The sequence below is a fragment of the Simochromis diagramma genome, unplaced genomic scaffold, assembly GCF_900408965.1.
Source record: "Simochromis diagramma unplaced genomic scaffold, fSimDia1.1 OVJJ01000501.1, whole genome shotgun sequence".
Lineage (NCBI taxonomy): Eukaryota > Metazoa > Chordata > Actinopteri > Cichliformes > Cichlidae > Simochromis > Simochromis diagramma.
The window spans coordinates 1,832,268-1,900,610 of record NW_024387320.1 but is presented as its reverse complement, the minus strand read 5'-3'; the positions used below and the strand labels follow the sequence as shown (position 1 = coordinate 1,900,610).

The 68,343-nt window shown below is 39.8% G+C and overlaps 2 protein-coding genes and 2 long non-coding RNA genes across 15 annotated transcripts; 2 read left to right on the top strand and 2 right to left on the bottom strand.

The window, feature by feature from the left end:
• The first annotated feature begins 15,751 nt into the window (after positions 1-15,751).
• On the top strand, positions 15,752-30,409 carry LOC120717504 (nectin-2-like). Of its 5 annotated transcripts, none has more exons than XM_040005563.1 (7): positions 15,752-16,368; positions 19,874-20,215; positions 20,332-20,634; positions 21,761-21,854; positions 27,545-27,699; positions 29,776-29,875; positions 30,360-30,409. In XM_040005563.1, the coding sequence occupies exons 1-7, from the start codon at positions 16,227-16,229 to the stop codon at positions 30,364-30,366; spliced, it is 1,143 nt and encodes a 380-aa protein (XP_039861497.1). In that variant the 5' UTR covers positions 15,752-16,226; the 3' UTR covers positions 30,367-30,409. The 5 variants fall into 5 exon arrangements, with proteins under 5 accessions (XP_039861497.1, XP_039861498.1, XP_039861496.1 ...); XM_040005564.1 differs by lacking the exon at positions 30,360-30,409 and adding an exon at positions 27,830-27,905; XM_040005562.1 differs by lacking the exon at positions 30,360-30,409 and having other exon boundaries at positions 29,776-29,998.
• A 3,392-nt stretch (positions 30,410-33,801) lies between these two features.
• LOC120717516 lies at positions 33,802-52,672 on the bottom strand. Its single transcript, XR_005692220.1, has 2 exons — positions 52,634-52,672; positions 33,802-34,033 (listed from the first exon to the last, which is right to left on the bottom strand). It is a non-coding gene; the product is annotated as an uncharacterized LOC120717516 (long non-coding RNA).
• Positions 35,308-36,157, bottom strand: LOC120717514. Of its 2 annotated transcripts, none has more exons than XR_005692218.1 (3): positions 35,839-36,157; positions 35,641-35,737; positions 35,308-35,554 (listed from the first exon to the last, which is right to left on the bottom strand). It is a non-coding gene; the product is annotated as an uncharacterized LOC120717514 (long non-coding RNA). The 2 variants fall into 2 exon arrangements; XR_005692217.1 differs by having other exon boundaries at positions 35,843-36,156.
• Positions 36,949-51,007, top strand: LOC120717502 (nectin-2-like). Of its 7 annotated transcripts, none has more exons than XM_040005555.1 (8): positions 36,954-37,288; positions 40,844-41,185; positions 41,303-41,605; positions 42,713-42,806; positions 46,278-46,432; positions 46,938-47,037; positions 49,568-49,624; positions 49,846-51,007. In XM_040005555.1, the coding sequence occupies exons 1-8, from the start codon at positions 37,195-37,197 to the stop codon at positions 49,853-49,855; spliced, it is 1,155 nt and encodes a 384-aa protein (XP_039861489.1). In that variant the 5' UTR covers positions 36,954-37,194; the 3' UTR covers positions 49,856-51,007. The 7 variants fall into 7 exon arrangements, with proteins under 7 accessions (XP_039861490.1, XP_039861492.1, XP_039861491.1 ...); XM_040005554.1 differs by having other exon boundaries at positions 36,956-37,288; positions 49,555-49,624; XM_040005558.1 differs by lacking the exon at positions 46,938-47,037 and having other exon boundaries at positions 36,952-37,288.
• Positions 52,673-68,343: the final 15,671 nt, after the last annotated feature.

Here is a 68,343-nt window from a genome sequence, read left to right as displayed (position 1 = left end):
ATATGTTATGCCTAAATTGAATACTTGTTAGGTCAACCTTTTTAATTGTGACTGTAAGAAGTCAAATTACTATACTGATGGTTGCAAATGTGTGAGAGCTGAAACAAATTGTAGAAAAACAAAAAAGCAACAGCAACAACAGAGAAAATCCAAGGAAGAAGAAAATATTGAGGCAGAAACACAGTTAAGGAAAGGCTCAGCAAAGAAGGCTGGGATAAAACAGATGGAGGCCCCAGATGGAGCTCCCACAGGCAAGGGTGGTGGCGATAACTAATTTAGCTTAAGAAGTAATAACACATGACTGGAAAAAAGTGGTAAATTTCCTATTTGAGATATCCGCAGACAACAATGTGATTTTGATAATGCTAATGAGAATAAAACATATAGAGGGGCCATGTAAGGTCAGATACCTCCAAAAGTTGATTCTGTTCTTCTGGACGTAGCGTTTTCAGTGGGAGAAACGTTTCATCACCGACTTCTTCAGTCTCAGCTGACTGCAGGTTTCCCCAATAAACAGTACATTTGCATAATGACTGAAACTAGCAACACTGAAGGAACAATGGGCTGGGAGGTCAATTCCTTCATTATTAATATGCAAATTCTCATGACCATTTATCAACAACCACTAATCAAAGACCACTGCTCAATGGCCATGAGTCCCATTCACAGAGAGATGGGGAATGGTTGCAATCACAGCATTGTAAGATGGTGAAAGATGTACCCTTAGATACCCTCCTAGATTTAAAGATGCTCTTTCCCTTTTCACCTAAAAGGGAAAGACCATCAAATATAGAAAATAGAGAAAGAGCTCCACATAGTGGCTGTAATGTTGTACTAATCTGTCCAAGCTACAGGATCTGTATGTATCAAGCTCCTGCAGGAGGAAATGCAGCTACTCTGATTCAACTGATGCTCAAAGTTGGCATTTACATGTACAGATGACTCCTGGCTGCTGTTGCAGTATTTAAAGGACACCGTGTGCTCTGGATTTTGCTTGATTCATCACTTTTTGGTGGAAAGCAGTTGATTTGGTGCAATCTTTGGCTGCGAAATATTTGATTACAAAAGTTTAAATTAGATACACTTTAAAAAATGCTTACTGTCACATACACAAAATCACTTTAGTTTCTTGACAGAGCCAAGTAAAGTTAATTTGATACACTCAGAGGGTGTTCTGTTATCACATTGATCACATTGAACACCTCAAAGACGAAGGAAATGATAACAGATTTCCGAAGATTCAGGCCTCCTTCAGCTTGTGAAAGTGTGTAGGGCAGACACAGAGGTGGTAATGAAATATAAATATCTAGGTTTACACCTAGATAACTAGACTACCTAGACTACCTGTAATGATAAGTAGGCTTTTCTGATGCTGCAGTCTGCTGGGGATGAAGCATAAGAAACAAGGATGCAAGGAGACTGGACAAACCAGTGAAGAAAACTGGCTCTTTAATTGGAGCCAGAATGGACACGCTAGGGGAGATGGTAGAAAGATGCACATGAAGGATGATAGAAGCCATCCTGAATAACTGTGGTCGCCAACTTTACGGCATTTTTATGAAACAGAGTTGCAGAAAAGCATTCCCTCCCACAGCTATTTAAATTCTCATTAAAATAGCAGATGAGCTTTGTTATGTGAATTTCCCTTTGAGATCAATGAAGTTATTTTAATTCGTATTTTTATTTACTAGCTGCAAATTCAGTCCTTGTAATCTCGGGTGCAGAATCAGTGCTATTTAAGGGTTTCAGAGTAAAAGTGGAAAAAAAAAACACAAAAAACAAACAGATTTTGCAGGAATGGTGAATTTTCTAGAGACTTGATTGGTCAGTAGGCAGTGATTTCATACTTGTTGATCTATAAGCAGATGAAGTATAAATTACCATAGCGATTATCGCAGTAACATCCCAGAACCATCTTTGTGGTACAAAAAAACAAGGTCAACCCTGAAATTACCTGGATAAGCCAAAGTCCTGCTTTGTAACGATCTCTGGTTTTGGATGTTGCAGTAAGTTAAGGGCAAACAGTTTTTAACCATGCTCTGGTTTTTGTGACGTCCTTCTTTGTCATTGAAAAGACTTGAATGGAGCTGTATCTTTGTTTAGATTTTTATCAGTGAGAGTTCAGATTAATTAATATACTGAATTTTGGTCATTATATGATCATTTGTCATTATTATCTGAAGACAGCAAGTATATCCATACAGGCCAGGTGCACAGAAAGATGGGGGAGGCAGATTTAAATCCAAGCCTGCAGTAAAAGTGAAGAAATGAGCGAAAAAGGAAAGTGAGCAGCATCTGCCTACATTTCAATGATATTGGAGACTCCAAATCTGAGTTCAGTATTTATGAAACTGGCTAACGTAATACCGTTTTTATTTTCAGCCATTTTCCATTTTTAACGACAAAATGTTTCAAATTTGTCCAGGCCTTAAACCTCACATGTTTTCTCCCTAGTAGTAGCAAATTGCAAAAAAATTTAAGGCCTTTATGACAACACTGAATAACAAATATCTTCCTTAAAAAAGCCTAAATTTACAGTTCAGTATTGAATATTACTTAAAATTGATTGTTTACAAAGTGTGTTTAAATGGCAGAGATGCAGAAATGTCTGCATGTAGCACAGAGCCATGGTTTATGTTTGGATGAGTCTCACAGGCATGAATGTGCACTTGAAGCCATTTATAACAATAACAAATTAACTTGCTGCTCACCACAAACATGCACAAGCACACATTTTGTTTTACAGCTTTTCTTAAATTTTACAGCTTTTCTTACTGATAAAAACCTTATGGCCATTCTACTTATAGCAATTAACCAATAAACAGTTAAATCATTAAACCCCCAATACTGGAGGCAAATATGCTCAAATTATAAGTTTTCACAATTTATTATGAAATGGTTAGCGTCATGGACCTGAGTCTCTCTCTCTGGCTCCCACACACAGGCAGTAAGCATTTTTATTGCATGTGGTAATCCTGTCAGGCATGTAGAAAGTTAGAGAATGGGGAAGGAGTGGAAGAACATCCCCTACCATTTACAGCCCTGTTGCAGATCACAACCTCTATCCACATTCCTGAGAGGGGTCATAGTCTTGTATCTGTTAGTACCACAGTGTAACAGTCTACATCCAAAACTTATTCTACAATACTTATTTTGTGTGCAGTAAGGGATAAAACAAATATGTGATGCTAATTATGAGGTATATAGCCCTAAAGATAAAAATAAATTGCAACAGTTGTACCTACAGAAACATCAGAATCTCAGTTGAATGCTGACAAAACTATTTCAACGACCTCCAATCAGCTAAACAAGGAAACGAATTAAGAGCAGATAAACAGATTCCACAAGAAGTTGTAAAGACAAAGCCTGGATCCCACAGTCATGTACACGCACATCCGTTAGGTGCTGTAAGCTGACAGATTCCCAACTGCAGGCTTCATCACTCTGTGACCAAAATTCACTGAACCAGCAGCAAAACCACAGGGAACTGTGCTGTCCCCTCTTCTCTCCACCCTGTACACCTCTGACTTCTGCTATAACTCTGAATCATGCCATATTCAGAAGTTTGCGGACGGCACGGCCATCATGGGGTGTATCTGGGATGATCAGGAAGAGGAGTACAGGAGTCTGGTGAGGAACTTCGTCACATGGAGTCACACAAACCACCTGCAACTCAAAACCTCAAAGACCAAGGAACTGGTTGTTGACTTCGGGAGGTCCACCATGTCCACTGCCAGTTCAGATAGAGGGAGAGGAGGTGGAGGAGGTCAACACCTGTACCTCAGGCTGTGGGTGGACAACAAACTGGACTGGTCATGCAACACGCAGCACCTGTATAAGAAAGGCCAAAGTAGACTGTACTTCCTCAGGAGGCTGAGGTCTTTTAACATCTGCAGGAAGCTCCTGAGGATGTTTTACCAGTCGGTGATTGCTGGAGTAATGTTCTATGCGGTGGTGTACTGGGGGAGCAGCACAGCAAAGGAGGACTCATCCAGGCTGAAAAAACGAATCAAAAACTGGCTCTGTGGTTGGCATAAAGCTGAACACTCTGGTGACAGTGGCACAGAAGAGGACATTAAAGAAACTGTTGGACATTATGAACAATGTTGGGCATTCTCTGCACACGGCCATAAACAACCAGAGTCTGTTCAGTGACAGGTTGCTTCTCCCCAAGTCAAGGACCAACAGACTCAAAAACTCCTTTGTCCCACACGCCATCAAACTGTTTAACTCCTCACTGGAGGGGAGAGGGAGGGGAAACAGGGGGACAAAGGAGGGCGGGAAGAACTAAGCTGTAGTTACCTTTTCACTGTGCAATGTTTTTCTATACTCAACGGTGCAATAGACTAAAAATAGTTGAAATGTGCAATTCCCTGGTATTCCTATTTATCACTATTATAGTCTGTATTTATTTATGTCTGTATTTATACATGTGTATATATGGTATATTTCTATTTCTGCATACATTCTTTTGCAATTTCTGTCAGTGCTGTGCTACTGGAAACAGAATTTCTCAGAGGAACCCACCCGAGGGATTAATAAAGTTTTATCTAATCTAATCAAAAGAAGACCAAAGCTAGGCTTCTTGTTAGAAAAACATTCTAATGATTTCCCTCTTACACTGGCTGCCTCCCTTCCTCCAAGTTAAAAAAACAAAACCCACTCAAACATTTCCTGCACAGCTTTACCCCCGTTTCCGATCAAAAATCTAATTTCTGCCTTATTGGCTTGCTTATTACGCTTATTACACTTATTACAAGTCTGAAATCTTTTGGATTTTTTTACCCCCCAAAATGACCACTGACAAGAAATTGACTGTACAGAAGAAATTTCAGCTCAAACTCCAAGGCTTGGTTAGCCTGTGGGACTCCGGAGGCAGCCGACAGGTATCGACAGGCCAAGCGGAATGCGGCTCGGGCAGTGGCTGAAGCAAAAACTCGGGTGTGGGAGGAGTTCGGAGAGGCCATGGAAAAAGACTTTTGGACTGCCTCGAAGAGATTCTGGCAAACCGTCAGGCGTCTCAGGAGGGGAAAGCGGTGCTCTACCTGCACTGTGTATAGTGCTGGCGGAGCGCTGCTGACGTCGACTGAGAAAATTGTCAGGCGGTGGAAGGAATACTTCGAGGACCTCCTTAATCCCACTGACACGTCTTCCGAGGAGGAAGCAGAGTCTGGGGATGAGGGGAATGACCCACCAATTTCTGGGGGCGAGGTCACTGAGGCAGTTAAACAACTCCTTGGTGGCAGAGCCCCTGGTGTTGATGAGGTCCGCCCCGAGTTCCTGAAGGTCTGGACGTTGTAGGGCTGTCCTGGTTGACATGCCTCTACAATGTTGCGTGGAGATCAGGGGCAGTACCCCTGGACTGGCAGACTGGGGTGGTGGTCCCCATCTTTAAGAGGGGGGACCGGAGGGTGTGTTCCAACTACAGGGGGATCACACTCCTCAGCCTCCCTGGGAAAGTCTATGCCAGGGTGCTGGAAAGGAGAGTTCGTCCACTAGTCGAACCTCGGATACAGGAGGAACAATGTGGTTTTCGTCCTGGTCGCGGAACACTGGACCATCTCTTTATCCTCTCGAGGATACTTGAGGGTGCATGGGAGTTTGCCCAACCAGTCTACATGTGTTTTGTGGACTTGGAGAAGGCATTCGACCGTGTCCCTCGGGGTGTCCTGTGGGAGGTGTTGCGGGAGTATGGGGTGTCTGGCCCATTGCTACGGGCCATTCGATCCCTATACAACCGTTGCAAGAGCTTGGTTCGCATTGCCGGCAATAAGTCGGACTCGTTCCCGGTGGGTGATGGGCTCCGCCAGGGCTGCCCTTTGTCACCGGTTCTGTTCATAATTTTTATGGACAGGATTTCTAGGCGCAGCCAAGTGGCGGAGGGCTTTCGCTTTGGTGGCCTCAGAATCTCATCTCTGCTTTTTGCGGATGATGTGGTTCTGTTGGCTTCATCGGGTGGGGGCCTCCAGTTCGCAGCCGAGTGTGAAGCAGCGGGAATGAGGATCAGCACCTCCAAATCTGAGGCCATGGTTCTCAGCCGGAAAAGGGTGGAGTGCCCACTCCGGGTCGGGGATGAGTTCCTGCCCCAAGTGGAGGAGTTCAAGTATCTCGGGGTCTTGTTCGCGAGTGATGGGAGAAGGGAGCCGGAGATCGACAGACGGATTTGGGCTGCAGCTGCAGTAATGCGGACGCTGCACTGGTCCGTCGTGGTGAAGAGGGAGCTGAGTGTAAAAGTGAAGCTCTCAATTTACCGGTCGATCTACGTCCCTACCCTCACCTATGGCCACGAGCTGTGGGTAGTGACCGAAAGAACGAGATCGCGGATACAAGCGGCAGAAATGAGCTTCCTCCGAAGGGTGGCTGGCCTCTCCCTTAGAGATAGGGTAAGAAGTTCGGCCATCCGAGAGGGGCTCAGAGTAGAGCCGCTGCTGCTCCACATCGAAAGGAGCCAGCTGAGGTGGTTTGGGCATCTGACAAGGATGCCTCCTGGGCGCCTCCTGGGTGAGGTGTTCCGGGCATGTCCCACCAGGAGGAAGCTCCGGGGCAGACCCAGGACACGCTGGAGAGATTATATCTCTCGGCTGGCCTGGGAACACCTTGGTGTTCCCCCGGATAAGCTGGAGGAGGTGGCTGGGGAGAGGGAGGTCTGGGCCTCTCTGCTTAGGCTGCTGCCCCCGCGACCTGGCCTCGGATAAAGCGGATGAAGATGGATGGATGGACTCCAAGGAGTCATGCAGACAGACTTCTTTGTCACAGCAGCTTTGTCCTTATCATATAAAAATCAGTTACATATATAACTGCTTTACACTGACAGAAAATCGAGTTTCACCAATTCTGATCAAAATGGGCAGTATGTGGCCCGTGATGCAAAATGAGTTTGACACCCCTGGGCTCTAATATTGACCAGTAAGAAACCACCACACCCCAGCCTGGAATCCAAGGCCCAAAGCTGCCGCAGGTTGTTAGAGTTGTTAGCCTGGTTACAAACAGGGAAAGGTGGTCACTCGGAAGAACAAGCACCCAAAAACATATCAATCTTGCATCTTCCTGAGAAAGGCTTTCCACCCACCTTATTAGACCTGGCGTTGTTAGAGTGTGGGTCTCTACACAAGATCCTGGAGCTTCTGTTCTTGAGCTCAAACTTCTCTACATTTTGACTAGTTTCCTTGGGCACACAAAAAAGTTGAATTTTTATAACTTAATGATTTTTCTAACATTCAAAAGTCACACCCTCCCCAATCTAGTATTTTTATCCGAGCAGATCCACATGAATCCTAATTAAAACGAGTCCTTCCTCCAACATTATCAGATTATTTTAAAAGCAAAACCAGGCCAGGTTAAAAATCCTTCCCTTTAAAATGTACACTTTTTATCCTGGAGCCTCCAAAGTCAACTTCTCTGCTGCAACAATGTCCTACTAAAAACAACAACACCCCTCCAGTTTCCTCTCCTCTTTATAAAGAAGGGCTAAAATCCTTCCCAATCAACTGCTTCCTGTGTTCAGCTCCAAATAGTTAGCAGCTGGACTAGAGTAGAATCTCAACTCCCCATTGGTGTGACTCACCTCACACAAGACACAAAAACATCTAAGCATGCAGTTAGCAAAAAAATGAAAAGCAATTCCAACCCAAATGTTTAGTGGAAGATTCTCTCAGTTCTTTTCCACCATGCCACACTCTGCAACACATAAATTGCTCCATCTTAATTTATATAATTATTCTAACTGAAGAGAAGATAAGGTAAGATATTTTTTTACTTGTTTTCACCTGGACCTGGGGCTGTAAACTCGCCTAAACTTGCAATCCTGCAATCTTTTTTATTTTTTATTTGCAGTCACATAAATCTCAGAAGAGTTTTTATGGTTGCTTTTAAATAGCACAAAGAATCACGTATTCCAAAGCCATCCCCTCCTAGGATTGTAGAGCAAATAGCCAAACTCCTCCTCTCCCAGTAGATCAAAGAGGTAGTAAATTTTTCTGTGAGATTCCTTTTTGCCCTAACAGATTTTGTAAGACTTATCTCTTAATAACTCACTAACTGTTGCTGGCACATCGCTTATCTCTTGTGGAAACAGTCATGAGTTTTTTTCCTGGAAATTCCAGCCACTTTTCTGTGAAACTCTTTGGTTTGGTGCTTATCTCTTTGCTCCTGTTCACCAGCGATGCTGATGGTATGTAGCCTTGTCTTTGCTCTAATGCGTCCGTTTCGTGCGGATTTCACTACGAATCATATCTAAACCTGTACTTTTGTAAATTAAGTTTAAAAAAAAAAGACTGCGGTCATTGTAAAAATCGCAGACACTGCTTACTGACAGCAGTGGAAGGTAATTGGCTGCGCTGTGAACAGAAATCCATGTTGTTGTTGTTGTTGTTGTTGTTTTAAATTGTGATATAAAAGCAGTTTTAAATCTACGACCTAATGAGATTGATATTACAAACCACTCTTTTTGACCCACAATGAATTTAGATATGATCTTCCTAACTTTTAAATGTGTTTAAAATACACCCATGGACTAAGAAACTAACAGTGTGCTAGTGTACATACAAATATAAAGTCAATTCATTTCAGTAAACCTGCCAATTACAGGACAGTTTTTCTCAAAAAACAAAGTGGCAGTTTTTTTTTTTATAAATGAGAGGCTGAGGAAGAATCTGCATGGTTTTCTATAAGGCAGAACTCATCTGTTAGAAAGAGCTGGGACTGTTTGGTGCCCTGGGCGAACACCCCCTCTGTGCTGTTGCATGCTGGGGCAGCAGGTTGAGGGTCACAGATACCAACAGACTAAATAAACTGGTCCATATGGCCAGTAATGTGTTGGGGATGGAGTTGGACTCCGTTAGGGTGGTGTCTGAGAGGCAGATGTTGTCCAAGATAAGGCCAGTCATGGAAAATACCTCCCACCCACTCCATGATGTACTGGCTAGTCACAGGAGCACGTTCAGTGAGAGACTGAGATTACCAAAAAGCAGGAAATCATTCCCGCCTTTGGTCATCTCCCTGTACAACTCCTCCTCAACTGGAAGGTGATATTACTGAACTGAACTCAAATATTATTAACGAATTCCAAAAGAGGCTTTGGAAAGAGTCATTTTTTTCATTCCCAAAACATGGAAAAATCATTTCAGCAGTTTCCACTGCCAAGGAGCCTTAGCATGGGAGTTACTTTTTGGACAGTGCAAAATAATTAATGCAATCTGTTGAGTTCAATATACACCTAGAATTTTGAGTTTTTAGGCTTCGAATCAGTTTTAGATTTTTTTTTAGAGCCATGCAGATTTACAGGTTAGTGGACCTGACTTGTGTTGGGAATACTGGGTAATTCTGATGAAGTACCAGTCAGTGACGACTGTAATGATGCAGCCTGTCTGGCAGAGTAATGTTGCTGACCAATTTTGATTGTTTTTCTTTTTCCGGTCCACTACTTACTGCATGAAGAGATGTTATGACATACAGGAAAAGCAGTTTCAAAAGCTGTTCATTATACTTCACCAATCTCCTCAGTCATAAGATCCATGCAGCACACATGGGAAGTGGTAGAAGTTAGTCGTCTACAATTTAAGCTACAATAGTCTGGAGCTGCTTAGCTGCGTCAGGACCTGGACGGCGTTCCATAACTGATGGAAACAGGACTTCTGATCAAAATCATGATGGGGAATGTCCGCCCATCATAATCCACATTTGGATTATCCAGCAAGGCACCAGCAAGTCCACCTGTGTATGGTGAAAAAACTCTCACGTGTGGCTGAATTAAAATAATTATGTACATTGATGTGAAGCACTGGATTGCAGTATTTGCGACAAGGTTTGCACAAGAGGAAAATTTGAAAAATATCACTTCCAGACATCATTAGTATTTCTGCCACCCAGAACTAACACAGTTCTCTCTCTGTTTTTGCAGTCTCTCCCACCAAAGTGAACATTAGAGCAATTTCAGAGGACTCATTCGAGTGTGTGACAGAAGAGAGCCCAAATGCAAACGTTACCTGGTACAGGTAAAGTAGTTTATATAATGATTTCAGCTCAAACATGTTCTGGAAAAGCCTTTAGAGAGATAGAGTGACATTGTATTTAGAGCTATATTACCTGTAACAGAGGTCAGTTCAATTTTAGGAGGGAGGAGGAGGGAGGAGGAGGGAGACAGGGCAAAAGACAGACAGAAAATAAACTGTAGAAACAATAATATCAGATTAAATCTCAGTGTGAACACTTCAAGCACATAAGCTGCAGTCTGATCAGATGGCCAGCCAATTTAAAAATACAACATTTAAACTTTAGCTGACAGTGTTTTCAGAAAATATCAGCACTGGGAGCAGCGTGTGAGCAAGCTGTATATTCAGAAAATAAATGACATATATTTATACACGTATAAAAATACTGCACATAGTATATACTGCTAAGGTTTTGGTCTTCCAACAAAGGAAACATCATTTGGATGCTGACAACAAGTGTTTTACAGCCCAAATCTTTGTATAGCAATCAACATTAGCATGCAGATATAAAATCAGCTACAAAAAATATTGAGACAATGTGTAAATAAAAACAGAATGCATTGATCTGAAAATTTTATTAATAGTAGAACACAGCAAACATATAAAATGTTCAATCAGAACTTTTTTTCTGGTTAACTTTTAACTTGAAACAATACATCTAAAAACAAGTCAGGACATGACCGTGTTTACTACTGTGTACTCTTATGTCTTTATTTAATAACATTCCATAACCTATAACCTGACGATACTAGCTGCAAATGTGGTGAAAGGTCTGGAGAGTTCAGACTCTGGACTCTTCTGCTATGAAGCCAGACTCTTGAATACCACAGTGTGCAGTTTAGCATTGCTAACAAAGAGCTAATAACTGAAATTCTTTTGACTTTTGGCACAACTCACATTGTACTGCCCTCTCTGTAAAATTTCATGTACAGTCTCGTTCATGTTTTTCCAGATCTGGCCAGTCTTTGCTGCAGTCTGCTGTCAAAGTAAAGGGTGCAAAGCTACAACTGCTGAGTCTGAGATCTGACCTAAATGGCCTCTATCAGTGTGAAGCATATGGAAGAAAACACAGTCAGCTGTATGTGCATGTGGCATCAGGTGAAGTGAACTTGTATTTAGCTGTGCAGTTTGTCAAAATCTTCTGAATTGTTTTTGTGATTTATGAGCTTTTGTGTGTTGTTATTCTGTTTTCTTTTTTGTCCATTCCTGTCAAAGGAAACTCGAACACCTAGACAGATTTCTTTGGTAAGCAGCTAGTTTAGAGAAGTGGTTGCCTTACCCTAAAGTCAGCACAAAACAGACAAGTTAATGGATAATGGATGCCTTACCCAGTGCAGTATATGATCATATTCAATTCAATATTCGTTTTGGATTTGACCTTTTGTAGATGTTTTCATTGCGATGTTGTTCAGTTTTCTTCTTTGTTGATGAAAGAGAAACATTTGCTTCCAGATTTAAAGTAAAACTATTCCAACCATCCTGAAACAACAGGTTAGAATTCCTTGATAAACAGATATTTTAATGAAGTGGTTGACTTAAACCGCAGCCAGCACCACATACAAGTTTCAGTTCAGATTTACTTATATAGCAGCAAATCACAACAACAGTTGCCTCAAGGCGCTTTATATTATAAGGTAAAGACCCTGCAATAGTATACAGAACACAGAAAACCCCAACAATCATGATGCCCTATGAGCAAGCACTTTGGTGAGAGTGGGAAGGAAAAATTCCCTTTTAACAGGAAGAAACCTCCAGAACCAGGCTCATCTGCTCCAACCGGTTTGGGGTGAGCAGATAAAGACATGCTTTGGATGAGTTTGAATGGGATGGTGCATCCAGTGCAACACATTATTATTCAAGTCAGTTTCACCTCAGAGGATGTTCAAGCTACTGATTGTTGTTTTCTAGGTCATATCGGGAATATGTTGGGTACAGGTGTTTGAATACTGTTTGATTCATCTAAATGTGAAATGCAAAACTAAATGCAATGAAAGTGTAAACAACACATCCCAATCTCATTATATTCTTCCTTCTTGTGTCCCTGTAGAAGCATGCTGTGCTGTTTGGGTCTTATTTGGTGCTCTGCTTTCTCTGAATGTTGTTGGAGCTGCAGTGTGGTACTTCTATAGATGCAGACATTTTCAAAGGTACTTAGAACCATAACCCAGCATACACTTAATATGTAGCATAATATGGAAAACTCTTTATATCAAAGCTTATCATAAACCTTGACAGAAATATCTGATGCATTTAGTCATTGATGTTTATTTGAAATTTCACAAAAAACAAATACAACCAAATACAATAAAGTTAAAGTCCAGCCTAGGAAGTTCTGAAGTAGTGGAAAATTCTGATTTCACACTAATCTGCATCTTACTGTGTCACACATCACCTAAGCCCTTTTATTCAGTCTTCTTTTCTTTGTTTGTTTTTTCTAAAAAACAATCATGATTTTGATGCTATTTTTTGAGCTCTTAAACAACTGTTTCTTCAGAGAAATGCTGTCCTCACAGGACAGTCATACTGGATTTTATTAAATATGATGATTGCTGGGGTGACCGTGGCTCAGGGGGTTGGGAAGCTCATCTGTAACCGGAAGGTTGCCGGTTTGATCCCCCTGCTCTCTGTCCTGGTGGTTGTGTCCTTGGGCAAAACACTTTACCCTACCGCCTACTGGTGTTGGCCAGAAGGGCCAATGGCGCAATATGGCAGCCAGTTGCAGCTGTAGCTTACCTCCACCAGTGTGTGATTGTGAGAGTGAATGAATAGTGCAATTGCAAAGCGCTTTGGGTGCCTAGAAAAGCGCTATATAAATGCAATCCATTATTATTATTATTATTACTTTAGATTAAACAGAGTGAAAAGCATCAACCTTAACCATCTGCAGCAGTAATATTAATTATAAAACACAGATGGGAAAAACTTTCTGTAGAATAATTACTTTTACTTGACATCACCTACATACGCGTTGTCAGTAACTCGTTTGTATTAAGCACATTGAGTTTACATATAACTAAAAGTGCTTTATAAATACACTTGTCAATCATACAGATTTATGTGGAGTAGTGTGTTTTCAGTGTTTTATTGCTATTTTAGGAATGGTTCAAAAAAATTATTCGACCACTCGTCATTGTCAGCTAATAGTAAATAAGTAGTAGTAGTAAGTAAAATATTTTATAATTCTTCGGCCAGGAAGATGTCCAGTGCAGCAAGCTCCAGAAGGTGATCAGTATATTTAAAAGAAGAAAAAAAGAGGCAGCACAAAGGGTATGTTTAAACAATGGGAAAAGATGGGCGTGTGCGTGTGTTGGGGGCGAATAATGACTTAATGTCTGTATGTGTTATGTATGCCATACTTTATAGCTTTAGTTATGCACAATATTTCTTTTTAATTATTGTAACTGCCTTTTTGAGAGAGCAGTTGAGCAATAAATGTATTAACTTATCTTTTTTTTTCATTACTATTATGTGTGTTGACTACTTAGAACATTTAAATTAATATCTTTTTCTAAAATCTGCAGAAACACTGAAAGTCTTTTTATGTTCAGTTAAATTTAAACACAGCTTTAAACAATGTGTCTGAATTCTCTGCCTCAGGAGTGTCTCTGGCAGTTGTGGAAGACATTTGGACTGAAGGCGCCACCATCCTTTTGTTCCAGACTCGACTACTAAATAGGATGAAAAATGGATGAAGATTCTTGGTTCTCATCTATATCCCCATCTGCCTGTCATTGCCATTTGGGTTTCATCAGTAATAAAACTGATTGCAGCAGTTTTATTGTTTTCCACCCGCTTATTAGTATTAGAACCACCAGCACAAAAACATGTTACCACTGCAAAGATTGTCCACAGCTATAAAAATGTAATCATTCAGCACCATGTCTCTTTATACTCTAAATGCACTTTGATGTCATGTACTGTGTTTTCTTTAAGCTGCTTTCCATTTCAAAATGTAAAAGGCTAAGTAGAATATTTCACTGCTGTCTTCACACAAAGTAATCTCAATGAAACCCTCTGATCATCTGTTTTGTGTTGACTTCATGGTATAAATATACTTGCTTGAGATAGAAACCAAATTCAGCTGCAATGGATTGAATTAATGGTTTTTCTTTATTTTCGTGCCTATTTACATTATAGATTCTCACTGAAGACATCAGAACTATGAATGAACACTTGTACAGACCAGCTGCCAAACAGTGTTGCAGGAGAACAGACTCAGTCTACTGAGAGGAGTACTTGTGGTTTTAATAAAAATGATGTTCTTGTTTAAAGTCCATTTTGCCAACATTAAGCTTGACATATTTGCATGTTTTGAAGTGTCTTGATCTGCCATCTTTTGGAAAAGATTTGAATGCACAGGATGAATTTACCTGAAATGATTCATCGGCATGTAATGAGGTGAAATAACCAGCAGATGGCACTTCATTATATATTATGCTAGTGGTACCCAAAGTGGGGGCACGGTATGGATTAAAAAAAGAAAGAATGCTTGGACACTGCTAGCATAATGGACAGGTTTTTTGACAGGGCTTCCACACAAACGCAAAGCAGAGGTTGAAGCATCGCCAGATATGCTTCCAAGCAAACGTCCTTCCAAGCCAAAGACTAGAAAATACGATCCGAATGCAGGCTCAATCGTCCAGGTAAGTAAATCTTCAAAAGTTGATTCTGTTAATCTGGAAATCAGGGTTTTCAGTGGGAGAAACGTTTCGTCACTCATCCAAGTGACTTCTTCAGTCTCAGCTGACTGCAGTTTCCCCAATCTTATAAACAGTGCATTTGCATAATGACTGAAACCAACACCTTTTCACCTAAAAGGGAAAGACCACCCAGGTGCTCACTGTCACTTGGATGATATTTTGATGAGTGACAAAACATCTTCTTGAAAATGCTACTTCAAGAAGAACAGAATCAACTTTTGTGGATTTTCTTACCTGGATGATTGAGCATTCATCAAGAAGGTCAGATACCATTCATGCTGCATGATTTAAAATGAAGGCAACAGGCAGAGGATTACAGGCATAGCGCTAAAGAATGTAGCATCGTGGGCAGTGTAGTCCGTGCTGCAGGGAGAATGGACTGCCATACCCGTTATGTGTCTGTGAGCGCGAGGGAGGGAGAAAAGTACGAGTTGTCATCGAGCAGATACGGGAGCTGGAAGCATGTAAATATAATAATAACCACTGCAGCCAATAACAGTGCCTGACGAGCCCAGTTGTGTAGGCTATTAAGACTCGACTGTACACTGTGTTCCTGTTTTCCTCCGAAACAATAAGTTCCGTTGGAGCAGCCTTTCAACGCCTCTCTCTGCCTCTCGCCTCTCTCGCAAGCAAAGTTGACCCACACAACAAAGTAAAGCTATTTTTCGGCTACGAACCCGCCGTATTAGTCAGAGGTCCCTTTACTACGGTTCGGAGCCGCGGACCTTCAGTAATAGTAATAAATCACACAGCAATAGTACATTTATGTAGTTGTAAAAAGCATGATAATATATTAAGTAATCCAAAGTATTCAGAATACGTTATTCTCATTGAGTAACGTAAAGGAATACGTTACAAAATACATTTTGGGGCATATATTCTGTAATAATAATAATAATAATAATACATTTTATTTGAGGGCGCCTTTCAGAAACCCAAGGTCACCTTACAAAAACAATAAAAGGAACAGTAGTCATAAAATACATAAAATAAGTTAAAATTACAAAACAGAGCGTGACAACAGATAAAATCAGCATTAAAGCGAATAAGCCAGTTTAAACAGATGTGTTTTGAGCTGTGTCTTAAATACGGAGAGGGAGTCAATATTTCTTAGTGCAGGAGGAAGAGAGTTCCAGAGCCGAGGAGCAGAGCGACTGAAAGCTCTGTTCCCCATAGTAATAAGGTGTGAGGACGGAACAGGAAGATGAATAGCAGATGATGATCTGTAGTGGAATACATTTTAAAAGTAACCTTCCCAACCATGGCCATGGACCTCTCGTCCTAGGTCAGCTGGCTTAGACTCATGCTTATCCCGTGTCTTTCATTTCTGTGTGATCATAGCAAAACAAGCGGCACCTTCCGAAAACAACGAAAAGAATGTAAAATCATATGATGTTTGTCAAATTTGACTAAGTATCCCCCCCCTCCGCATTCCTACATTTGACTTTGAAAGTAACCTTTGCTTCCTGTTTGAACCAGTGGGCGTGGATAGCCGCAGCAGCAGCAGCAATGAGCAAACCACAAGAAAGAAGACCAAATGAAGCGGACAGAGTTACATGTTTTGTTTATGTTTTCACGGACAATTACTATGACAAGTCAGTGCCACTCCATGTTTTCCGTGATACCCTGTCGTTTGGTGATAATATCTGCGTTCCTGCTGACCAGAGAAGCTGCTGACGGTATGTTGAAAGTTTTTTGTACACGCTTGGATCGGCTTGAGCTGAAATGAGATAAACTTGCATGTGTCACAACGGACGGGCAGGGAAACGTGAAAATGAAAAAAGTAACTGCTCATTACCAATGCGGGTCCTGGTGGTGGTGATGTAGAAACATCAAAATGATGGGATATCTGGTGGATTAAGAGTGTGTACAGATTATAGCTCTACAGTTTAAATATGTACAGTTCTATTCATTTTCAGGACAGTTCATATAAACTAATAAATTCCCACTTATGCGTGACCCCCCCCCCCAACTTCACCCACAGTTTATAAAATAAAACAAAAGAGTATGGTTGAGTTTTGTTTTGTTTTTGTTTTTTGTGAGAGGATTTTTCACATGAGATAAGATTATAGCAATTCACTGGGTAGGAACAGAATTTAGATATAACTCGAAAGATCTTCATGGTGGGTGATGTTACAAAATTATGTCATTGTTACATTATCAGCTCAGTACACAGCCAGGGCCTGTTGGTTTTACCTTGAGTACACAAGGACGTGGGAAACTAGCAAAATGTTTTCATTTACCTTTCAGTAGTTTGTCAGCAAAGTCACACACAAAGAAGGCAATCATCTAGTCTCCTGGAGTTGCATAAATGAGAATTTTAAGATTCTTCTTTTTCAATCTGCTGTGAAAACTTAAGCAATAGTAAGGGTGTGTTTACTAAGTCAATAGCTGGAGCAAAGTATAATCCAGCTAGTCTACTTATTTTAGTAATATAGCCATGATTTTTGACTGTCTGTATTCAGATTACTTAATACCTAAGGTGTGCTTTATGTTAAACGTGATATACAGTGGGGCAAAAAAGTATTTAGTCAGCCACCGATTGTGCAAGTTCCCCCACCTAAAATGATGACAGAGGTCAGTAATTTGCACCAGAGGTACACTTCAACTGTGAGAGACAGAATGTGAAAAAAAAAAAAAAAAATCCATGAATCCACATGGTAGGATTTGTAAAGAATTTATTCGTAAATCAGGGTGGAAAATAAGTATTTGGTCAATAACAAAAATACAACTCAATACTTTGTAACATAACCTTTGTTGGCAATAACAGAGGTCAAACGTTTACTATAGGTCTTTACCAGGTTTGCACACACAGTAGCTGGTATTTTGGCCCATTCCTCCATGCAGATCTTCTCGAGAGCAGTGATGTTTTGGGGCTGTCGCCGAGCAACACGGACTTTCAACTCCCGCCACAGATTTCCTATGGGGTTGAGGTCTGGAGACTGGCTAGGCCACTCCAGGACTTTCAAATGCTTCTTACGGAGCCACTCCTTTGTTGCCCGGGCGGTGTGTTTTGGATCATTGTCATGTTGGAAGACCCAGCCTCGTTTCATCTTCAAAGTTCTCACTGATGGAAGGAGGTTTTGGCTCAAAATCTCACGATACATGGCCCCATTCATTCTGTCCTTAACACGGATCAGTCGTCCTGTCCCCTTGGCAGAAAAACAGCCCCATAGCATGATGTTTCCACCCCCATGCTTCACAGTAGGTATGGTGTTCTTGGGATGCAACTCAGTATTCTTCTTCCTCCAAACACGACGAGTTGAGTTTATACCAAAAAGTTCTACTTTGGTTTCATCTGACCACATGACATTCTCCCAATCCTCTGCTGTATCATCCATGTGCTCTCTGGCAAACTTCAGACGGGCCTGGACATGCACTGGCTTCAGCAGCGGAACACGTCTGGCACTGCGGGATTTGATTCCCTGCCGTTGTAGTGTGTTACTGATGGTGACCTTTGTTACTTTGGTCCCAGCTCTCTGCAGGTCATTCACCAGGTCCCCCCGTGTGGTTCTGGGATCTTTGCTCACCGTTCTCATGATCATTTTGACCCCACGGGATGAGATCTTGCGTGGAGCCCCAGATCGAGGGAGATTATCAGTGGTCTTGTATGTCTTCCATTTTCTGATGATTGCTCCCACAGTTGATTTTTTCACACCAAGCTGCTTGCCTATTGTAGATTCACTCTTCCCAGTCTGGTGCAGGTCTACAATACTTTTCCTGGTGTCCTTCGAAAGCTCTTTGGTCTTGGCCATGGCGGAGTTTGGAGTCTGACTGTTTGAGGCTCTGGACAAGTGTCTTTTATACAGATGATGAGTTCAAACAGGTGCCATTCATACAGGTAACGAGTGGGGGACAGAAAAGCTTCTTACAGAAGACGTTACAGGTCTGTGAGAGCCAGAGATTTTCCTTGTTTGAGGTGACCAAATACTTATTTTCCACCCTAATTTACAAATAAATTCTTTACAAATCCTACCATGTGAATTCATGGATTTTTTTTTCACATTCTGTCTCTCACAGTTGAAGTGTACCTCTGGTGCAAATTACTGACCTCTGTCATCATTTTAAGTGGGGGAACTTGCACAATCAGTGGCTGACTAAATACTTTTTTGCCCCACTGTAAGAAACAGATGCCAAGCTACAGCAGACTAAAACAAGACCTGAAGTCAAGACCTGTAGATTTTATGATTTGAAAGGCACCTAATATCATTTATATAGTTTCTGTAAATAGCACAAGTTTTGTTCATGTTTATTTCTTGTCAGGTCAGTGGACTGAATGTGAAAAAGAAATTTAGCACTAAAGACCGTCTTTAGTAGCACTTTTTTTCAATTTTGAAATAAAAACATTTAATACTACCTCTTGTTCCCCTCAAAATCTGAAAAGCATTTCCATATTTTCAGTGTATGTTTGAATTATTGCATCCTTATCATGATAAAGTATGTGAGGTGAACATGGTTGGGGATGAAATAATTTCTGTCTTTCTAATGAGATCTTCAATGTAGCTTCAAAGTAGCTGTTAATATCAAATTTAGTATAATTAATTGAGGACCTTTTATTTTGCGTAAATTAATTTCCATGTTTTTTTCTATTAGGCCCATCTATGGCCACTAAATAATCACAGTAGGAATATTAAATAACCTGAAGAAACGCATAATGCAGTGTTATTTTCAATTCAATTTCAGTTCTTGTTGCCAAGAGTGGCATAACCAGTAATTAGATTTAGGGGGAAAATATGATCAGGTAGGTTTGAACAACTTTTTTCCCTTAATAAATAAAATCAGCATTTCAAAGCTGTATTCTTTTTTTTATTCATTTGGGTTATTCTTATTTAATATCTGAAATATTTAACATGACAAATATGCAAAATAACTAAGAAATCAGGAAAGCAGCAATTTCTTTGTGATAGCACTGTATTTCTGTAATTGACATAGTGTTACTCATTCAGACTAATCCAAAACAGCTGACTGGCACATCCAGGCACATGGTCAGGGAGAGCTTGGTCTGCTTTTGCTTTGTTTTCTATTTCTATTCTCACTCAGGCACTTTTATTTAATTGTTGAAAGTCAAAATAATGATCAAGATAAACAGTCAATTAAGTGTGTGGTTTAAGTGTGAAAATCTTCTTGGATGCTCTTTTGTTTTTACTTTTTCATCTGTGATCTGATCTTTCATGTACTTTCCAGCTCTCCGGGTGATTGATGGAAGTGTGACAGTGGAACAAGGAGGTACTGCTATCTTACCGTGCCATGTCATTTATACCAACGATGACCTGACACAGATTACCTGGCAGAGGAAGACGAGAGAAAAACCTCGCAATGACAATTTCCTAACTATCCTACCCAGAGAGGGAGTGCAGTTTGTCAATGGACGTGATGATCGATTTAAATATATCGGGAATTTTAACAACAAAAATGGAACTCTCCAGTTATCCAATGTTACCCTGAAGGATGAAGGCAGCTACACATGCATCTTCACCTTGTTTCCCAGTGGAAATCAGAAGACTGAGATACCTCTGAACTTGCTTGGTATGAAAAAACACTTTATTTAAAATATTGTGGGTGTTTGTGTGTGAGACAGAGACAGAGTTACTTCGACCATCCTGTATGCATGTTTATTTATTTGTGTGCTGTAACTCTCCTAGTGCCTCCTTTCACAAATATCAAGGACAACCTTCCAACTTTGGGCACTGAAGAGGTTTTATTTGCTACCTGCACGGCTGCTGGATCGAAGCCTCCTGCAGAGGTGAGGTGGCTCACTGGTGCTTTGGGAGACAAAGTGAGGACGACAACAAATTCCACCCAGTATGACAACGGTACGACTACCACAGTCAGCTCATTGTTTGGCGTTCCTACGAGAGAGATTAACGGTCACCAGGTCCAGTGTGTCATCAGTGGTGACTCCCTGACTAAAGAAGAAAGTCTGCCCTTCACCATACAGGTCTACTGTGAGTATCAGCTGCGGATGTAGTTTATTATTTGTCTTTTGTTGTGTCACTGTTGATTTTAGAATTTTAATTGTTTAACCAAGTTGTAGCATGTCTGCCACTATGAACCCCCCCCCCCCCCACACACACACACACATGCACCTTGTACACGCCGTTTCTTTATCACAGTATTTTAATTTACATTTTCTACACTGTTATTTGCTTTACAGCACTGTCCCCCAACTCTGTCTATGCTGTCCTCTCCCTGTCCGCTCAGCGTTTTCTCCCAATGCACCATTTTGCTGCTGTGTAGAAACAGGGGAGGTATAATTAGATATTGGCTGTCAACTGTTCCATCCTGCCTCCTCTGGCACTGCAGCTATGTCCAGTCTTACTTTTTTTTTCTTTCTTCATATGCGATTGTGACATTTCCCCTGCTCTCATGACTTTGTCTCCTGGTTGTGGCAGTCAATATTATGTCACAACAGATTAAGAAAGAATTTCTGCAAGATAAGTAGAGCAAAAGTCAAGACAAAATGAGGATATCTAGGTTGATACAAAGGCTACTGTTACGCCATTAGTGTTAAAGACTAAATAATACTTAATGTGGGTGTTTTGTTTTTTGGACTGTCAGGTGAAAGACAAAATACCAAGTACCAAAATAATCGATCTTTACTGAGGTCAATATACCTCAATTTGGAGTTTTTGGCTACCTTGAGTGAGCTTAGTTTACCTGAACTGAGGCATCGAAAAAAGTCAAAACTTAACACCCATTTTGTCAGAGACATGCTGACTGTCAGTAGCTACAGTTAATGGACTGAGCTGTGCCAGAAATCCAAGGTAATGCCGGTGATGACATAGAGGAATGCTCTCTCAGCTGAGCTTCATCCCTCAATACCAATCCATGACCATTTCAGTGACACAGCACTGTCCTGCAGTGTTACCAACCTTCAGTTTTTTTAGTTGAAGGTGTTTGTAATTGAGTCAGTGACGTATTTAAATCACTATGAAGGGATCACTCCTTGATCTAAATGACAAGTAACCAAGATTTATGGATTTGCGTGCCATAATAGGATTCAAACATATGTGAAATCATTAATATTTCCTTAGTTCAGGATTAACACACTTTTCTCTATATCTTCTGCAGTCTCACCCACAGAAGTGAACATTAGAGTGATTTCAGAGGACTCGTTTGAGTGTGTGACAGAAGCCAACCCAAATGCAATATTTAACTGGAGCAGGTAAAGTCATTTGAATAATTACTGTGTGTGTGTGTGTGTGTGTGTGTGTGTGTGTGTGTGTGTGTGTGTGGTAAGTGGCAGGTCAGGCAGGACCCAAACACAAAGGGAAGTGGAAGAGGCAGCTCAAAACTAAACAGTACAGGCCAGGAGGAAACCAGGACTCTAGGAACTAGAAAACAGAGCAGAAACACAGCAAATGGGAACAAATCGACGAGGAACACACATTACGCATGACGAGAGGATGGGCAACAGGTCATAACGAGCGATCGTGGCTCAGGAGTTGGCAGTTCGCCTTGTAATCGGAAGGTTGCCGGTTTGAGCCCTGGCTTGAACAATGTCGGTCATTGTGTCCTTGGGCAAAACACTTCACCCGTTGCCTACTGGTGGTGGTCCGGCAGCCTCGCCTCTGTCAGTGCGTCCCGGGGTGGCTGTGGCTACAATGTAGCTTGCCATCATGTGTGAATGTGTGTGTGAATGGGTGGATGACAGGATGTGTAAAGCGCTTCGGGGGTCCTTAGGGACTAGCGCTATACAAATACAGGCCATTTACCATAACACAGCTGTACTAAAGAAGGAAATAGGAAATAGGAAAAAGGACTGTAAAAACGAAAACAGGAAGTAGGATAACACAGAGACTATGTCACAGAGGCTTGGCAGAGGAACCAGGGAGAAACAAGCATGGGGACATGACTGACTGGAGAGACAGAAATGGAACAGCAAACACTGAGACAAGAGAAAAACAAATGTGAAGATGAGACTGACTAAACACAGGAGAAGACAATGAGGAAGAAAAACTCAAAAATCACACAAAACGGAAGACTAAGAGAAACATACTTAATAGATGACATACAAATAACCACAAACCTAAGAATCACATAAACTGTACAAAAACTGGTCACGTGTAAGAGTTATTCTCATGTCAAACTGCTTCTAATGCAGCTGTGTAAGATTATTTCCATAAATGCAGCAACTGTCAAATTTGATGTAGCCTACTCCTATGGAAAAGATCACAAAGTAAATTAAATAAAAATTCTGTTAAAGCTGGGCAAAGTTGGATACTATTGCATTAGATACTTGTGGTGACTCCATAGTGTAGTAGTTTACACATTCGTACGTGAAATCTCGCTGGTTTGAGACCAGGAGGAGACCTCTGCAAGCTCAAATATTCAGAGTCATCCACTGTCGCGACTGCTTGTGAAAAGGGAAACACTGAAAGAAGTATTACATAATTGTGTTTGTGAAGTTTTTTTTTTTTTACCTGAATAGACTTGATGCCATAAGTTTTGTTGTTGGTGGTGGGGTTTTTTTTTCCTTTCAATGACAGTGAGCTCTTTCCAGGAGATAAATGTGCAAACACATTTGAATTTTAGTTGAAGATGCTCAGAGAATTCTAGTCTTCAGCATAAACTATAGGAATCCCAAAGGCATGGCTGTTAATGTGTGGATGGTCCGAACTGAGTGAATATTTTTTTGTAAAGTTACACAAAAAAAAAGCGGAGGCCAAAAATCCAGAAAGTTTCAACAACAAGAAAATCCAATGATTGAGAATGAACATTGTGTTGAAAGTCAAGCTAGCAACCCAACCAAGAGTACAACTCCCCTTGCTGACTAGTCCCATGATAGGCCTACCTGTATCACTCAAACTCATCAGCTGTTGTTGGTTAACTAACATTTATTGACAACCTCTGACAACATGCAAAAAAGAAGTACAACAAAATGTCCACAACCTAGGCTATAAAACAAGCCTATAATTGAAGACTGCTACTACTAATCATTCTGTGGTTTAAAAGCAAAAATAAAAATAGTGGTTCAACCCTCCTTTTGATGATATCCAGTTAAACATATCTGATCATCTTTTCTACTCAAGTCAATGTGCAGTGACAGGATAGGAAAACTGCATTCAAAAAGCCACATAAAATGATCTGCTGTAGCCTATTGCAATTGCTGTGCAATAGTAAAGAGACATTGTGACTTGACTGAAAAAAATGTTGCAAATAAAAAGAAAAGTGTTTTGTCATTGGAACTCTGGAGGATTGCACAGGCCGTTTTAGATCAGCAGACAGAAGCTGAAAGAAAGCAGGAGACAAGGCTAATCAAAAGGTATTGGCTGAAGCATTTGTTTATCCTTATCCAACCCTTTTCACAAAATATCTTTTTGCATGCAGCTCCTGTACACAGGGCTCGAAGCAAATAATAAAACAAAGAAAAACCAAACAAACAAACAAACAAGAAAAAAAAAAAAACTTTCCACCTTAGATAAGTAACTACATCAAAGCAAAAGAATCAAGAGGTTTTTTTTTTTTTTTTTGCTCTTTTCATTCTTGATTTATATATTTTTCTAATACTCTATTTTTAAACATATTTTTAAACAAGGAAAATGAACTACACCTTTTTAAATCACTGTCATAACTATTCCACAGGTTAACTCCTCTAACAGAAACACATCTCTGCTTTATATTTGTCCTCATCTCTTTTTTTTTAAAAGAAATCTGTTCCCCTTAAGTCATATTGACTCTCTCTGACTTTGAACTCTCAGTAACTGCATGTCTTTGCCGTGTGGGAGGAAGCCGGAGTAGCTGGTGAACCCGTGAACTCGTGCAAATATGAGAATAACAAACAAACTCCCCATAGAAAGGCTGGACAGAGATATTTAAAAAAAAAATAGAAACTAAATAATGAATCATCTGGTCTCGTGGTGTACTCAAAATCCAAATTAAATGATTTTTAACTGCCTGTGCCAGAAACTAATATTAAAAAAAAGGTTTTTGTGCTTTTGTTTAATATTACTTTTGGCTTATTTAGTGCTTTTCTGTTATCATTTTGCTTTCAGTTGTGTTGTGTTAAGTCTTGTATATGTCAGGGCTCTAGACTAACATTCTTCTTAGGTGCACCAGCACAAAAGTTAGGTGCACCCAAGTCTTTCTACCGCATCGCTTAACACTGCAGTTTTAAATGTTCACTTTTTTTTTTGAAAATTGCTATCCATGCAGACAATATTGATTTGTAAAAAATTTAACTAACAATCTTGTCAACACAAAGTTCTTTATTTGGAGCACAGTTCTACAAGAAAGATAAGTTACTGAAAAAGTGCTAGTGTTTAAAATTTAAACTTCAAACACCTCAAGATGTATTAAATAAAAAGAAAATCTAAATTAAAAGGGCCTTAAAGTGTCTCAAAGGCTTCAAACCGAGCATCTCAATATCTGAACATCTGAACAGCTTGATATCTTATGGAATGTCCTCCATTGCAGTCCTTAGGTGGCCAACTTGAATGTGTCTGCGATGACACCTATAAACTGGGTGCACGCAACATCATTACTGTATGATGGGTTTACGTTAAAGCCATTTTCTTGTGAAGAATTTTTTTGGACTTGAACTTAGTGAACAGAATTTCTTCTTTGGCAATATTGTAGGCAATGTTAAACGTAATCATCATCTCGGCTTCCTTTGACGACCTGTTTACTGCTGCCTGCCACTGAAAGGCAGTGGGGAGAGGGGACACTGGGGCAGTGCATTTATCGCAGCATATAATCTGTTTTCTGGATACACTGTGCTTTTTCAGCATTTCAGTCTGAAACGTATTAGCAACAGTCCCAAATGCAGTATTGCTGGTGTTCTGACAAACCATGCTACTTTGGCAAAACCTCCTACCTTATGTACTTTATGCACATGCGCAGAAACAATGGGTATGATAGTTTGTCAGGTAGCATGGATTCCCAGAACATCTGGCCATGGTCTTTCCACACTCATGACAGTAAATGCAGTGCATCACGTTGTCAGCTTTACTGTATCTTAGCCAGGGAAACTGGTCAAGCCACTCTGTTTGAAATTTATACACTTTCCCCCTTTTACTTTCAGTGGGCTCTGGCTCGGAGTCAATCGTATGTGGCTCATTATCTGATGCCCCCTCTGGACTAGTGTTAGACATAACCTAAGAGCTTGATGGTTCCGTGTCAGAACACTGGCTATGAATTTCAGACGGATCAGGCCTTAACAAAAAAGTTATAATTCGTTGTCTTCATCTTTTCTCATTACCCACAGTTATATCAACTTCTATCGGGCCTAGGCTACTCACCTCTCTCTATCCGCCTGCACTTTCAAACGTACACATGTAGGCCTATAGGAATATCTGTACCACGGCCAATCAGAGAGGTCCCACCCTTGACTATCTCTGATTGGTTTAGAGCACGATATAGGCATATTGTGTCTGTTGTTGACCACACGGAGACTTTTTTTTCTTACTCAAGCAGCTGGTTGCATTGGTGCCATTGAGAAATTAGAGCCCTGCATGTTTTCTATCCTTTCCCAGTGTTTCCCTCAATGTTAAGTTGGTATATGTAGGTTTTTATTTAACCTTTGTATTATTTATTTATTTGTATTATTTCCTTACTGTTTTATTTTGATACTCATTTTTTCTGAGCTTTGTGTTCCTTCACTGTGTTTGTGTCTGTTGTGTCCATCTGTGTTTAGTCTTTCTACCTACCAGGGCAGGACTGGTAATCTGGCATACCAGGCATTTTCCCAGTGTGCCAGGACATTTCTGGGCCGATGGGTCAATATCATTTTTTTTCTTTGTCGTCAATATCATTTTATAGCCTACAGGCTGGCTGGTGGTCCACTGCCACTAGCCCTACAAGCACTGACTGCCACTCATTTATTCTTTTTCATTACTGACACTGGATTGCCTGATCAAATCTCTTAACAAGACCGGCCGGTCTCCTACCATCCACCTTGTAGAACAGAAGTTTACTGTGTAAGAAACCTTTGATAAAGATGGACAACCAAAAGTGAAAAGGTGGAGCTTTAAACGCTATGACAGAAAAAGAAAAAAGAAACTAGAAATTAAAATGTATCAAATTAACTAAAATGTTAGCTGCTGCACCATCAATCCTATTACAAGCAGTGACTATTATAAAGCCTTGGTAGTCACATAAAGGTGTTGTTGCTAACACTGTCCATGGAGAAATGCATGACAAGGGACAGTAGTCCCAAAAATGGAGGGAGAAAGAAAGAGAGGAAGATGTAATTATGGTGGTAAGAAAACAGTTGGAGGGAATTAATTAGGAAGTTAAAAATTTAAGTAAACCCATCACCATGAGCCACTGCTAATAGCTAAATACACATGTATACATGAGTAAAATAAATTATTTTTTCCTTTTTGTTGTGTTTCAGTATTTGGATCTTTATTCTGCAATCAGTAATGGCTGTATGAAGTTTCATGAAGCATTAAAGCTTTTCATCCACTTGGTAAACTCATGGGCCAAAGCTGCATTGTGCTTCACTTGCTCTACTGTGCCAACAAGTGGACAATAAATGTAAAACAGAGTGAATATAATAAGATGGTGTTGATTTGAGTAAATGAATGATCTTTGTTATGCCCAAACATGAATTCTAAGCTTAATAATATGGTGTTTATTTTTATGATATAATGGTGGGATCAAAAGGGAAAATGGAAACAATTGGGAGAAGGTTGTGATGTGAATGTACCTGGCTGCCTCTACCCCCTCGGATCTTGTTTTTCAGGGAGTCATGTAATTAGGTAAAAATTAAATAATGTAATGTTTTGGTGTGAGCAAGGAAAGTGCAACACAAAAAGCTAATGACTAAAATTAATTTGCATTTTTTCAAAACTCACATTTTTTTTCCTTCTCTGTACATTTCATGTAGAGTCTTGTTCGTGTTTTTTCCAGATCTGGACAGTCTTTGTCACAGCCTGGTGTCAAAGTAGATGGTGCAAAGCTACAACTGCTGAGTCTGACCTCTGATCTAAATGGCCTCTACCAGTGTGAAGCATCTAACGCATATGGACGTAAACATGGTCAGCTCTATGTGCATGTTGCAGCAGGTGAGGTCAGCTTGGATTTAGCTGTGCAGTTTGTCCAAATCTTTCAGGATTTGTTTCTGAGTTTTTATTTGAGCTTTTGCTGGTGTTGCTTCATTCTGATCTTGTTCTTGTCATGGTCGCTGTGTGGCAGGCAGGAGAAGGACCCAAGATGCAGACTCACAGACACGGGGATAAACTTAAAGATCAGTTTTAATGCTGGCTTAAAGGTGAAACACAAAACAGTACTGAACTAAACTGGAAAAACTAAACATGAGCTGTACCAGGAACCACGGGGAGAGTAACACACAACATGAGGGAGAACGCGACGCCGAACAGAGGGAGACGCAGACAGAAATACACAGAGGGTTAACGAGGAAAGTGGGAACACACGGGGAACACAGCTGACACAGATAACCATAACGAGACAGGGCGGGGTGAACATAACACTGACGGGAGACGGGCAGAGTCAAACAGGAAGTACAGAGGTTCAGACAGGAGGAGAGAGCACGGGGAGAACACAGACATAACAGGCTGGGGAAAACATGGAATAAAACACGAAAGGGGACAAGGGCTCATGAATACATAGAGGGGCACACAGGGGGTGAGAGTCACAAAGGGAAAGCACACAGGGAACAACATAACAGGGCAACTCAGGAAACAGAACCTAAACAGGGAACTGAATACAAAAATACAAGAGAACTAAGAATACTGGGCCAACACGGCCCAGGACCATGACAGTTCTGAACACCAACTAGCTTGAAGAGTTCGGCTTAAAGTATAAACAGCATGAAACTGACAAGTGAATGAATGGATGACTCATGCGCCACTCAGTGCAATACATCGTTTTAACTCAGGCCACCATTACAAGCTCAAAACATGTACCAGCTTGCATTGTTGGGAAGGTTACATTTAAAATGTATTCCACTACAGATTACAGAATACATGCCCCAAAATGTATTTCGTAACATATTTCGTTACCTTACTCAATGAGAGTAACGTATTCTGAATACTTTGGATTATTTAATATATTAGCAAGCTGTTTACAACTACATGAATGTACTATTGCTGTGTGATTTATTACTATTGCTGAAGGTTACTCGCATACCAATACCAACTAAATCTTAACATAAAATGAGTAACGGTAGGGTGGACATTAGGTTTTTGCAGCGATCTCCTATAGAAAAATATTCTGTGTATATATAAAACAGGTCCGCGGCTCCGAACCGTAGTAAAGGGACCTCTGGCTAATACGTCGGGTTCCGTGTCGGGCTCCGTGTCGGGCTCATAGCCGAAAACTTTACTTTGTTGTCTGGGTCAACTTTGCCAGTGAGAGACATTGAAAGGCTACTCCAATAGAAGAAAGAAGGAGAAAAACATGAACACAGTGTACATTCGAGTCTGAATAGCTTACTTACAACTGGGCTACACTGACCATGAGGTTACATTCTTTAGGGATATGCCTGTAACACTCTGCCTATTGCCTTCATATTAAAAAATTTTTTGAACAATATTTTTTTTAAATATTTCTTTGCGTCATTATGCGGGCCGCAGGTAGAGTTGACATGGGCCGCGAGATTGAGACCCAGGCATTAGAGCCTCTTAATGCGTGTTTTGTTTGGGTTTCCACTGGCATGGAATTACCAAAAATAGAGAGGGGACAGCCTAACATATGAAACAGGAAAAGACCTCCGTGTAATCCCTTTATGTCAACAAAGTAACTGTATTCGGAATACTACCTTTTTAAACGGTAACTGTAACAGAATACAGTTACCCATATTTTGTATTTTAAATACGTAACGCCGGTACATGTATTCTGTTACTCCCAAAAACTGCCAGCTTGCTTCTTTCACGGTCATATTAAGTTTGTCTTTTATTTTTGTGCCTCACCTGCCAGCAGATGGAAGTTTTTAAATATGTTGAGTCCAGGTGTAGAATGATTTAGGAATATAGCCAAGCCACCTGAGGTGTCCTATTGCCATTTAGAAGACTTGCAATATTGTCTGAGTCATCTAAATGTGAAATATAAAACTAAAAGCCATGAAAGGGAAAGAGAACAACATTAGTCTAATTATATTCTTCCTTCTTGTGTCCCTGTAGGAGCATGTTCTGCTGCTTGGGCCTTATTTGGTATTTTGCTTACTCTGAATGTGATTGGGGTTGCAGCATGGTGCTTCTTTAAATCTGGATGTTTTCAAAGGTACTCGGAACAGCAACACTTCATACACTTAATATGTAGTTCTCCTGATATTAAACCATATACACATAATGTTCAAATAGGTCTAAAGGTTTTTGATCATTTGAAATAAACAATCAAATGCAATAGAGAGAAAGACTGTCAGCTTTAATTGTAAGTAACAGTATGTGTGAAATGTTATACATATATACAGGGTGGGCCATTTATATGGATACACCGTAATAACATGGGAATGGTTGGTGATATTAAAGTCCTGTTTGTGGCACATTAGTATATGTGAGGGGGCAAACTCCTCAAGATGGGTGGTGACCATGGTGGCCATTTAGAAGTCGGCCATCTTGGATACAACTTTTGTTTTTTCAATAGGAAGAGGGCCATGTGACACATCAAACTTATTGGTAATGTCACAAGAAAAACAATGGTGTGCTTGGTTTCAATGTAACTTTATTCTGTCATGAGTTATTTACAAGTTTCTCTTTGTTCACAGCCATTGACATGTCGAAGAGGTTAACACGTGAGGAGCGGATCGAAATTGTGTTGATATCTGGTGAACGCAGTAACCGGGTCATTGCAGCAGATTTCAATCCAAGACACCCTACGAGACCACCCATCTCCCATGCTACAGTCAGCAAATTGCTTGCTAAGTTTCGTGAAACTGGTTCAGTGTTGGATTTGCCAAAATGTGGACGCAAGAAAACTGTCACTAATGAAGAAACATCAGTGGCTGTCCTAGCTTCATTCAGCAAGAGCCCACAGTGTAGCACTCGCCACATGTCACTGGAGAGTGGCATTAGTCGAACATCCCTTCGGCGGATATTAGCTACTCACAAATGGCACCCTTACAAACTCCAGCTACTGCAGCATCTCAACGAGGATGACCCAGATCGGCGCACAGAATTTGCAGAATGGGCAAAACAAAAATTGGTGCAGGACCCTCAGTTCAGTGATGAGGCAAACTTTTATGTGAATGGTGAAGTTAACAAACAAAACCACCGCTATTGGTCTGACACTAACCCACATTGGATGGATCCCTCCAAGACTGTTGGAACAACAAAAGTGATGGTTTGGTGTGGTATATGGTCTATGACTTTGGCATTGTACTTCTGTCATGTAATCTTTAGATAAACAATATTTCAACCCAGACATTATACAACTTTGTTTATTATAACATAGCAAAAAAAATTAAATTACTGCAATTCAGCAAGTAATAATTAATATTAATCGAATTTAAAAAGTAAAAAAAGACATATCACACTTGATTTGGGACAGTGACATTGTAGACCCTCTGCTGAATTGCTCTCCGTCCTCTAAAAGAAACAAAATAACAAATATGTTAACTTCTTCCTTATTCCTTGCATTCATTATCTTGTTTGCCATCTATTGACTGTGTCAAGTGCCATACACATTATGAATAAATTTGTTTCCATTTTTATCACTTAACTTGGCCTTCCACTTTGAGATGTAGATTGGTATAATGAGCCCATAATATGTGCTTCAGCTTCTGCCTGAAGTGTTTGCTCAGTTGACATCTCCATCAGTGATTAATAAATTCCCTCAAGAAGCGTGCATAATCTTCTCCCAGAAACATTTTGTTGAACATTATTCATGAGCACTAGAAATGTTGCAATAATGAAAACGTGTTCTTCAAGGTGACGCAATATAAACTCCAAATTATTTCTACCATTTGCAGTTTGAACAGCTGTCGGAAAACAGTTGTCAAGCTCTACAAAGTACTGAAACAGTTCAGCTGATGCCATTTTATAAAGGAAACTCAGAAAAAAACTTCATCTCTAAACATGAGGTTCATACATTCTATATATTCAAGTTTCATTCTATGTATTCAAGTTTCATTCTATATATGCTATGCTATAAATTAAATAGGTAAAATGTACGGAGAGGATTCCAAGTGTCGCTTATGAGGAAAAGCTCATAATCTGAAAAGAACAACATCCTCTTTAAGACACTGAGAATTTAATCTCATGTACTACTGATGTTTATTTTTGATTTAACATGACTTATAAATATAAATTCATTTCAGCCAAATACAGTAAGGATGATTGGACAGTGTCTGACACTATATATGGACAATGATCCAACACACAGTACAAAAAAAACCCAGGAGTTTTTGAAGGTAGAGCAGGATTCTGCATTGACCGACTCTGACTCTTCTATTACTCCGATTTTCAGCATTTCAGCCAATTTCCTTGGAACAATTTGCCTTTTATGTTCAGATCGCCTGTAGGGCGTAAACGCACCATCACGCCAGGCTGTTTCAAAATTATGCTCGATGAGCAACATTTGGCTGGACAGGGGGGAGAACATGTCTGCAAAGCGCTGTTGCAACTTGGCAACATCTGCTCTCAGGGCCTGTGTGAGATGGTTATCACAATGGAGGGAGGCAGGAATGATGGAATTTGGCACCTCCAACCCCAACTCATCTCTTTCCTTCACCAGGCTCACCAGAGAAGTGGGGCTTATATTCTAACAACAACGGCACTATAGGATACCTGTGAATATCACCATGAGCACACTTCACCTCCACCCACTCTGCCTGCAGCAATGCCTCGGGGTGAACCAAGCTTTGGTACACGAGGGTCTGCGTACAGCCCGTGTCCACCAAAGCATGGCATATAGTAGTTCAATCACCACCACACTGTGGCCATACCCTTGGCATGGCTCAGGAGCCTTCTGGATTTCCTTCTTGTAAGGTGAACCCATGCGCACAATGGCTGTGTTCACAGTTCTCAGTGTTTATTGTAATGTTAAACACACAATGCCATAGTCCCCACTCAGGGCTGGTCTCAGCTCACACACCCGCGCGCGTCTCTTGCTTCACTATAAAAGGAAAAGAGACTGTCATCAGTTCAGTCACCACCACCTGTGGCCTCACCTGCCTCCTGTCACCGCCCCTTTGAGCTCACTGCACACCCCTTCCCTTGCAGCTGAGCCAGGGACCACACCTCCGCCACACTGCGGTTCTCGAGATACAATTGCAAATTCATTACTTCCCTGTTTAGACTGCCTGCACTGTAAATAAATGCACTGAACTGTCGATTTGTGAGTCTGCATTTTGAGTCCTTCCGACCACCCACCATGACAGTAACGGGACTCAAACATTCCAGGAAGATCAACTTTATTTTCATTGATTCACAGAATATCTTCCCAAAAGTCTTGGGGATCATCAAGATGTTTTCTGGCAAATGTGAGACCAGCCATTGTGTTCCCTTTGCTCAGCAGTCAGTGGTTTTCTCCTTGAACTCTTCCAAGAATGCAATTTTTGCCCAAAAGAGCCTGTCTGAGTTTTTTATGCATGCACTAATTTTATGCATAGTTTCTTTGGTTAATGTGAGCGAGATTCTGAAAAAGTATTTGGGTGAGTTCAGGATGTACAGCATGATAGTTCTTAAATAAAATGTTTGAGGGTAAAATATTGTGATTTCAAATTCAGCTATTGTTATGTGGTTGTTTTTATTTTTTTTATAAACTGAACCTTCATTTAACAGGTAACAGGTTAAAAAGGCACCAGCTGGACAACGCTTGAAGGTTGACGCCGAAGAGAACAACAACAATTCTTCCCAGAGATACGATAACAAGAATGAACTGACTGTCTTGCCCTATTCCTCAAGGCCACCTGCGTAGGCTGCGAACTGTTGATCTACGCCTAATAGGTGAAAGGACACTCTCTCAGGCTGAACACAGGATACACATCCCCACACACATACACTGATACGCCCTCACCGCCACCCTCCCCCGCCCAAATCCAATGCCTCCCATGCTTTCCTCCCATCCGATGTGAACAGTGGGCCAGACGGAGGCGCAACCGTGAGATTGCAGCGTCCCAGATGCAGCGGTTCACACTGGAATAGTTTCCCATGTTGCTTGTCTGTGATTTACTGTGTTAAGGTGTCGTGATGTCTGTGTTTTCTTTATGTGCTATGGAGTTTTTCTTTTTCTCCTCATACTGACTCCCTTTTGGGGACCAGTATTAGCAGAATTTCTTTTTTTCTCCTAGATTGCCCTTCCGTGTTACACATTTCATTATTTTTCCTTTTTTCTACCTAGCCTGACCTGTCTCCCCAATGTGATGTTTGTGTATTGTATGTACGGTTGGCACGGTCTGTCATCTCAGTTGTGGGCAACTGCAACCGACAAATAAAAGCACTTCTCAATCCCAGTCAATCTCAAAAAATGCCAGACTATGATGGTTTTGACTGTTTTTCAAACAAATTAAAGTTAATGCAAACTAAAGTTGAAACTGTATGAAGACAGGAGCAGAAGATGTTGTGGACCTTAAAACGTGGCACGTGTAACTGCTGTTTTTAGTCTCTGGACATGAGTTTCAATTGCTGAAGTGTGTTTTCTAAGAAAAAAAAAAAAAGACGAATAAAAAAAGTGAGCAAATAATTAAAAATGTAAGTAAAACTAAGACTTCTGTGTATTGCAATTATGAATAGTTATGGTAATTAAGCTACAATTTTCACTCTACTCTTGCTAAATTTCCTGGAACACCCACATGTGTTGAGTAATGTTTATAAAAAAAATAACAAATCTGTTAAAAACACGTGGACCAAAAAAGTATAACCCATAATGGTCAGTTCACAGAATTCTCAGTTAAACTGGAGCACATGCAGGAGCAGTACACTGGCTTGTGTGCTAAACCTGCCTTCTGTTTTACAGAGCCCATAAAAGCCAAGGAAAAGTGTTCTGCATTTGAAGAAAGTCATGTTTTCAGTGATCCAAGAAGGTAAAAAAAAGGAATTCTATTTGTGCTTTCATTTCTCACTCTTTATCCAGGCCACTCACTCATTCCAGTTCTTCATGTGCAATACAAAGGCTGTTGAGACAGCCACCCTCCTCTCAGTTTTTACTTATGTTGTCTATGGCCATAGCTGGGAGGTTCATCAGTTATGTTTGTATATTAACAAAAAAACAAAACAAAACAAAACAACGAACCTCTCAATACTACTACCTACTTTTCCTAATAGTTTTTCCTTGACTTTGCAGAAGATCTAATTACACTTCCAGCTGACTCCTTAACAATGTCACCATGTCTGCTTTTCCAAATTTACAAAGATGGACTACAGCTTGTGACTACTACTTAACAGCAGTACATTCTTACAGTACTGTATCGCCCAGGTCATATAAAAGAGCATTATGACAAAAACTGAAAGTGAAAATAAAATGTGTGTTGTTTTTTCCTTGTTTTTTTACCCCTCTTTTGTTAACACTTTTTTGGCTGCAACTCACGGAATGAAATGAAAAACATGATTTGCCACAGTTGCTATTTAGCATTGAAGGGTCTTTCTTAGAGATTTCAGATGGCTTTTGCTATGGCTGTTACACATGTACTTCTGAGTTAGGAACCTTTACATTTGACTACTAAGCTGCACCCCTAGCATATGTAACCGAGGACAAGGGATGAGTAAACCGGGCAAAGAAATAAATTAATCGTTTATTTATTACATAAGTTAGACATAATAATTCCCAGTCATTTCCAGACAGGACTTACAACACATCCTGCTGATATCCCAGCTGCACATGAGACTTACCACACAAACTGTGCGAAAATAACAACACTGCAACCCGTCACACCCCGCTTAGCGACACTGCAATCGTGGCACACACTGCAAACAATTCGGGTCTCAGCGCAGCTGGGAATCAGTGCTATGTATGGCCTGTGATCTGGGAGAAAAAGGGAAGTGGCACAAACAATTAAACAAAAAAAACAAAAAACAAAAAGGAGGTTAGTCCGCCCTTACACAACTTACTCTCAATCAATAACCGCCTTTACGGCTGGACGGACTAACCAAAACAAAATTACAAATCAATCAAAAGAACGAAAAAAGGACAGCAGAAACAGCACAGCTGAAAAACAAACAACATTATCAATTAAAATATTACCCAATAAAATATCAATTTTATAAAACCATTCAAAATCATGAAGCTAAAACAAACACTCAATATACCTACAATATTGATCAGTTTCCCTGCGCGCAGTCGATCTAGGGCTTGATCAATTCTTCTATTAAAATTCGTGGTCACACTAAAAAAGTCCAATGACACATTAAAAATAGGCACATGCAATAGCAAACGATCCAAACAAAAATGGCAAAAGTCTCTTACCGACAGTATACCCACTCGCACCTGAGTGAATTAATTGCCTCTGGTTTTTTCCACAGAAGAGCGCTGACTTCACCCCACACACCCACTACCTTTTCACAGCTCTTCAGCCAATCACCTGGCAGAAAGCAACAAACTGCCAGGTGACACTTGTTACACATATCTAAGGCATGCACCAGGCCAGTCTTTCTCTCCTCTTTTGCTTGAACCATTTGTAACAAAATTGGGCACTGTCTGTCTGTGATGTTTGTTTTGTTTTAAACGGTTGGGAGAGAGCTCCGTGCCTGCTGCTTTTACAAGATTATCGGTGAAACAGCCTTGGGAACTGCTTGTAAGTCTGTTTAGTCTGATGATGGTATAACATTGTTTTTGGGATCAACTTTCCCTCTGAATTAAAGACAAAGTGAGATAGTGAGAAAGATTAGAAAGAAAGTAGATAGGAGTACTGGGTGTACTGTTAGGTGTCCAGCAAAGAACAAGGTGGCAAAGGAAAAGGTTTTTTCTGATAAAGCTGATGAGCTATAGCATAAATATTTGGAAAATAATAAGTTTTCTTCTTAACCCTAGAAGCTAGGTTAAGAAGAGAGGTGATGATCAGTGAGCAGCAGCAAAGAAAATGAGCACAGGAGGTATAGAGAAGGGGCTGTTGTTTATGGTAGAATAAGCACAGTTGGAATAAGAAATAAAATCTTTGTTCTGTCTTTTTTCCACCCACCCGATTCATTAGCATTCTGACTTTTATGATTGAGCAGTGTGATGTTGGGGTGTAGCGGGCAACATATTTGCAATCCGAAATTTTTTGCTTTCAAAACAACGTTTTATAGTTGTTTAACACACACGCACACACACACAAAGCGCAATTGTAAAACAGTTTAAGTAGCGAATATCCTGATCTTACTTTTTCTAAACTCCATGCAACTCCTACTCTCATTTCTCCCCCACCCCCACCGCACGGTCCTGTTTCTACCTGACGGGAGAGTTTTTCAAACGCAACAAGTTCTGATAATCCTATGATGTACATATTATATTGTTCTTCTTTTTTCACCTTTTTTTGTCCTAAACTTAAGTAGAAGTATCCTTCGCCATCTGGATGCCAGACACGACTCAGTACTGGAGCCTGGAGGGCTGTTTTTCATCAGAGCAGTTATCGGGGAATAACAAGGGCGAAAAGCGAAGAAAAGAAGCTGCGTGTTGTTTTCTTTATGCTACTACGAGAAGTCATGTCGCGCTATTTCCCCAAGATCATCTGTTGTTTGGCGATAATATCTGCGCTCCTGCTGACCAGAGAAACGAACAGTACGTACAAAGATTTTGTTTGTTTTATTTATGCTTTTTTTTTTTTTTTTTTTTTTTGCCTGTCCCGTTTGGCTCTTTTGCCATCAGAATTGTTGTCTAAAGGCAAAGAAAAATGCCCAACGGATTTACTTTACCAAATTGACCATCCCAGCTTTGCCGTAATGGTCCATTTGATTCACCTTTTATTGTTCATTTTATTTTCACTTACTGAATACGGGACAGACTTGACTGGGGGAAAGAAGGGGGGAAAGAGAAACAGCTGAGAAGAGGGACGGGGGAGAAGGGCAAAAGACAAAAACCAACAGAATGAGCAGAAAAAAAAAAGAAGAAAAAAAATGCATATATCAATCACCTGGGTCACCTGCTGAGAAAGAAAAAAGAAAACAAGCAGAAGAGAACAAGAGTAATAGAATAAACAACATCACAATGATATATGGGAATATGACAGTAAATACTAAATATTAAACATTATTGTGCAGCACATAAGATCAACAGAACACAGTGTGCTTTGAGGTAGGAGCCAAAAAGGGTGTAGTTTGTGGGTGTGATCACCCGTGTGTACACCTGTGAGCATGGACGCGTTTGTTTTTTGTTTTTTAAAAGGTTCCTTCATGTAATGATCTGCTAGAGGGTGTGGGGGGGCCACAGCCCCGTCCTCCAGGGTATGAAGCAGGTATGGAGGAGATCAAAACTCCAGACATCCAGAGGCCCCCAGAACACAAGAGACCAAGGAAGACCAACAGAGGGGCAGCCGCGCCACTGTCCCAGTAAGAGCTGAGGAGAGTCCCAGATGAGGGCTCACTCAGCAGCCGCGGAGCAGAAGCCAGGGGGAGTTGCAGTGACGCGCCCGTGAGCTCCGCCGGCAGCCAGCCGTGCCTGAGTGACCGAGCCCCAGGCCGAGAGGCCGGGGGCACCCCACCTCCGAAGTGGCCCGAGCGAGCCCCAGGCTCCAGGCCCCGATAAGCGGCCGCCAAGGAGTGAGCCGGTGTGTACCTGGACGCCCATCCCCAGACACAAAGAACCACCAATGCACCGACACCTGAGGGAGTCCGCCACCGGCAGGGGAAGTGGTGGTAGGGGGAGATAGGCCTCCAAACCTTGGAGGGCCTAAGATGACCCCAGAGAGGTGGCGCCTGATACCCAACCTGACATATAGACACAGACATACAGGCACACACAGATACAAACATCCATTCCCACCCTCATGCTCTCATATGCACTTACTCCACACTCAACCAACGTGGAGACAGACATAAAGAGACGCTGTACACACGATCACACTCCCCAAGCGTACTCTACAAAACCAGGTCTAGGTACCCTTGCCCCTGGAGGGGGGAACTGCACCCAGACCCAGGTGGTGTTACCCTTTTCCCTGCGGTGGGGGGAGGCAGACCGCCCCGACTCCGCAGCAGCAGGGAGGCCCCACACTCCAGACCGCATTCGGACGGCCAACTCCTCCTCCTAGCTCCCCCGCTCCAGCAGGTCGCAGAGAATGGGGGTGAGAGAAGACTCCAAACCTCCCTCCACCCGCTCATTGTAGTGTTGATGCATGTGTGTTCTAAGGTGCATTTAAAACCCAGGAGGGCATGGAGCTACCTGCCAGAGAGCAGCAGGTAAGCGCATGGTCCCTCCTGCTAGCCCTCAATGTCTACGTGTATTTAACATTGAGAGGTGGGCAACGACGCCAGGGGTGAGGTGTACACCCTGATGGTACTTTGGATTCCGTGTATCGAGCCGCGAGGAAACAGTCACCTGAGAGCCAACAGAGCCCCTAACCGGACATGACCGCTACCCCGGGTTGAGCCCCCCAAGGAAGATGCCTCCGGGGAACCCCCCGACGCCCTAAGCCTGTCCCTACCCCCACACCAATCACAACAGTGAAGGCGGGACCAAACTATGACCCCCCACCCCCACTAGGTGATGGAGCTGATCAAAGGAGCCCAGAGCAATTGATCTGATGTGGTGGCAGAGGCTGTATCAAGACTAATGTAATCTAATAGATAATTTCTATATTGGTTAGAATTAAGATTATTTTTATTTTTCCAGTTCATGAGGACTGTTTTCTTGGCTATGCATAGGGCAGTGAAAACCATATGGGCGATATTTTTTTCTGAAGTGACATTATCTAAGCTGTTTTATTTATGCTTGGATGGGCTTAGGCTGAAATGAAATGAACTGGCAGGTGTTACAGTTAATGCTGTCCAAATCTGACTAACTGACTAGAGTTCTCTTACTGAACAAGCAAAAAGAACTTAAACACTGAACATGAAGTAAGTGAAGTACAACCGAAACAGGAATAACACTTTTTGAATAAAGCGAAATGTTGCAGAAATCTGCACATTTTGCATCACATTTGTTTTTGGGAATGTTGATTAAATAGAGATTACAATGCTATTGCTTTTGCCATGCCTATTTCACGTTTTCATTGTCTCATTAAAACAACTACTTGTACCAGTTTGTAAAGAGAGAGACAGTTTGATATTGGGAAGAATCGAGTTCGGCTCAGGTACAGACACAGCAGTTCCAGTTTCTCATGTAGCCCTTTGGGAAAAATTAGTTACCTGCAGGGACACCAAATAGCTAAGCGTAATGTTTGTGCGTTTTTTCGGGTTAAATTTTTACTTTAATGGCAGTTGACAGGCTGTAGTCATTTTGTGGAAACTTGTTTTTATTAGTTCAGGAAAAACTTTCTAAAATCTTTTAGTAGTTTTAGCTGCAAACCCTCCTCTCATTAAAAGATTTTGGCTTCTGCTACTTTAATTCATGTGACCACATATATACAAACCCTCCTGACTGGACTTGGTGAGAAAGCTGTGAAGGTTAACTTTCCCATGTGTAGCATTCCCTCTCCCAAGTCTTACAGATAAGAAATAAACCGTGAATCCTCCCTTAGTTGTGCTGCAATAACCATAGGCTGCTGGGGGATTCCCATGATGCATTGAGTAGTTCTTCTTCACTCACCTTTCTCACTCACTATGTGTTAATACACCTCTCTGCACTGAATCATACTTGTTATTAATCTCTGGCTCTCTTCCACAGCATGTCTTCTGTCCTGTCTTCCTTCCCTCAATCAACCAGTTGCAGTAGATGGCCGCCCCTCCCTGAGCCTGGTTCTGCTGAGGGTTTCTTCCTGTTAAAAGGGAGTTTATCCTTCCCACTGTCACCAAATTGCTTTCTCATAGGGGCTCATATGATTTTTGGGTTTTTCTCTGTGTTTATTATTGTAGGGTCTACATTACATAATAAAGTACCTTGAGGTCACTGTTGTTGTGATTTCTAAATAAAATTTAGTTGAATTGGAAAAAAACTGAAAAAATATGACTATTCAGTTCTGTTCCCTGATTACATCTGTAAAGTGCCAATTCAATATTGCTCACCCAGACCAGATGCCAACCTGCTTTGATAGTCCTGGTTCAGGTTTTGAACAGTTAATCCTTTTTGGGTTTGTAGATGTAATTGTGAAACTAGTGTTTTACCTTACACAAATCTGGTTCTTTCTTGTTTATATTTTTATGCTGAGGTCTGAGCTTTAATAGTGTTTCATGCTCTTTACAGCTCTCCATGTGATTGGTGGAAGTGTGACAGTGGTTCAAGGAGGCACTGCTATCTTACCGTGCCAAATCATCCACACTGATGATGATTTGACGCAGATTACTTGGCAGAGGACAACCAGAGAAAAACCTCATAATGACAATTTTATCACTGTCCAACCAAGGGAAGGACCACGGTTTGTCAATAGACATGATGATCGATTTAAATATATCGGGGATTTTAACAACAAAAATGCAACTCTACAGTTATCCAGTGTTGCACTGAAGGATGAAAGCAGCTACACGTGCATCTTCACATTGTTTCCCAGTGGAAATCAGAAGACAGAGATACCTCTTATAGTGATTGGTATAGAAAAAACAAAAATATGTATTTAAGAGATGTGTTTGTATATGAGATGTAGACAGATTTACTTTTACTGTCACGCTTACATATTGAATTATTAGTTTTCTGTAACTCTCCTAGTGCCTCCTTTCACACACATCAAGGACAACTTTCCCACTTTGGGCACAGAAGAGGTTTTATTTGGTACCTGCATGGCTGCTGGATCGAAGCCTCCTGCTGAGGTGAGGTGGCTCACTGGTGCTTTGGGAGACAACGTGAGGACGACAACAAACTCCATCAAGTATGACAACGGTACGACTACCACAGTCAGCTCTCTGTTTGGTGTACCTATAAGAGAGATTAATGGTCACCAGGTCGAGTGTGTCATCAGCGGTGACTCCCTGACTAAAGAAGAAACCCTGCCCTTCACCATACAGGTCTACTGTGAGTATCAGCTGTTAATGTATTTTATTATTTGTCTTCTTTTGTCATTTAAGAATTTTAATAGTTTAATCAAATAATTAGAAAAGAACACAGACACACCCAGGATCAAACTCTGTTTTATACAAAAACAGGCATAAATCCTCAAAAAGTTCTCATGTTTCCATCTTTGTTCAGGAGAAGTCTTTTTTTTCCCCTGTTTGAGATGCTGTCATGACTCTGCCTCTGTGTTAGGTCTCTCAATATTAGGTTGTCACAGTAGACAGAGAGAATTCCCGAAAGACCTGAAAGACTTAATGACAACCTTTAGACTGATATAAAGGACATTGTTACACCATTATTGCAAAAGACTAAATGATGTAACCATGTGAACCGAAACCAACAAATTCAGTAAAGTCATACCACAGTAGACATTTGAGTCCAGACACAAGTCTGTTTCTTAATTTACTGGCAGTAGTCCAATACTGGAATATTTGTGGGTAATGTGGTTTTATACATGTATTCTTAAAGTAAAATTAACTGAGGCTATTTTGAAAATGAAGCATTGTGTGCTCTTTTTTAGTGATGTTATATAACTGTGGTGTTCTGTTTCTGGTGGAATTCCCCAAAAGAAACCTAATATGATGTTTTCAGACCAAGGTGATTGTAAGTGAGCCAGTGACGACTCTGAATGTGTGTTAGAGGATTACTCCTAGAAACTGAATGAAAACCAAGATTTATGGTTTTGTCTGACATGACAGGCGATTTAGCTGATGTGCAGCAAATTAGAGCAGTCAGTCATTCCGATGATGTTTTTTGATAGGGGAAGAAATTTGGATGAAACAATTGCTGTTGAGTCCAGACACCAGTGTTTCTTCACTGAATGGCAGTAGTACAATACACTATCTACAATCTTTGTGTGCAGTGTAGGCTTATATATGTATTCTTTGTATGTATTCTTCAGTATTTTTTAATAATGTATGTCACTTTTTGTCATTTTAGTTGCTCTCTCTGCAGACATTCCCCCCTCAGTACCAAGCATTTACAATTTGAGAATTTGAAACATTATTTTGACATCATTAGTATTTCATCAGTTCAGGTTTAACACAGCTGTGTCTTCATTTTTTGCAGTCTCTCCCACAGAAGTGAACATTACAGTGATTTCAGAGGACTCATTTGAGTGTTTGACAGAAGCCAACCCAAGTGCAAACTTTATCTGGAGCAGGTAAAGTCATTTGAACAGTTTTTACATTTGAAATATTCATTTAAATGCTGAGAGAGAGAGAGAAGTATATTAAGCTACAATTATACTAACTATACTAGATGTTATTAAAAGTAGTTTTAGTGGTGTTGGCAGTGAACTTTGGAAAATAAGCTACAAACTATGATATCAGTTGAGAACTCAGTGTAAACACTTTAAGTGGAAGGAAGGAATGAACGGGGTGGTTCTCAGGAGGATGTCACAGAAAATGCAGCAATTTGCCATTTTGGATTTTACGCACTTTTTTCATATTTTCACTTCATATTTTAGTGAAATATGCACAGTTATAACCTAATGGGTATTTACAGAAATTGTGCTCAAGGTCATATATTTTGCTTTAGGTGCACTTTTCCATGTTCACAAGAATCACTACTCCTCCTGGAGTATTAGTCAAACTAATGAAATTAGATTAATTGATCTTGGATATGACTGTCTGGAGGCCTCCTTGCCTCCTCAGTGAATTTGAATTCTTGTGAGTTTCTGTAACAAAGACAGCTAGTGCCACCAGAACTTATTACTTTGGTTTTCCACTTTAACATCACATTAACCTATAGCGAGTGATGAATTATGAGCTTCCTTATCAATTCTCATTTGGTCCGCTTTGAGAATCGCCACCAGCTCTAAGCAGCATATCAAAGACACTACATTTATGCAGATTAAATCAAATTGCATGCTGTGTGGTCAAATTTAAGTGCATTTTGGAGGTATTTCTCCTCTTTGTTGTGATCAGTGTTGGAGTCGTTACTAAAAAAAAATGTATTACATATTTTGCAGAGAACACTTTTCAAAAAAGTAATCCTGTAAGCTCCTTACTCCCAGGAGAAAGTAATTTGCAACAAAACTGGTTACATTGCTTTTGCATTTTTTCTGACTATATCCTTTTTCTGTCCGTTGAGATTGTAATAACCAAAAATAGAAACATCCTAATAAAAAATCTATTAAAATATGACTATCAACTGGGTCGTTATAGCAAAAGCTGTAATGGTCCACTTGGGAATAAATATTTTTCCATAAAATGACCTGAAACTCATTGCCTCTCTATGAAAATGTAATAATGTAAACCTATAGACTACATCGCACACACCAACACAAATCTCTATCCTAATGAGGACATATAATGATCTTTCTTTGTTCAATTTGGGGATAAACACAAAGCTGACAACGCAAGGAAAAGATGAAAATTGGCACAAAGCAATTGCCATGGGAATTTGACTGTAGAAGCTTGAACAGGTAGAAATGGATTGCTCATCAGTTTTTACCTGTTGAAGTTCAGGCTCTGGCTGCTGGTCTAGATTCATCATTCACTAAGCTTTAACATCCCTATGAGGTCTTGGCTAGCTTGGCTTTGTTATGCTGTTTATGCAGGTGCTTGCACATTTTATTTATTAACTTATGAGTTTCATTACACAGCGACTTGGTATTCCTATTTCTTATTTATTTAATACATATTGAATGTGGTTGATAATGTAATTTTTGTATGTAAAAGTGGTGATTCTGCAAATGACATTTGACTCCTAGCACACATATGCACATTAGTCAAGTAAATCTCACTAGTCCTCTGATTGGGTGTTGGAATGTTTGAGGCATTTCCTTTGTGTATGTATAGGATGTATAGGAATGAAGAGATGCTGCCCATATATGTGTTGAAGGTTGGATGGATTTAAATATCCTCATTTAATATATATACCAACTGTGAGTGAAACAATATGTAAGAGTTCCTGTTGATTGTCTTTGCAGTACTATTATATTATCCAGAAATGTACATTTGCCTTTTGCTGTTTTTAATTATTGTTTACAAATTGGTAAAAAGTTCTTACATTTAGGTAGAACATTATCAATCTGAGGTATGTGGCTTAACCAAATTTGAATCATCGTTAGCCAGCCCTAACTATATGCTTTAGCAAAAAGGTAAGTTTTAAGCCTAATCTTAAAAGCAGAGAGGGTGTCTGTCTCCTGAATCCAAACTGGCAGCTGGTTCCACAGAAGATGGGCCTAAAAGCTGAAGGCCATCAGCAGTGTATTTTCCACTGGCATCCTGTTGGTCAGTGAATTGATCCAGTACAGTCATGAATCATGCCTTCTTTGGCTTAAAAGCACAATAAAAATGATGGCTATAAATCCCCTTTTTTAAAATTATTTCATGTTTACGTTTCATCTAGAGAAAAAGTGTAAGGTTTAACCAATGCCAAGTCCAGTGATAGATTAGAGCAGATATGTTTGTATGGCTTTTTCCTTGCACAGTAGTCAAGGGACATTGTGACATTAGAGTGCGTCCACTGCAATATAAGAAAATTTCAAACTTCTCTGAGTATGGACTGCTGGGTGGAGACCTGGACAGTGTTTGGGTTTGCAGTAGTGTTGTTGGGAACTGTGGAGGATTGCATGGGCTGTTTCAGCTCACCAGACAAGATGATGAAAAAATGGTCTTGTTTGAACCAAGAGGTGATGTCACTGGATGAAAAGTTAGGACGTAGCAATATGAAATACTGATCCCTAAAATTAAGCAATGTTTGTTTGAATTATCAAATGAGTTGGAGTAAAGGGTGCAAAAGTATATTTACATTTTACAACTACCAAATAGAGCAGCATAAAACAGAAAGAGTAAAAGAAACTCATATTTATAACAAGAGAATCTGTGTAAATGTGTTATTATAACTGATTCTGTAAAACTTCATTAAATATCTTCAGCATTTAAGCTCCATTCTTTCAAAATATATTCATAAATCGACAGTGAAATTACAATGAAACATGCAAATTACAATATTCTTTTCACACGCAAAGCAGTTTTATTTGTACTGAAGCTTCTTTGTCTATATTTCACTGCTGATCCATTAAAAGTGAGAAGTTCTTGGTAAATGCAGTGTTTGTGTGTTTAAATATTAAGTGTTTTCTTTTTTGCAGTAAGTAGCTCTAAAACTACATTAATTGATTTTTTCCACTGCTTAAGACAGCAAACTCTTCTTCTTCTTTCCACTGGTGTTAATCATGTGACGTAACTGCGAGCTTGATGGACCCTGTGGTGAAACTTAATTGTTTTATTGTCTGGTATTAAAACTTGATACTGTTTGGCTGCATATTATTGAATACTTGGGTCAATGCTCTCAAATCATTAAGATAATTGAAGACATTTGTCAATGTTTTATTTTCTTAAGTTGCAGACTGATTCCCTGAACGTGAACACAGAGTTAGCAGGACTCTGCTTGTAGAAACAAGGAGTGTGGTGTGAAACCTCACTAAAACTAAGATTGTCTTCACAAAAGCAGAAATTAACATGTAAAGTGTGGTTTACTCTTGTATTTAGGTTCAAATGAAACAACAAAAAATCCTGGTGTGAGCAAAAGATAATAATTCAAATTTATTCTGCTTCTGGCACAACTCATATTTTGTTTACCCTCTCTGTGCATTTAATGTTGTTGCCCTTTCATGTTTTTCCAGATCTGGAGAGTCTTTGCTGCAGTCTGCTGTCAGAGTGGAGGGTGCAAAACTACAACTGCTGAGTCTAAACTCCGATCTAAATGGCCTCTATCAGTGTGAAGCATCTAACGCTTATGGAAGTAAACACGGTCGGCTCCATGTGCATGTGGCATCAGGTGAGGATTTAGCTGTGCAGTTTGTCTAAATCTGTCTGGATTTGTTTCTGAGTTTTAAATTTAAGGTTTTGTGGATGTTTTGTGATTGTGAAGTTATTCTGTTTTATTTTTCTGTGGATTTCTTTAAAAAGGAATAAAAAAAAGAACTTCAGTATCTAGACATATATTAAAATGAATGACTGAATATTAAAGCAATGCCCAAATGAGAGGTTTGAAATCCATTACTTCTCCTACCCTGTGAAAGGTTCTTCCAAGTTCATCTTATTTGATTTTGTATCCTAATACTTTTCAGTACAAGGAAGTTTCGAATGTGAAATATAAAACTAAATGTTAAGGAAGTCAGTTATTTGTACCCATTTTGGTTATTTGTTTATTATAAACTGGTGTTGTGCTACCAGAATCATAATATCTCTGAGGGGATTAATGTGTTTCCATTCTATTCTAGTGAGAAAGAACAGTAGATCACCCTAATCTTATTTTATTCTTCCTTCTTGTGTTTATTTAGGAGCATGCTCTGCTGCTTGGGCCTTATTTCTTGTTTTGCTTTTCCTGAGTGTCGTGGGGACGGCAGCATGGTGCTTTTATAAATCTGGACATTTTCAAAGGTGCTCAGAATAATAACTCTGCATACACCTAATATGTAGCATAATATGTAGGACGTCAGATATAAAAGTATATACACATATAATGAACAGCTTATACTGGGAATTTTTGGGAAGTTAAAACAAAAAAAAAATATTGCAGTTGTGCAGATTCTCAGGTTTAATTCAGTCAGTTGGTTGTTTTAGGGTTTGCCTTTAATTCCCGTTAACGTTAATTCCCTCAAAAACATCAAAAAGCAGTTTTGTAAATGAAATAAGTAAAAGGTATGGAGAAGATTGCAACTGTGACATTTGCAACTAGAAGCTCCCAACATGTGATCAAAGGAGCTCCCAGTGTAAGTCAAACAAGCTGTATCAAAAGAAATGAGTCAAAGAGAGCTCAGGAACATTGGGAGTGGTACATTCTTTGAATAGCAAAGTGTATTAGTTGGCTTTATATAGAAAAGAAATTTATTAAAAAAAGACAGACTAGTTATGTAACAGCTTTCTTTCTATTAATGAAGCAGATGGAAAAAACAACAAGTATTAAAATTATGGGAAGAAAATTAATGGAAAATGCTAAAAAAAAAAAAAAAGTACTACATCCTCTTTCATAAAGAAAAAATAAATGAAGCCAACTACAGTAAAAGATCACAAAGAAGGAAACTCATTATTTGAGGATATACAGGGAGTGCAGAATTATTAGGCAAATGAGTATTTTGTCCACATCATCCTCTTCATGCATGTTGTCTTACTCCAAGCTGTATAGGCTTGAAAGCCTACTACCAATTAAGCATATTAGGTGATGTGCATCTCTGTAATGAGAAGGGGTGTGGTCTAATGACATCAACACCCTATATCAGGTGTGCATAATTATTAGGCAACGTCCTTTCCTTTGGCAAAATGGGTCAAAAGAAGGACTTGACAGGCTCAGAAAAGTCAAAAATAGTGAGATATCTTGCAGAGGGATGCAGCAGTCTCAAAATTGCAAAGCTTCTGAAGCGTGATCATCGAACAATCAAGCGTTTCATTCAAAATAGTCAACAGGGTCGCAAGAAGCGTATGGAAAAACCAAGGCGCAAAATAACTGCCCATGAACTGAGAAAAGTCAAGCGTGCAGCTGCCAAGATGCCACTTGCCACCAGTTTGGCCATATTTCAGAGCTGCAACATCACTGGAGTGCCCAAAAGCACAAGGTGTGCAATACTCAGAGACATGGCCAAGGCTAAGAAAGGCTGAAAGACGACCACCACTGAACAAGACACACAAGCTGAAACGTCAAGACTGGGCCAAGAAATATCTCAAGACTGGTTTTTCTAAGGTTTTATGGACTGATGAAATGAGAGTGAGTCTTGATGGGCCAGATGGATGGGCCCGTGGCTGGATTGGTAAAGGGCAGAGAGCTCCAGTCCGACTCAGACGCCAGCAAGGTGGAGGTGGAGTACTGGTTTGGGCTGGTATCATCAAAGATGAGCTTGTGGGGCCTTTTCGGGTTGAGGATGAAGTCAAGCTCAACTCCCAGTCCTACTGCCAGTTTCTGGAAGACACCTTCTTCAAGCAGTGGTACAGCAAGAAGTCTGCATCCTTCAAGAAAAACATGATTTTCATGCAGGACAATGCTCCATCACACGCGTCCAAGTACTCCACAGCGTGGCTGGCAAGAAAGGGTATAAAAGAAGAAAAACTAATGACATGGCCACCTTGTTCACCTGATCTGAACCCCATTGAGAACCTGTGGTCCATCATCAAATGTGAGATTTACAAGGAGGGAAAACAGTACACCTCTCTGAACAGTGTCTGGGAGGCTGTGGTTGCTGCTGCACGCAATGTTGATGGTGAACAGATCAAAACACTGACAGAATCCATGGATGGCAGGCTTTTGAGTGTCCTTGCAAAGAAAGGTGGCTATATTGGTCGCTGATTTGTTTTTGTTTTGTTTTTGAATGTCAGAAATGTTGCCTAATAAAAAATGTATCAAAAATACAACTTGCCTAATAATTCTGCACTCCCTGTATGAGAGTTCAGACTTTCACTTGTTGCCTGCAAAGGATTCAACAAAGTATTCAGACAGCACAGTCTGTTTCATGATTGTTTATTTGTTACATTGTTTTTAGATTTCAGCTGCAGATAATACAGTATTTTATGTGCAAGCCTTGAATTAACCTCCTAGGACGTGGCTTCCACATATGTGGACATCACATTTTGGGTTGTCTAGACCAAAAAAACGTACATTTTACTTAAATTCTTAAATTAAATAAAGGGCCTGATATCAACTTACGAGTATGTTCACTGTTCTATCAAAACTTAAAACAAATTCACATGTGGATCTCATTTGTTTCTCAGAAAGAAAAATCATGTCAAAAACATTCTGGTAATTCTTTGTTTTTACATTCATCAGGTCCCAATCAGAACAAATAGTAAAGAGAAATACAAAATGCATGCCATGAAAGAGTTCAGGTCTTAGGAGGTTAAAACTAATAGTCTGCAGTTGTGTTGCTGTACAATAACATTCAGGCCCAACATCTTTAAAAATCATTTTAGGTTTTGTTGGCAGGATTTCTCAGCAAATGAAGCAGCAGATGGGAGAGCAGAGCAAGAACAGCAAGGAGAAGTCAGTAACAGCAAATTTGTTTCAGTGTGTTTACAACAATGTTGTTTCTCGTCTTGTCTGTTGGAACTTGTAGTTATTCATTCTGAATCATTTTTAACACAATAAATCAGCCAACAATTAAGCTAATGTTGAAACATTGTAACTTGTATCAAGTTGAATAGATGTTTGCAACATTATTAGAAGCTGAATACTTCTTATATATTCTGAATCATCTGCCTCAGCATCCTCTGACAGCTGTGGGCGCATGTAATGGACCACATCTGGACTGAAGGCTCCACCAGCGTGTTCCAGGGTCAGCTGGTAGATGAACAGGTCGAGGTGCTTTTATATTCCTGAATCCATTTTTTTAAATTCATATATATGAACGTTTCTGTCTTGCTGTTACTATACCTTATATTTGCAGTAATTACAGTATTTTAAAAGCAAAACATTGTTAATTGACTCCCACTCTGCGACAGCAGTTTGGATGTGGCTTTAACTGCCTGTTCCTTTGTTTTGATGGCACTTGAGAGCTGTGCTTGTGTTTCTACCAAGAGTGTGAACTGCTTTCATCAGAAGCTGTATTAATGTAGTTACTGTAAATTCATTTGTTTATTTTCCCCCACCTGGATATTAGTATGTCCCTTCATTAAGGGTAACAATGTTAATGTTACGTTTTAAGTTTACAATCTAATGCAAGGACACAAGTTCTGACATATCAACCATTCATATGTAACAACAGATGTATTACCAGTAAACCACAGAAGCCCATGCAGACAGTTTAATACAGCACTCAGAAAGCACAAACATTCACACCAGACTCAGAAAAGAGGTTGGTTGGGAGCACCTCTGCCACTGAGCTGCAATTTAAACTATGGAGCCTCCTTCCTGATTTCTTTTCTTTTTTTGTCACATTGAAAGGTTTCAGATCATGAAACAAATTTAAACAGTGGACAAAGATGACACAAATAAACACAAAAAGCAGTTGCTAAAATAAAGTGTTTGTTATTAAGCTAAGCTATTAACTTAAACCAATAACTGGTTGGGCCACCCTTAGCAGGAACATCTGTAATCAAGTCTTTGTGTTTCCTTGTGTTATTTTTGTCTAATATTAAAACTTGTTTGATGATCTTAGATATTTAATTGTGACAAACATACAAAAAATAAGAAATCAGAAAGCAGACAAACACTTTTTCATACAACTGTAGATTTAGCACTGTCTGTGAAGCTTGATTTAGGAAAATAAGTGCTTGAAGTTTAAGAATATGTATAGCAACATCATGTCCTAGTACAGATCATTATGTAAATGGTAAATGGCCTGTATTTGTATAGCGCTTTTACTAGTCCCTAAGGACCCCAAAGCGCTTTACACAACCTGTCATCTACCCATTCACACACACATTCACACACTGGTGATGGCAAGCTACATTGTAGCCACAGCCACCCTGGTGCGCACTGACAGAGGGGAGGCTGCCGGACACTGGCGCCACCGGGCCCTCTGACCATGTATATTATGTAACCGGGTTCTGTCACTAGTTAGCTAACATAAGCTAATGGAAGTCTATTTGTCACAACCAACCAACCAACCAACTCAACTGATGTGATATTCTGTACTGGCACAAGTTGGCGCTAATCAAAAACTTTAACTGTAAGCACTTATTTCTTCAATCCAGACTGACGGGCAGTGTTAATTCTATGTCAGTTTTTGAGAGCAGGGCTCCACGATGTAAATTAGACTCTATGCATGTAGTGTTTCATGTGCACTTTAAAACAGTGGTTCAAAATCTGTTGGGCATACCCTGCTGGAAGTCATGCTGTAAAACCATGGATCACCAGGGTGGTTGAGGGGGTTTGGGACTGAGGTGAAATAAAAGTAAACTGATGTTTTTGTATGTTTGTTTGTTGGTTGATTAAATGTAAATGTCAGCAAAACAGAAGTCTGATTATGTGTAAATGCTGACCTTTAACATTATATCATCTTGCACATTACTGGTTGTTAATGACTGATGACAGAAACTGCACAAGGATGAAACTTTAAGAGTTAGGGCATGGCAGAAGATGTTCGAGAACCACTTTCCTAAAGCATTACACAGTTGGGCTCGTGTGTGTAAAGTTTCTATCACAATTAATTTTATATCATATATCTCACACTGGAGTTTCAAATGTGGCAGCTTTTTGTAAAACATTAAATCATTAAAGCATGGTGTTTGCTCTGCATATTAAATGGATCAGTCTACATGTACATTACTTTTAATATGTTCTTTAATGAAAATTTTAAAATGGAAGTTTGTTTTTGAATTGTTTTTATTATTTTGTGTAACATTACTGATTTTTATGTAATCTATTTCACTGTTGTCTGCAACATGCGAAAAAAACTAAATGTGTGCCCTAGTTTTATTCTTCTTAAGTAATGTACGAGCATTATTTCCTTTGTATATGTGTTTTAATCTATTTAGTGCTTCTACTCTCTGATTTATATTTGTTGTACATTTTGTGGGGCACCTCTCACATAAATGTGTTTTGAAAATGGTTTGGTTGTCCTCTTTTAACTGTTCACCCCTGAATAAGGGGATAGTGGATGGACGGAAGACAATAGTAGGACCAGGAAAAGACAAAGCCCGCTGAGACTGCTCTGCCACTATATCAACCAAACAAAAGGAGAGGCATAAGCATTACTCACAGGTCTCATGTAAAACTCAGTCAAAGCACACCACAGTACCTCACTGTTCTCACGGCTGGCCCAGAACACTAAGCTACTTAACACTGAAATATAAATCATTCATGCATTAAACAAAAGGCAGCAAACTCAGGAGATGAGCCAGTGTTGTGTCTACAAGTAATAGATAGCTTAGCAAAGAACCAATTTTAAATGATCGCATGACCAGTTAATCATACTTACATCCTTCTTCTGTTTCATCCCAGCTCCAATTTAAAAACAACAAACAAACTGTGTTTAGTACTTTATAAGTGTCACAAACAGACGGGCGGATGGTGATGATGAAATTAGTACAAGTAGGAAATAATATAAACATCTCATCATTCTCATCATCATTTTTAGCATTAAGTATTATAGTCAATAACACAATAAAATAGAATGTTAACCATAGGATAGAAGCAGATAATACAAAAATCAATAGACAGAATCAAAGCTACAGTGGACTGGATCTCATCAACACTGCCCTCTAGTGGACACAAAGGCAAAAAACACAAAAATCACCTTATTAGCCCGTTAATTGGCCGTTTTTGACAACTTTCGATTTTACCTTTATATTTCACCTTTAAAAACGATTTACCTTGAATTGTTTGGTATCATTTTTACAGCAACTTCATGTGTCATGTTTTAAAGGTTTTTTTTTTTTTACATATTGTATTTATACACTAGAACTACAAACAGAAAAATCCGATAAAATCAGAGTGGAAAAAAGTCAGATTTTTTGTATAAAAACCACAAACATGTTTAAAGAATCGTTTTCAGAACCTGAAATATAATTTGTAAATTTCAAAAATATATGTCCATATTTTCCAAATAACAAAGTTATATTCAGCTATTTACACAAAAAGGTAATGCCTCGGGTGTTTGTTTGTTTTTTTGTACAACTATTTACAAAACAAACAGGTGTCGCAATAAGATGTCTCTCAAATCATGAAATGTTTCAATTCACCTTTTTGGACAGCACCTGTGTTTGTGACAGTTTAACAGGAATGGCTTCAGCTCTCCTGCTCTGGGGACATTAGCGGTTTTTGGCGACATGGGCAGTTGCCCAGGGAGTGGCATTGTGGTGGGGGACGGCATCACAGGCATCGGCGAAAAAAAAGTTGCTCGTATTCGTGCTGCCCCCAGTGGCGGTTCTAGCCTGTTTGGCGCCCTGGGCGAACACTCCCTCTGGCGCTGTTTCCCATTCCCTGGTTACTCCCCTGTAAGCCCTGTGTTTGCCTTTGCTCTCTGTCGCGTCGTACCCTCAACATGCTGTGTGTTTGCTATGTCCAGTGTTCCAGCACCTCTGTTCCGAGTCTTGTTTTGTTTTTGCTTTGCTTTGCTTTTGTGAGTTTTATTTTACGAGAAAGTTTTGCCAGCAATAAAGCTGCGTTTTGAGTTCCACTCCCGTTTTGAGAGTCCTGCATTTTGGGTCCTTTTTCCTGCCTACCTGCCTGCCACACAGCACTTGACAATCATTACGTAATACTGTGCTGAACACAGTCCAAAAGATTCAGTAAGCTACATCAGTGTCTACTGTTTACAATCATAGCCAAGTGGCTTACAAACATAAACAGAAGTTTTCACTATCCCTACTAATAAATGTTATCTTGTTGTACCTCTGTTGTGGTCTGTGCTGTCCTCTATGCTGCATGCTGGGGCAGCAGGTTGGGGGTCACAGATGCCAACAGACTAAATAAACTGATCCACAAGGCCAGTAATGTGTTGGGGATGGAGCTGGACTCCATTAGGGGGGTGTCTGAGAGGCAGATGTTGTCCAAGATAAGGACAATCATGGATAATACCTCCCACCCACTCCATGATATTACCTGTGGCCATCTCCCTGAGCGACTCCTCCATCTAATACACTATAAACACTGCAGTTACACCCTTTTTACACACACTCTTTTCTACTCTGTAATATTCTTGTCAATTTTGTTTATATTTATATTTATAATCCCCTCTGTTAATCCTTGATATTTATAATTGAGTGATCTGTATATATTACTGCTATTTCTTAAATGTGTAAAATCTGTAACATGATGTATTGTTTGGAGCTTAGTCTGCTACTGTTACTATTTTTACAATTTCTTCTTGGAACAACTGTAACCCACATAATTTCTTTAGGGATTAATAAAGTATCCTGATTCTGATTGTTTCAGGATACCTGCCATTATCCAGTGACACATCTGCTTACCTGTATCTTTTGCTCATTTCTCCTCTTCTTTTCTCTTTTTTCTAAAGGGCTTTTTTTTCCTTGTAGCTGTATTTGTAGCTGTAATTGTGAAACTGGTGTTTTACCTTATGCAAATCTGCTTCTTTCTTGTTTCTATTTTTACGCTGAGGTCTGAGCTTTAATAGTGTTTCATGCTCTTTACAGGTCTCCAGGTGATTGGTGGAAGTGTGACAGTGGTTCAAGGAGGCACTGCTATCTTACCGTGCCAAATCATCCACACTGATGATGATTTGACGCAGATTACCTGGCAGAGGACAACCAGAGAAAAACCTCATAATGACAATTTTATCACTGTCCAACCAAGGGAAGGACCACGGTTTGTCAATGGACAGGATGATCGATTTAAATATATCGGGAATTTTAACAACAAAAATCGAACTCTCCAGTTATCCAGTGTTGCACTGAAGGATGAAGGCAGCTACACGTGCATCTTCACCTTGTCGCCAAGTGGAAATCAGAAGACTGAGATTCCCCTAATAGTAAACTTTTTTTTCCTTTATTTTAAAATACTCTTGTGTTTGTGTGTGAGACAGAGACAGAGTTACTTTCACCATTCTGCTTGCATGCTGATTTATTTGTGTGCTCTAACTCTCCTAGTGCCTCCTTTCACAAACATCAAGGACAGTCTTCCCACTTTGGGCACAGAAGAGGTTTTATTTGCTACCTGCACGGCTGCTGACTCGAGGCCTCCTGCAGAGGTGAGGTGGCTCACTGGTGCTTTGGGAGACAAAGTTAGGATGACAACAAATTCCACACAGTATGACAACGGTACAACTACCACAGTCAGCTCTCTGTTTGGCGTTCCTACGAGAGAGATTAACGGTCACCAGGTCCAGTGTGTCATCAGTGGTGACTCCCTGTCTAAAGAAGAAACCCTGCCCTTCACCATACAGGTCTACTGTGAGTATCAGCTGCGGATGTAGTTTATTATTTATCTTTTATCCATGGTTGATGTATTTGTTATATTTTTTCTTGGAAATCTCTGCAAAGTTTGCTAGTGGATTAGCCAGTGGACACATCTGTCGCAATGTATGAACAGACTCAGTCGCAGGACTCTGTTAGTGAAACGATTGAACAGTTTATTTACAAAAGACAAAATACCTACAGCTCTACTGAGGGACTGATAGATATGATCTTTTTCCCAATTCTTACATTGCTAAAAGCCTTATGTGTTGTAAAGACAAAACATCCTATGTACCAAACTTTGGTTCGACTCCTTACATCATTAAATGATGTAAACAAAGGCAGTTTTACTTTGATGTTTCACAAAATCCTCAAATGACTAAAACTAATCAACTCCAGAAAGTTTGTTTTGGAGTTTGTTCTTCTTTTGTTTTGTTTTTTTAAATGAATGGGAGTGAAACATCCCAAATCTCATGACTTTGCCTCCTGTTTGTCACACAGTAGCATGTTGTCACAATAGATGGGAAAATACTTTCTGAAAGACAAAAACATCTAGACTGATTTAAAAAAGAGCATTGTTTCACAATTATTGCTAAAGACTGAATCATGGCCTGTCCCATACAGCATCAGCCTCAGTCCCAAAAGTTTGTCGAGTTCGGATCGAAGATGTAGGAGACAGAGGCGAAACATTATTTTCATGTTATTTGTCTTTCTGCTCTTGCAGTCTCTCCCACAGAAGTGAACATCAGAGCAAAATCTGAGGACTCATTTGAGTGTGTGACAGAAGCCAATCCAAGTGCAAATTTTACATGGAGCAGGTAAAGTAGCTTGAATAACAGTTTCAGCTGAAACATTCATTTCATTGGTTCTTTTTTGTTTGTCTCAAGTGACCTGTGTTTGGCCAACAGTATCACCGTTTCTGCCAGCGTCCTGTTGGCCAAAAGCCAAAAGTCATTGTAAACCCCCATTATAAACACAGCCACCCACTGATCCAGTGTGGAAATCTCATTCTTTGTGAGCCACGTGCTTGATTTGTGTTGGGTAGATAATGTTTCTTTATTGTCTCAGTCTGTTTTTTAATGAAATGTGAAATAACAAACTAAATGTCATGAAAGTGGGAAAGAACAATCATCTCATTCTCATGTTCTTCATTACTGTGTCCCTGTAGGAGCATGCTCTGCTGCTTGGGCCTTATTTGGTGTTTTGCTTTTCCTGAATGTTGTTGGTGCTGCAGCATGGTACTTTTATAAACATGGATGTTTTCAAAGGTACTTCATATATTAACTTGCATGTATCTAATATCTAGAATAATACAGAATACTTCTGATTTTAAAGCTTATGCACCTAATGTCTTAAGTGTAAAGTTTAATCTAAACTAAGCCTGGCATCCTTAGTAAGCCCTTTCATGTAGTTTCACCGCCCGGTACCATGAAAGCCTTATTGGCTATTGCCATACAATACCAGATTTGGCAGGTCCACCACTGGTGCTCTGTGCTTTTCATAGATGAGAAAAGGTTCACTCTGAGCATATGTCACAGACATGAAAGGGTAGAGAGGAGCCATGGAGAACATTATGTTGCCTGTAGCATCATTTAGCATGAACAGTTTGATGGTAGGTCAGTGATGATGTGGGGAGACAAATCCATGGAGTGACGCAGAGACCTCTACAGGCTGCCATTAGGAATCAGGGTGAAATCCTTGAACACATTGTCAGGCCCTACGCTGGTTCATTTGATCCTGGTTTCCTCCTCTTATACAATAATGCCTGACCTTATTAGGCGAGAATATGCAGGCAGATGAAAGAATTGGTACTAATCACTCTCCTAAACCCAAAAAACTGCTGTGTCTTTTTTTTTTTTCACTTTGATTTTCAGGGTGTCTTTGAATTTATCCCTCTGTAGGTAGATCATTTTCATTTCCATCGAACAATGTGGCATCCATTTGTTCCTTACACATTACCCAGTCCATATCAGTATAGATATCCAGATGTTTGTTTGTTTTTTCCAGTATTACGAGGGGCCAAATCACATTTTTGTTAAATTGTTACAAAAAGCAAAGTGCATTAGTTAGCTTGGTGCAATAGAAATATTAAACGTTCTCTCCACCTGTCCAGCACATTCTCCTCATTGTCTAGGTTAACAAACTGTAGTTAGCTCAGAGGCTGTAGTTGCTATTCTTAGTGGGGAAACTGTCATGTGTGGTACCCTCAGTGGTCCTGAAGAAGCGGTCTTTGGTCCAATAAGTATGCAATTGTGCTAGTCTACCCCAATTGAACCACATCCTACATGGCCTTTTCCCTCTTTATAAAAGTGAAGCCATGAACAAATATACTGTCACTGAAGACAAATGCAGTAAAAAGATAGAAATGAATTTGATGATGTCCAAGAGTTCAAAGTCTTCACTCACTGCCTGCAAAGGATTCAACAAAGTATTCCGACTTAGTTTATGATTATATTTATTTGTCAAGTTGAATCTCAGCTGCAGGTAATACAGAAGTTTTTGCTCAATTCCTTCAGTTGCAACTGAATCTGCAATTAAATTGTACCTTTATCATTTTATTTCAAATCTCCTGTTCTGGTGTACAGAGGCAACATTTTAAAAGTTGATTTGCAGCCTAACTGAATACTGTGTCGCTATTTTGTACGGTAGGAGGTCTTTAAACCAACATGGTGGCAAGCAGCATGACACAAAACATCTGGGAGTGTGAGAAACGAAGATCACGGACCAGAGTAAGAAGACCTACAGAGAGATCAAGAGGTCAGTAACAGTTAATTTGTTCATATACTTCATAGCTCACTTTTGTTTCTCCCACAGTTAAATAGGTCTCTGAAAAAAATGTTGGGATTAATTATATATTTTAATGTTAACTACTGTTATGCAGTTACTGGAGACACAATTATAGTTTTAGTGGTGTACAAGGCATTTTATTACATCTATCTTACTTGAAAGAGCTGAGCTACAAGAAAAAAAAACATTTTATTAATGTGTGTGTTAAGTGTTATAGAAGTTTAAATGTTCTTTGTTAAATCTGCAGACACTGAAAGTATTTGCATTTTCAGTTGAAATTAAATACAGGTCTAAACAAATGCTCCGTATGATCCCTCAGGAATCTCTCTGACAGCAAAGATGAACATTATTTGGACTGAAGGCTCCACCAACATGTCATTTTAAAGTCAGATGGTAAATAAACAGATGAAGAACAGATCTCCCTGCCTGAACAGGACACCATACGTGACACGTGAACCTGCAACAGGGTCTGGACCACAGACAGATTAACGTAAATGCACGGGGATGTGAGACAAACACAGGAACATGACCGCAGAAACAAAGGGTTACAAAACAGGGAAACTAGACACAAAAGGAAACTCATATAACTTAACAGCCAGGAAGTAGAAAAAATAAAGGCAGTTGCATTAAAGAAAACAAAAGTCAAGACTAACTAATACAGAAAATAAGAACTAGAAAATGAAAATCTCTTAAATTTAAAGGAATGAATCACAAGACCATAATATATTCAAAACTTGGTTGAAGACCCACCATGACACATGCATGTTTTAAGATTGAGTTTCTTTCATATGATTCAATTCAGTTCAATTCAATTTTGTTTATGGAGTGCAAAAGCACAACAACAGTCGCCTGAAGGTATATACCTTGTATACTGAACCTCCCCCAAAGAAAAAAACAGGCCTACAGCTTGATTAGTTTTAAGTATATTAAAACACATTAATAGTATAAATCAGCTCAAATAAAAAGCTTGAAGAACATGGTTGACTGTCAATATCAACAGTGTGAATTAAAATGTAATGAAAAATTACAGTGGACTGGTGGAAAAGCAGCTGGTTAAACATACTGCCATCTCCTCTCATAGTCGTCAGAGCTTGAGTTTAGACTCTTAGTCTTAGTTTAGTCTTGAGTTTATCTGTATTTCTAGTTCGCAGTGTCTTGTTTGATAATCAGAATCAGAATCAGAATCAGAATCGTGTTTATTGGCCAAGTATATGTGCAGACACATACAGGGAATTTGGTTCCGGTAGATGGTGGCTCTCAAGCACAGCAATGTAAATCTCACACACACACACACACACACACACACGCACACACACACACACACACACACACACACACACACACACACACACACACACACACACACACAAGTGTCTATATATACACATTACACATACATACACAAAGCTATGTAAACCAACTATAAATAACGAATCTAAACTTATATACATAAAATACAGAAATGAGTGAGGTGGAATGAATACTACAAAATGTACATAAGGTGCAGTTGCAGTCTGGCAGTGGGAGCAGTGTGACAGGTCAACTGTTAAGAAAGGAGATGGCGAGGGGAAAGAAACTGTTCCTGTGTCGGGTGGTCCTGGTCTGCAGGCTTCTGTACCGTCTGCCAGAGGGCAGCAGATCAAAAAGTCTGTGTGCAGGGTGTGAGGGGTCTGCGATGATTTTCCCTGCCCGTTTCCTGGTTCTTGAGAGGTACAGATCCTGGATGGAGGGCAGGGGGGCGCTGATGATCCTTTCTGCTGCCCGTACAGTCCGCTGCAGTCTGCTCCTGTCCTGTTTAGTGGCTGCTCCATACCAGACTGTGATGGAGGAGCACAGAACAGACTCAATGACCGCAGTGTAGAACTGGATCAGCAGCTCCTGTGGAAGACTGTACTTCCCCAGTTGTCTCAGGAAGTACATCCTCTGCTGGGTCTTTTTGAGGATGGAGTTGATGTTGGTCTCCCACTACAGGTCCTGGGAGATGGTTGTACCCAGGAACTTGAAGGTCTTCAATAGGTCTTCAATAGGTTGCGTTCATGTCTTTGTGTCGTCTCTGTGTCTTGTCCTCAATGTCTCGCTGTAAAATCAGGTTAATAAGCATGGAGACAAGACTATCTGTTTCCTCAGTCATGTCTCTCGCTCTCTCTGTCTCTTCACATCTCTGTGTCCGTGTCTCAGCATTTGTGAGTTCCTGTTTACTTTGGTAGTCGTCATCTCATGTGCCTCGTGTTCTGCTTTGCTTCCCCCATCTTGTCATGTCTATGTTTCTCTGGCTGTGTTCCCATGTTCCCTGTGTCCACTTCTCCTAACCACCCTCCTGTGTATATATTGTGTCTGTCTTCCCTTATACTTGTACGTTATGTTCAAATTGTGATCCTGTTAGTTAGACAGTTTGTATTTAGCTTCCTTTTCATTAAAAGGCTCTCCTTTGGCTGAAACTCCTCTGTGCTGCCTCCATGTCTGCAATCCTGGGCCCTCTTTCACCACACCATCAAAACAGAGAGCTGCAATCTTTTGGAAGATTGAAACAAACAACACAGCTTTCAAGAACAACTGCCAACAGCTACCACAGGATGGCAGTAATGTAAAGGATGGATTCAGACAGGTGGGGAACTTTATAGCAACACTGTTCAAGATGAAAGGAGAAAAATTGTTTTACTTTGGTACATTTTAATTTATGTGTATTTTTCGATTTGACAAGGCAAGCACTGTTTGCCTTTCTTGTCCTGTCTGCCATGTGTTAAATTACAGTAATGTGAAATGATTCCTGCTTAATGATAGAAACACAGTGAAATATTTTAATTATTTGTTCACTGATTTTCTCTAATTTTGCCTGTCGTTGCCATGACCTTCAGGATGTAGCTTTAGCTGTCTCTTCCTTTTGAAGAATCATAAAAAGGTTCTTGAAATATTTACTTGTTTTCTGTTTCTTGTTTACACCAGTCGGAACTACTTTCATCAGTTGTATTACTAATGTGGTAACTGTAGACTCCGCTGGTTAGTACGACCTTTCCTTAAGGATACAATGTCAAATTTTAAGCTTATAATATACAGTACCATGGAAATATAGACACATCACTCAGACTTTTACATTTTGTCTTTTTTTTGCACATTATGTATTTGAAAAGCACCATGACACTATACAGCCACTGTGTGAATGCAGTTGTAGCTGGTCTGTCTGGTTGTGCTGATTGAAGCTCAGTTTTTCTGTCCTATTTTCCTCTCAGTGGTAAAAACTGTCTAAATGCTTTCATCTTTAATTAAATGATCAGTGTGGCTGCTTTACCAGGTGTATCAATTGAGTTTAACATCCAGGCATTCGTGAAAACAGATTTTATTAAATTTAACAGAGTTAGAAGTTAGCAGGGAGTTAGCGCGCTAGTTTCCATCTAAATATAATATACCATGTTCTGACTGAGAGATTTCTGAAACAAAATAAAACGTACAGATCTGCTATCACTTCCAAAATAAATGAAGACAGGAAAGTAAACTGCAGTGATGTTTGTAGGGTTACTGAAGTTGGACTAGCTGGTAAATAATGGTGTCCTAGGTGATCGCTTGTGACACGGCTATGTTAGCATAATATAAACACATTGAAGCTGGAGGATGAATTTTTTTCCACTCCATAAAAGTTAATGTGAGGGTTAGGGGTTAGGGACAAATGTAATCGCATAGCAGGATGCTGGAAACAGACCAAACGTCAGTCAGGAGAAAAACTAAGATAATCCATCCACAATACGAGGTTAGTCATTAATATACTGCTGCATGGGCTGTGCTGTAGTTGCATTGTAAGGGTTAAAAAGACTGAGCTTTAAAATGATTAGCGGTAATAAAAAAAGAGAGGCCGACAGTGATCACTGACTGTTTTTAGGGGGTTGTTGAGATTAAATAGAACAAGATACAAAGCATTAAAACATGTTAAAAACACAACGCAGAGTAGTTTGGGCCCGGAAGCAGGATTGATCATGTCATCACTTAAAGACCAGATAGAGCTTTCCTATTGGACTTCTGTGGAACTGAAGCCCACGCAGATAGTAGTTATAATGCAGCACTTAGACCACACAACATTCACACAACACAAACCCACTGAATGCATTAATCAGTCTGTCTGATGACAAATTGCCACATAGTGCACACTATGTAATAAATAATACAGGCCTGCCTTTTGTGTGTTCCTGACAGTGAATGCACAAGTTTTGCACTAGTAAAATTTAATATAAAGCAACTTAAAGGGATTTTTAAAAAAGTTTACTGATAAAAGATGCTTCTCTATTGGATTTATGTTTACTATCATTATTATTTTTATCATTATTAACTTTAAGAAAATTGAAGCTTGGCTGCTGCAGATATTTTTATTTTAACTAAAAAACACAATAAGATGTATTTTCCATGAGTAGTTAGGAAGATCAGGTTTCTCTGATCCATCATTGATCTGATTAGTATACTGACATACAAGATACACAAGGGAAGTGGACACAGCTGGGGCAAACAAGCACAAGTAGACAATCAACACAATGAGGCAGAGGAGGAATAACGAATAATAACACACAAATATCACCAGAACGCATACACTACACATAAGAGGAACAGAGAAAACACTTCTCTGAAATATGAAGTTAAAAACCTAAAGAGTAAGTAAACTAAGATTATTTATTATTTTGCGTGATATTAATATTTGGTAAATGGCCTGTATTTGTATAGCACTTTACTTAGTCCCTAAGGACCCCAAAGCGCTTTACACTACATTTAGTCAGTCACCCATTCACACACAAATTCACACACTGGTGATGGCAAGCTACATTGTAGCCACAGCTGCCCTGGGGCGCACTGACAGAGGCGAGGCTGCCAGACACTGGCATCACCGGACCTCTGACCACCACCAGTTGGCAACAGGGTAAAGTGTCTTGCCCTAGGACACAACGACCGAGACTATTTATTTAACAATAAGCAGAACTACAAAACTTGAAAGTCCAAAAGCACAAAACACAGTTTTAAAGACCCAGGAGAATAACCCTAATATCATATTTTAATCTTTATGTTATTGTTTTTTTTTCCTTTTTTTGTCCTCATCCAGACCTTTAACTCCATACACTCAACTCAGTTGACTGATTCATAACACAGATTGGTCAAATGGCTCCAATGACTCATGCCATCCTTCAGCTGTTGAGCTGTGAGCCAAAGCAAGCATTTTTTAAGCACTCATTTATTTGGGGCATGCCAGAGTTAGCATGGGCTGGGCATGCACAAGGCGTGGACACAAATGGAGAAACAACTGGAGGGTTTTAAATTGTATCATCATCACACTAACGATGGAAACAGAATGCAACTGAGAATTAACTCTGATGTTAATCTGAAATTTGATAACAGTACACTGCTCAGAAAAAATTAAGGAAGCATTTGATGGTCACAGTATAACAAAGTCAGTTCATCTTCAGGGTGTTTGATAAACCATGAATCCATTTTACATGCTTTGTACAAATGACAGTGACAACAGTGCACTGGAGAGGAAACAACATAACTACAGACAGGAATTGCCACCTTATCATGGTGGAGAGGTTTGTATGCCCTAGTTATCCCAGGAACTATGCTGTCAGGGGCAATTTGCCCCTCAAGGCAAATCGTTCACGGGTGAGCAACCGGAACAAGTGAAATTTAACAGACTTCTTTGATGAAAAATTCAAAAATGGTCCAACGACCATATCTCAGTTACTATGGCTCCAACCTGGACCCAGGCTCAGGCAAGGGGCTTGTTGAGAGTCACCTCTGTAGTACATGGCCCCTGACCAGGCTTAGCCCAAAGGAGCCACATCGGGCAAGATCATCTGATGAAGGATCTGTGGTGGTCCAGTGTAATGTGGATAAAACGTAGAGGCCTTGATGGACCAATCCCCAGTTGCTAGTTTGTGCTATACTGTGACGAGTGTCCCCTTTTTAAAATTTTATTTTATTATTATTATTATTCAGCAGTTTGCTTTATTGTTACACACTGTGATAAGGAAAGAGTTATACTCGAAACGTACTGTGACATTATCTACAGTTTTTGATAACTAAGCTAGTTAGAGTCACTGCTTCCCCTTCCAGAAACTGCTCCAAAATGTAAAAGGCTAACTAGCAAATTTCACTGTTGTTGACACAAAAGCTTTCATTGTAATGTGAGTAAAAATCTATTTCATCATCTGTTTTGTGTTGTTTGTTGGTTAGGAGTATACAAGCTTAAGGCAAGTCAAAGTCTCTGGCTCAGGCTGGTTGTGTAAACACATAGTGAATGAAAAGAGGTCAGAAAGGAGAAATGCCCAGTGCATCGTGGGAAACTCCCAGCACTAACTAAGGGTGGATTCCAGTGGCAGCTAGATGAAATGTCTGTCTCAATGAAATTCAAGGTGGAGCTGGCATTGGCGCCGTGTGGGAGGAAAAGCTGATGATTTTAAGGGATCATGACTGATCCCTTAGGGGCCATAGACAACAGTAGTTTTACTTAGTTTTGTTTGAAATAATGATTAACCTATCACCATAAAATGTTTCCCTGACAGGGTACCTATAAGCCTTTTTGCTTCCTAGAATTGGTTTTGTTTGTTTGCAGCAACAAAGCGCAAAATCCAGTCAGCCTCTGAACTGTCTCCCCCCTTCTTTCCTTATTTCGTGATTTGGTTTTGTCCAGGTGGCAGCACTCTCGGCTGAGCGAAGAGTAAAGAAGGTAGGATGGTCCATTAACAAGAAAAGAGAAATTAAACTCATAGCGAAGTCATAGAAGAAACTGGTTGACTTTCCTAGTATTCCTAGTATAAATAAGATAGCTTATTTACTTCAGAAAAGTTAACATGTATTTTATTTGTTTTATTTTAATATCAAATAAAGTTATAGCTAAAAACATAAAAATTTAAAAAAACGTGCTTGCACATCTCAGTCTTGCACAAAATCAAAAAACCCGAGCAGAATATTTATCCATGTCTGCACAGTGTTATATTTTTAGGACTGGCATGGTTTGCAACATTAAAGCAGTCTGGCCCAAAGTGATATTTTTGTTCATGAGGTTGCACCCAAGGCAGTGGCTTCTGAAAGCTGAAGGCTCTGCTTCCCACAATACCTTTAAATATCCTATGAACCACAAGTAAACCAGCAGTCTGAGAGCAAAATGCTTTACTGGGTTGGTACAGACCTATGAGGTCTTTGAGACCAGACTGGGCCTGATAATTCAAGACCTTGTATATGAGGAGAAGGATTTTAAATATGATTGTGGATTTAACAGGGAACCAATGAAGCCAGTATGGGAGAAATAAGCTCTCTTTTTCTAGTCACTGTCAGTACTCTGCAGCATGTTGAATCAACTGAAGGCTTTTCAGGTAGTTTTTAGGATCACATTTGCATATTTTGGATAAATTTGATACACAGACCAAAGTGTCATAACTCAGCATATGATCATGAGGTTGGGAACTGACTTCTGTCACAAAAACAGGAAATACGTGATAATTATAAGTCTTATGAGACAGAACTTCAGTCTCTCACGTGCTGTGAGGAGAGAGAGATTTTTACTGTAATTCCACTGGTTGAGTTGGCTAACTAAACTTTTTATTAGCTTCATTGTGTCTTTGTAGGTGATCTGAAACTATAGATCTGCACTATCAGTACAATTGCTAAAATCTTTTGCATTCTAAAGAGAAACTGTCCACAGTATTGCACTCCTATCCATATACTGGGGGAAACATTTTCAGAAATTCTTCCAAAATCCTGTTTCCATATTATTACATTTAGATTTCTGTTTGCTTCCATCCAATCATTTACCACTTATCCATTTGAGCTGCAGTCTTAGACATGCCCAGATCTTCCTCATCCCAGCGACTTATTTAACCTTTTCCAATCATATAAAGCCATCTGAGTGATGTAAACTTGCCAGCATTTCCTGGACCTGCCTCGGGGACCGCATACATGTGGGACATGCCCCGGAGGCATCCTGATCAGATTACGTTCCACATGCTTTTCATATGTTCTGTGATAATATTGTTGTGCTGATCACTTGTTTTGTATTAAGCTAATCTGTCATGGGTACGCCCTAAGCTTTTGGCTGAACCATTTTGCGTGTATTGCACGCACTATGCAATACATTATGCAGTTTTAGAATTTATATTCAATGTTTATTGTAGCTAGGCTCAAAGTGCTAATGCTAGCTTATTTTAATAAACAACACTGTATTTGTAAAATCAGGTTACCACTAGAGGTGGCACGAGATTACAACCCATGCCACCCCTGTAGATCTGCCCCTGATCAGCATGGAGTTGTGCATACTCCCTGCTGATCATCTGCAGGATTAGATGGTATGGAGCCCAGTCTAAGTGGGACTACCTGTATAAATAAAGGTTAAATAAAAATTAAAAAGAGGCTTGTTAGTGAGAATCCTAGACAAAAGGAAACGGTTTAAGGAATCTAAACAAAGAGGCACTGTTAGATCAATGAGGAGGAAGGAGCAGCTATAAAAACAAGCCCATGCAACTAACAGTTGCCAGACTAGATGACTTACATTCTAATTCCAGTGATTTAAAAAGAATGAAAACAGGAGACATGTTACAGTTCATAAAGACTAAGAAGCCTTTTGTTTTGTTTGGGTTTTTTTTTTTTTTCAAAAGGTCCTGATCTTGTACCTCATTAATTTGGAAGATTAAGTCAGTTTTGACCTGAGTGATCTGATGTCTGGATGTCTGAACAGGAAAACACCCCTGGCGCTCTACACCATGAACTTAACTGGAGAGAAGAAGCAAAGAAGGGTTTAAAGAGGGATGTAGCAGGTGAGGTACTCAACTGCAAATGCGTCACTGGTAAGCTGACCTATGCTGCTGTTGCCCTGTGTTGATTTACACAAATGTTATAGTATAGAAGAGGATGTTAGCTTAGCAATAATGGCTGCTCGTCAACCTCTATCTGGGATAAAGGTAGAATCAAAATGGAATTTAGTAGCATTTAAAATTTTAATTGATGACTCCTCCAAGAAGCAAGCAAGATACATAAAAACTCCATGATAGAAGTATCCCCTTGAAGCTACAGCTCTGTAATGATTTTTGCTGTTGCACAATTGTCCCATAAATCTATTTTATGATGTCTCTGCTGCCACCAGGCCCTAACCCATTAGTGACCAAGGATACCACGGCCTGCCCTGCACCACTGCAACATCCATCACTGCAAACATTACCACGACACAGTATAGCCTGCATTTACTGAGTGAGTCATTATATTTTCACTTGTTTTTCCACAGCATGGTTTTTAAAAAGAAAGGAAGAAAACATCATTTAGGCCTACAAATAGTTGCTTTTAGCTGTTGCTTTATTTCCCAGAGGCCCCAAGAGCAGATGAATCTGCCTACAATACATTAAAATCCACTCAGCCTACAGCACATGTACATTCTAATAAAATGCTGACACTCTATTATCAAAGTAAGTCAGAGATGTTTTTTTGGATTTTTTTTGTTTTATGAATAACAATCATAAAACATTCAAAGCTTTCATTTACACTAAATATTTCACTTAACTATGACTAGTTAAGTACAAATACAAGGACAAATAGTGGTTCTTACTCCTTGCGCTCAAATGATCAGCTGCTGTTGTCTGTTCCCCTTGTCCGCACAGAGCTGGGTAAGAAAGCCTTTGTCCACTCTGCGCCTTTTTCGTGGAACATGTTACAGAAAGACTGGAAACTAACTGAATTGTTGTCTTTAAATGTTTTTAAAACTAAACTCAAAGGCCTACAGGCTGCCTCAATAATGTGTAATTGTTTTGTGTAATTTTAACTTTGTTTGTTCGTATGTATTTGTCTTGAAATGTGCTGCCTCTTGGCCAGGACTCCCTTGAAAAAGAGGTCTTTGATCTCAACGGGACATTCCTGGTTAAATAAAGGTTAAATAAATAAAAAATAAATAACTGCATGTAATGAGTTACAATATGCTTATGACAGTTTGTCTGTTATACCACAATATATTCCTAAATTGATAACTTGGTTACCACCAATTCTTTAAGTGTGATTAAAAAGAAAAAAAAAACAATGGTAATCTTTGACTAAGATGGATTCTTGTAATTTATTGTATTACAGGTTAATTACTGTTAGTTACTGTTAGCTGAATCAAAAAATGTAAAGACT

Excerpts from the sequence above, each read along its gene's own strand:
- LOC120717504 (XM_040005562.1), top strand. The coding sequence starts at position 16,227 with ATGAAGCGGACAGAGTTACATGTTTTGTTTATGTTTTCACGGACAATT. Across the intron at positions 16,369-19,873 it reads GACCAGAGAAGCTGCTGACG|CTCTCCGGGTGATTGATGGA; the intron begins GTATGTTGAAAG and ends TGTACTTTCCAG. Across the intron at positions 27,700-29,775 it reads CTATGTGCATGTTGCAGCAG|GAGCATGTTCTGCTGCTTGG; the intron begins GTGAGGTCAGCT and ends GTGTCCCTGTAG.
- LOC120717502 (XM_040005552.1), top strand. The coding sequence starts at position 37,195 with ATGCTACTACGAGAAGTCATGTCGCGCTATTTCCCCAAGATCATCTGT. Across the intron at positions 42,807-46,277 it reads GCAAACTTTATCTGGAGCAG|ATCTGGAGAGTCTTTGCTGC; the intron begins GTAAAGTCATTT and ends ATGTTTTTCCAG. Across the intron at positions 47,038-49,554 it reads AAATCTGGACATTTTCAAAG|GTTTTGTTGGCAGGATTTCT; the intron begins GTGCTCAGAATA and ends AAATCATTTTAG.